Source organism: Taurulus bubalis, assembly GCF_910589615.1.
Source record: "Taurulus bubalis genome assembly, chromosome: 6".
NCBI lineage: Eukaryota > Metazoa > Chordata > Actinopteri > Perciformes > Cottidae > Taurulus > Taurulus bubalis.
Genome location: NC_136594.1, coordinates 21,949,233 through 22,021,321, shown reverse-complemented (window position 1 = coordinate 22,021,321; position 72,089 = coordinate 21,949,233). Strand labels below are relative to the sequence as shown.

At 41.6% G+C, this 72,089-nt stretch overlaps 4 protein-coding genes across 4 annotated transcripts; 3 read left to right on the top strand and 1 right to left on the bottom strand.

Moving 5' to 3' along the window:
- Positions 1–24,409: 24,409 nt before the first annotated feature.
- Positions 24,410–24,778, top strand: LOC306737504 (snaclec agkisacutacin subunit B-like; the record flags this gene model as incomplete). Its single annotated transcript, XM_079219237.1, has 1 exon — positions 24,410–24,778. The coding sequence occupies one exon, from the start codon at positions 24,410–24,412 to the stop codon at positions 24,776–24,778; it is 369 nt and encodes a 122-aa protein (XP_079075363.1).
- Positions 24,779–31,590: 6,812 nt separating this feature from the next.
- Positions 31,591–31,968, top strand: LOC306737503 (snaclec agkisacutacin subunit B-like; the record flags this gene model as incomplete). Its single annotated transcript, XM_079219236.1, has 1 exon — positions 31,591–31,968. One exon carries the CDS (start codon positions 31,591–31,593, stop codon positions 31,966–31,968), a length of 378 nt encoding a protein of 125 aa, XP_079075362.1.
- A 16,527-nt stretch (positions 31,969–48,495) lies between these two features.
- Positions 48,496–53,979, top strand: LOC306737501 (CCN family member 1-like; the record flags this gene model as incomplete). Its single annotated transcript, XM_079219234.1, has 6 exons — positions 48,496–48,546; positions 49,363–49,576; positions 50,351–50,598; positions 51,007–51,130; positions 51,724–51,902; positions 52,866–53,979. 6 exons carry the CDS (start codon positions 48,496–48,498, stop codon positions 53,169–53,171), a joined length of 1,122 nt encoding a protein of 373 aa, XP_079075360.1. The 3' UTR covers positions 53,172–53,979.
- Positions 53,980–54,208: 229 nt separating this feature from the next.
- Positions 54,209–58,900, bottom strand: LOC306738486 (ATP-dependent RNA helicase DDX39A-like). Its single transcript, XM_079220341.1, has 10 exons — positions 58,855–58,900; positions 57,719–57,926; positions 57,364–57,491; positions 56,848–57,124; positions 56,375–56,493; positions 55,764–55,895; positions 55,418–55,527; positions 55,036–55,180; positions 54,778–54,925; positions 54,209–54,470 (listed from the first exon to the last, which is right to left on the bottom strand). The coding sequence occupies exons 2-10, from the start codon at positions 57,924–57,926 to the stop codon at positions 54,454–54,456; spliced, it is 1,284 nt and encodes a 427-aa protein (XP_079076467.1). The 5' UTR covers positions 58,855–58,900; the 3' UTR covers positions 54,209–54,453.
- Between the last annotated feature and the right edge of the window lie 13,189 nt (positions 58,901–72,089).

Genomic DNA, 72,089 nt, shown 5'->3' with positions numbered 1-72,089 from the left:
GCATATTGTTTTTCCCAAATAATCAGTCATCAGCACTGATTCTCCAGATGTTTCAATGTGCTTCATTTCCAGTTCACAGAAAGGAGAGAACGAGCTTGTATTGAGCTATGATTGTAATGCTACTGAAAAAATAAAAAGAAGATAGACGCTATGGGAAGGTGAGGAGGTCTGAGTAGAAAGCGGCAAAATTCTTTCATTTCATGACTTGGATTAGTCCCACACGGTCGACTCTGCCTCAGAATTGGCCTTGAAGATTAGGGCTGATTGAGTGGGAAGGAAATGTCAATATTATCCTCAGCATTTGCGTTTCATCACAGTGCAGTTATATCATTTAGTTTAAAGCACTAACAAACATGTTTACGTGTACAGTTACTCCCTGAAGATGAAAATCTTTCAGTATTGTTAAGATCGCATCGTTTCATTGTGACATCATCTTAGTTAAATGAACATATTGACCTCATATTACAGAATATCTTGTCATGGTTGTGCTCTAAGAATAATAGGAATTGAAGGCATGGTTATTTGTTATGTGAGCTTGGGTTTAAGAAGTTGAGACTTTTCCATTTATACTCTTACAGACCTTGAACACTAACTTGAAGGTCATATTTGTGTATGTGTGTGTGTGCGTGTGTGTGATAGGGGCTAAATTACCTGGAGCTATAGTCTGATCCATAGTACATTTACAGTATGTATATAGACGCACAAACACACCTGCAGACACATCTAAGCACACATCCATCTACAAAAGCCATAATAAGCACTATTTATATGGCAGTGAAATGTATTTATTAGTAGCTTTGGCACACAGACTGGGCGCCTTGTGACAGTGATGGAGCAGTCCATCTCAGCCAGGTTGTACAGAGTTGTGGGGGAATGGAGGCAGTCTGACCCATATCCTGGTTGAGATTCATTTCATTACAGAACTCCAGAGAAAGAGAGCACAGAGGGTAGAAGAGAGCGGAGGAAGAGATTAATTTTATTACAGAACCCCAGAGCAGAAATGTGTCCCCATAGTGACAGATCGCCACAGCAACTGCCTCTGATGTTCAGTGTGAAGCAGCGAGGCTCTCTGCAGGACGCAGCCCTCTGATTAAGTCAGTAACATACCCAGATACCATGATCGCTCTCACTCCCACACACACTGTAGACTTTAAGTCTGCAGAGAGAGAGAGTGAGAGAGAATTATGTACAAGCGACACAACCTTGTACTTTGTCGTCTTTGAACAATCCCATGCAAATTTATATATAAATCTAAACACACACCCAAATATGACTTTCTCAAACATTTTGGATATCGTGTGATATGTGATCCTGCGATTCTCACATGATATCAGGACATTGTAAGAATCCAGCTGCGGCGCAAGATAAACCAGAACCAGGGTCAGGATAGAAATGACAAGCTTCACCTGCCTGCGTTGGCTCAGAGCGGCTCCAGACCAAGTTGTTTGTTTTGCTCCACAACATTGCAGCCATCACTAAGGAGACGGCCCCTCAGATGCACCAACGACCCCCTAATGTTGTCCACCATCCTACTGACGGGTCTGTAAGAGACGCCATAACAATGTCATTATTTACTTCAAGACACAGGCTTTTTAAAATGTTATTACCAAGACTTTATCTTGGTAATAAGATCGTTTGTTTTCCTCTCTTCCTGTGAAAAAGGAAATACATTTTAATTTAACTTTCTCCTAGGAAAAAAAAGTTAATCAATTTTGTTAATTGTTTCCCATGCCTGGTTTCCCATGCCTGAATTGCTACCAAATAACCTTTTTTTTTTTATTCCTCCACCTTTGAGTTTGACTTAATTTAAAAAGAAAATGTAATAGTATTATTCAATGAAAATTATTTTTCTTTCAATGTCCAATTTAAGGGTCCGTTTGTACAGGGACCCCACATTGTCTGCTCCAAACCTGAACAAAAAATATATACTATGAGTTGCTGTTCTACTCCGCCATCATCCAGTCTGTCCTCTGCTCTTCCATCACTGTGTGGTTTGGATCGGCCACCAAACAGGACAGACAGACTACAACGGGTAGTCAGGTCTGCAGAGAGAACTATTGGTTCCAGCCTGTCCTCCATCCTGGACTTGTACACCTCCAGAGTCAGGAAGCGGGCTGGAAAGATCACTGCAAACCCCTCACACCCTGGACACAAGCTGTTTCAACTCCTCCCCTCTGGGGGGCGCTACAGAGCACTGTACGCCAACACCACCAGACACAGGAACAGCTTCTTCCCACTGGCCGTCACTCTGATGAACAGTTAATCAGACTCTTCCAGGGCTCTCAAGTGTCACGCATTGAGCGTGACTGTCACGCATTTCGGTCTTAAGTCACGCCCTCCCGCCACACATCGTATTTCTCACGCTAAAAAAAACCTCTAGGCCGCAGCGCACAAACATGACCTGGTCGCGCTGCCCTCACCATGGAGGAATCAAGCACGTCTCCCCCGAATCCCCTGCCAATCAATAAAAAGAAATGGGCTACACGAATAGCCAATCAGAAAAACGTATCTGTTGTATCTGGGTGAAATCTGGGTGACCCCGCCTCAGTTTGACTGAGGGAAAGGTTAAGATGTATAACTTAAGATTTTAACTTTTACTTTGAACTACAGCGGTGTCTTATTACTTTTGACCGAATTGTTTGCAATTATATGTGTATCTATATAAATATATAAGTACATATATAAAATACATATTTATAAACACAATATAAATATTGATATTGATGTTCACATGTTAAAGATGCTATTCAGTTATCTTAGAGCCTAAGTAGAGGTAACCAATGAAAATGTGCAAAAGACTTGAAGTTCCAAAGAGGGATTCATAAAAGAGAAATATGATGAAAATTCAAATACATTTCTTTACTTTTTAGTTTTTACACAGTGTTTTAAGCCTTTATAACATATCATAATGACAAATACCTCCCAGATTTTTAAAGTTACATTTCTCCTGAAAAAAGGAGCAAAATAATTTTGAAGTATGAAGTATGCCGCTCTTCTGCCAGGAAACGTGTTTGCTATTGGTTGTATGCTGCAAACATCGGCCATTTTATGTGAACGCGCTCATAACTACATGACAGTCTGGGTTGAGGGATAGGGTTGATTATGACGATCATGGGACCGCTTAGTGCGATTGCAGCTGTCGGAGTTTATGAAACCAGATGACAAAAAGCAACCTGTTCTTACCCCAGCTCGTCAAACACCATCACTTTGTCAGTGCCCCTTGGCAACAGAGATACAACAGAGGGTATTTTGAAATTGCTTCATAGCATAGGGCCCAGGAGGGTCTCGCTCTGGCCTCGCAAGCAAAGAGTTGAATCTCACTCTGTTGTCCCTAACAGCTTCCTTACAGTCAGTGAAGATAACTAAATATTGTATGTTTTTATCTTGACCCTGACTTTAATAGATCATAGCATATCGGGTATTAATAGATGCTTCAACTTGTTTTTATTGATGTCAGTTTTTGAGCCACAACAAAGGCCAAAATGTGGCCTGCAACAGACTCCTTTAGGCTTGTTTTTAGCCAAAGTTATTTGCTGGAAATGCCTTTTGCTACTTAGTTGAATGTCTACTTGTAGGTTGAGAGAAGACAGCAGTCTTGAAAACATTCAATGACAAGTGGTCCTAGAGCATATAGACATAAATGAGCACAAAGAATATCAGGCTAATGGATCCAGTATATGCGAAATACCGCTGTGGACAGACAGAGATGCGCACACACACAACTGAACACATGATCTCCCCACAGGAGATCCAGAACGCCTAGTTTAAATAAGAGAATTGTATACAAACAAATATCTATTTGACAGAGAAAAAAAAAGTACATCTCAGGAGATTTTCTGCGCTGCTGTTCACTCCAAAGAATGTAAACTGGAAATCCCATTATCCGTCAAAGCAAGCAACAAATTGAGTGATAAACAAACACAAAAGTAATGGGTTTCACGCAAATTGTCCAACCACTCAGCATCTCTACAGAATAATCACTCCATGCTTTATTTTGTCTCCCAACAGTTTCTAAAACAAATGTCCCAACATTATTGGACTTCTTTCCCACAGGCAGGGTAATGGCATTTTATACAGTTTAGTAGAGTTTTTGTTAAGTCCATGGGGAGCGGATCAGTGTCTGGATGCATTCTCTCTTCCATTACTCTGATCTGTTCCAGTCACTCAACAGGAGGCGGGAGCATGGAGAGCTGCAGATGGGTAGAAATGACAGGAGCCGACATTTATAACATACATCATTGTCATGCATACAGACATGTTCATGTTCATGACCGGCGAGCAGGCGACCATGGCGACAGTTCGAGGTGTTCAATTACAATGTCCATGCAAATGAGAGCAACATGTTTTTCTTCTGTTCCATAATTTTATGGTCAATATTTGGACGGAACATCAGTGAAAACTATTTCTAAAAACATCAGGGAAATATTTAGTACAAGAAAGAATACAACCACGCTTACTGTGAGAAAAACAATAGACATAGCTTTTGCTTTTCAGATTAAACTGAAGCAAAAGTCAATACTTTGCAGGGTCCAGACTATGCTGTGAGTAAAATTCCGCTGTACTTTAATGTATGAGATAACCAATATATGTTAAATATCTTAGTAATGTGTTCTACACATCTGAAAAGGCAGCATGATGACAGAATTGATATATGATCAATTTAAAAGATGTGCGGGAAAGTGATGGCCTGTGTGTAAATTAGACAGTGGCGGGCCGTCAGAGCCTGCTAAGCCTTCTCTGCTGGCCTAAACAGAATCACAATGTTGTAGCTATTTTATAATTAACATTATTTTTATTGTTTTAGGAATTAAAAGTTATAGCTGATCGAGACTATAAAGAAGCCGAAGGTAGAAAATCCACGGCCCGCCACTGCAATTAGAGTATGTGGAGAAAACCCATGTAAAAACATTTACATTCTTCACAGAACAGCCTTTGCTTTTTGTGGATTGTGAAATTATTCTGTGAACAATTGTTATTTATGATGAATCTTTCCATTAAACAAAAGTCCATCTCTATCTTCTGATCAGAAACGAGGGTTTGCGCAATCCTGAATCTTCTTTAAGAACCCTCTCCACTGTACTTGTTTATACATGTTGAGGCTTAAAGATCTCCGTGAAGAGCTGCGACTGGGAGATGTTTCCCTCATAGTGCATTGAGGTGATGCGCTCAGCCTGACAGGGCCAGATGTTGGATAAAACCACCGCAATGTACAAGGCCTCTGAATGGAGGCTTTTTGACCAGTTCACTTTGAACAGATGGGGAACCATTGTTCAGTTTTTTTGTTGAATGATTTCACCTTATTTCCGATCTCCTCTTCAGTCAGGGCAATGAGGAAATGATTGACTTGAGTGTTGATGCTTTTGTTGTTGCTGGGAGGAGGAGATGGATTCCTTCACCACATAACTAAAGATGTATCTAGGAGGGGATATAAAGCATTGACCAACATTTAGTATACAATATGACAACATCTATTTATCTAGCTAGAGCAGCTCAACTGTTACCTTTAATCAGACGGAGGTCTCCCGCACAACTTAATACATTCTTGATATTAAACTAGATGTTTCTTCAGGCGTTGAAAAATCAATTACTGTATGTGATGCTGCAGTAATATATAGCCATGGCACACTCAAATGGCCTTTGTAGTTTGTATGCATTACACTATAAGAAATATAGGTGCTATCTAGAACCATGCAGGGTTATTCAAACTCATATGAACCTTTTTTTTGGTTCCTGCAGAGCCCTTTCAGAGGGTTCCAACTAAAACCCTGAAATCCACCTTCTAAGGGTGCTAACGAGAAGAGGTTAGAACGAGAACCCTTTATTATTCAAAGGGTTTCATCTCGAACCCTAGAGGGCTGGGTGATGTGGTGCAGCGCAACCAAAAACAAAATGTTCTTCAGAAGCAAATGGTTCTGGGTAGAAGCTCAGCCCTTCAGGAACCCTTGCACAGAAGACCGTTGAAGCATTAGAGCGTAAAGATGATGAAGAGGTTGTCTGAGTTTGTTCTCAGTTGTTATTGGTGCAATGAGGGACATATAAGGTTAAAGTGTCCCAGTGGTATCTGTGGTATTATTTCCCACTTCTTTCACCTTGTCCTCCACGGCACTGCACCTGCTACTCCAATGTGAATGTCTCTTTCCTCTTGTTCCTCTTTTCTCTTTGTTTTTTTTTTCTGGGGGTATATAGGAGCACCCAATGAAGCACCAAATGTTATTAGGAGGTTGTAGACTTCAAGACAGGCTGGCCAGCCATGGGACATGTTGGGCTCCGGGACGTCACTGTTGGCCTCTTCCCCTACTTGCTTTCTTACACAGCTGGTCCAATGAGAATATTTACTAGGGGCATAAAATGGAACTTTTGTCATTGGTGTGCAAAGCCCACTCATAATGAATCACAATTACTGCTGCTTAAAACGAGTGATGCAAGCAGGACTGACAAGAAGTCTCGCAAGCCTTTTCTGTAAAATTATCAAACTTTTTATATATATAACAATATCTTAAAACTTATCTCCCATCACCCTCAGCCAAAATATATATATATATATATATATATATATATATATATATATATATATATATATATATATAAACAATCCCAAGTTCATCCAGCTTTACAAAGTATTTCATGAAAAAAAATTAAGAAGGCTTCAGTGTCTTTTTGGCTTTATCTGTTGCTGCGGCCCAGACAACCCATTTGTCCATATTTATATGCAGTCACATGCTTCTGTGGATTAGGCTGTCATTGTTTGACTTCAAATTCACAGTGCAGCCAGTATGATTTTAAGTAGAACTAACAGTGTGTTTTGCAAGCTGGGTGACACATTTGTCCCCTCACTGCCAGCTTAGCCATCAGAGGTAAGAAATGTGTTGTGATATAATTCACGGACAACAGGGGTCAGATGTGCCGACGGCAACATGCCATCTGAAATTACAGAATGCTGAGCGAAGCCACAATGGGGAATGACATGAAAATATGAATTTAGCATGGATGCCTGCTCTTCCTGTTCTTGGAATATTCTTATCTTATCTTATATTCTATTATCTCAAAACTGAAAAATACCACAAACGGGGTCCTTTGTTGCATATTTCCTGCCACCTTCCATCACTGATAAACAAAGACAAAAATATTAAAACTAAAATCTGAGCAAACAAGGAAAAATATTACACTTCATTAAATACTCTGAATAGCCACCCAAGAACATTGGTACTGGAATATTTATATGGTTGAGGTTAAGAACACATTATGGTTATGGCAGCTACACTATGGCTAAGGTAACTAAAACACTTCATTTGGGTTATTTAAATAAGCACCAAGTGCTCTGCCCTTTTTTCCCGTGTTCAAGTAGTCATATGAACCCCAAATGAGTTCCAATACTTGTGTTATTTTATATGATTTTTTTCAGATTTCTTTTGCGAAATTCTTTTAGAGTTTCAAAAAAAATCCGTTTTATACCATATTTTGATCAGAACAATGAACATCCAGCAATATATAAGCCAGATTCCCCAAAAATGCCTCCTCGAGCGGTCCCCGGGTTTTTCAAACTGTATGGTTCAGGGCCTTAACAACAGCCCACATACTAATAATGCACCCTTTTGGAAAGATTAGGACCTAAAGAATCGGAATCCCAATAAAACAAAGCATTGGCATGTTAGGAAGGATATTCAGTCAAAAAACTGTGTCGTTCGGTTCAAAAATGAAAAAATTGCTTATTTTATGCCAAAACATTGTCTGATTCAGGCATGCTGGGTATTGAAATGTTCAGGAGCTTCCACATGTGGTGTATGATGCGGTTTTAGAAATGTTCATACCCTGCTCCATGGTCTATTTTACTCTAAATGAGTCATAATTTACTAGATGAACATCATGCTATATTGAAGAAGACTTCAAACTAGTAATTGAGCAGTGGCGGGCGTTCAGGACCTGCTAAGCCTTCTCTGCTGGCCTAAACAGAATCACAATGTTTAAATTTAAATTTAAAAAAATATATTTTTTTATAATTAAAAGTTATAGTTATTTTATAATGTAATTGCTTTTCACAAGTATACTACATTATTATCAGTATTATTAGCATTATTTTTCCCTATTAGCCCTATGCGCTTCTTCTGTCCTGTTTTGGTGTACAGTGCATAGTATGTGGTTGGGTATACAGTGTATGTCTGCACACACAAACACATTTTACATGCCATTCGACCTTTACAGCTCATCCAGAATGCAGCACTTCGACTGGTCTTTAACCTCCCGAAAATGCACCCACACTCCTCCGCGGCCTTCACTGGTTACCGGTGGCCGCCCGCATCCGCTTCAAAACATTGGTACTTGCGTACCGTGCTGTGAACAGGTCGGGTCCTATCTACATCCGGGACATGGTAACACCGTACACCCCAACTCGTTCACTCCGCTCGGCTTCTGCCAATCGGCTTGTAGCTCCGTCACTGCGAGCTAAACACTCAACAAAGTCACGACTGTTTGCTGTCCTGGCTCCTCAATGGTGGAATGATCTCCCCATTGACATCAGGACAGCAAAAAGTCTCTACGTCTTCCGTTGCAAACTAAAAACACATCTTTTTCGACCATACCTTGAATAAGGAAAGTAGCACCGTAGTAGCACTTTAGTAGCACTTGAATGGCACTTACTGATTGCACTGTGTTGTTTGACTTATTGAAGAAACTGTACTTTCTTGATTGTTGTTGTTGTTCTGAGTTTGTACTCATGGTTGAATGCACTGAAAAGCATCAGTTAAATCAAATATAATGCAATGTAATGTAGAGGCATGTCAAAATAAATAAATAAAAACACCTTCTCACCCCTTTAGAGGATAAAGTCATTACAGTTTATTCCTCTATGAAACATGTCCCAGTCTTTCCAGCGAGGGCTCTCTGTGACCTGCCCCGGCCACAATAAATACTCTAGCTCCTTCTCTACTGCAATTCCCTTTAATAACCTTTTCCCAATCCAGACTGCAGCTCAAGCGTACAGTACCACCACAGCTGTATACATAGACACACTCCCTATAGAAACTAAAATGCACTGGACACTTCCTCCTCTTTGAATGTGTCCAAATGTAAACAACAAAGTGGGAAAAAGAAGAGAAACTTTAAAGTGATGGACATATATTGGCTCAGAGAGAGACAGAAGCTATCAGGGGAAATTTATTTAGGCTTAGGGCTGAAACAGGCTTTATTGGTGTTTGGTGGAAGGTGGATGTTAAGCCCTCTGAATAGTGAGGAACAAAGTTTTTCTTTCGGTAGAAGATTGAGAAACACGAAAGAAACTTCTATGTCCTGAAGATAAAACTAGGCAGTTACATTATATATTACAACTACGTCTTTTTTTATCATTATTATTATTTTCAGAGCGAAAATTCTGCAAGCGTAGAAAATCATTTGAAAGGAAGTCAGTGATTCATTTTGGCACGGGCTAATTGTACAAACACTGAAACGAGATATAAGTAGCAGTTTACGAGCCTGGAGCTGACACTGCACACACATTATTTCACAATTTGTTAGTTATATTGCAGAATTTATGTTTTTGATGGTTTTTTTATAGGTAGGAGCTGCAGGCAAAATAAGTTTATTTCTCCACATTAGGGCTAAAAAAGTCATAAACATGAGTAGAGACATTGTCAAAGGCTGAGTCTTGTCCCCCATTAAAACATGTCAAGCAAACAACACAATAAATAGAACCCATAAAACTCATAGTGAAGCAGGAGGATGTGTGTGTGCATGCACTGCATGTACAATGCAGCTTCTGTATAATTTGTGCTTTCCTGTGTTGTAAATGAAAGAGGAATATAATACAGGCACAAAACACCTGCAAAACCTAAAGTGTAAAAAGTATAAAATATATATGCGCAGTGTCTCATCTCCTGTAACTCCTTCGGCCTCGTTGTTAACTGAGCAGAAGAGAGATTGGTTTGTTTGTGAAAAGTTAGAGCAGCATGGAGTCATTTAAATGCCTAATGGATGCTCTCACCCTCTATTGCCTGCCCACTTTCTCACACACACACACACACACACACACACACACACACACACACACACACACAGCTTCATATCTCTTCTCTTGGTCTTGTCGTTTTTGTTTTTCATCATCCAACGCTGTTTCAATTTCTCTAACTTCCTCTCCATTTATCCCCTTGTTCGCCCTCTCTGAGCTTTTTCATTACACTTTTTTTATTTGTGTCTCATCCCATAATTTCCCTTCTTTTATCTCTGCACACACAAATAGACACGCTGACTGGGGTGAGAACACTTTATATCTTCTTTACACACTCACACACATCATCTGTCACTTTGTGCTTATGTTTGTGTCCGCGCTAAGTGTGTACCCCGCCTGCTGTTCGGTCTGAGTCGTCCTCCAGAAGACTGACCTCTAGCCAAGGTCGCCTTGGCGACATGATGAAGAGCTAAGCTGAAAACATTTAGCCAGCTTCATTACTCCCCTTCCTGGGCCTGTGTGTGTGTGTGTGTGTGTGTGTGTGTGTGTGTGTGTGTGTGTGTATATAACAGAAGCAGGGTTATCAGAGCAGGACAGAATAGAGGAACTGGACAGTCGATAACTGTGTGTGTGTGTGTGTGTGTGTGTGTGCGTGTGTGTGCGTGTGTTGGTGTTGGTGTGTTGGTGTTTGAATAGCATATACAAAAATGGAGCCAAGAAATCACCTCTGAAGCTGTAGCAGTGCTACAGTGTGTTGGGCTCTGCCAGTGCAGCTGGCGGCATTTGAGATGTCTTAAAAACAAGTTAGCCGTTAGCTGATTTGGCCCGTTTCATCAGCTCAATCGGCAGCTGGAGCAGCTCATGGAAGCAATTTAATTTAAAACTTTCCCGTCACTTTTCCTGTGCACAAATGAGAGCAGCACAATGTCCGCCCTTGAGGATATAAACTGTGTGCTGTTATCGCCATTTGAGCGATAACCACGGCCGGCCACTCTCGGCAGGCTCTTGGTAGTTTGTTTCAAGCCTCCGCCCCAGAAGAAGGCGTTCGATCAGAGGGAACCTGAGAGGTCAATCGTCTAACAATAAAAAATAAACTAGTTATACTCAAGAAGTAAGAATTAAAGAAGTTCCAGGAACAATTAAAGTGGTGAAAGGGTTAAATAAGGACACAGGGAAGATGCTGATCTCATCTTTTAGAACCTCCGGTGGCCTGACATGCAAATATTTTGCTTGCTGTATTTTTACATTTGTCTATGCTCTGATGATTGTCAGATCATATCAAAATTAACATGCATCAGGGTTAAATGCATTAATGGTTGTGATGTTTTTTCACTTTAAACTTCTTCACATTGCTGCTCTGACGCTCCAGAAGAATCAAGACTGCATTATGTTTGTGTCACAAATCAACAGTGACAATATGGCTTATTGTGAAAATAAGTTAAAACTTTGAGGGAATACATGTCCACATGATGTCCATAATAGTAGTAGCTGCGTAAAGTAGGGTGATTTCTAGCAGTATATATGACAAAAATATTTAGTTTTTAGAAAGCTATTCATTATAGGGCATTATTAATGATATGTTGTCTTTTTATTACACTAGTGTGCAGATTCGACATGAAAAAGTGTCAGTAAACATTTTCAGTTTCTGACAATGCTCCTTGTAGGCTACATTCGCATAGTTTTAAACTGTTCAATTTAATAACGTCAACACAAAGGAAGACATACATGTGAGTGGAGGTTTTCTACTTGAAAAAAAAGGAACAAGACGGCCTGAAGACGAAGCTGGCCTGCCGGTATCAAAGCATACAAGAATACAACAAGAAAAAAAGTAATTGTTTTTATGTGATTTGTTTTCTCCTGCATGGCCAAATTGTTTCTCCATGTTTCATTCAGCTTACCGTTTGTGATTTCCGGTGTATAATGAGCCTCGCAGCCTCACTGCTGGGTCAGAAAGGATTTCTATAGATTGGCTTTTTTTTCTTGTCACAAATGTAAGAAAATAAGACAAAAGTCATCGATTGGAAAGAATACAAATGATAAAATGTCAGAAATCCCATGTAAATGCATTGACATGATATATTGAACTTTAAAGCGAGCTTTAATTTGGCCATAAAGTGGACATACAGGACACAAGCTACAGTCTCAAGCCTCAGGCAACATGCACATTATGAATTACAAACAATATGTTGCCTGCAGGTATTGTAACACCGATCATGACACTTCTGGACGGGCGATCTGTCTCTGCCAAGGCTCCGCAGGACTGTGGGGAGCAGTCATCCTTCAAACCCAGCAGGGCTTATGCAACAACAGGGGATTTTGTGTGTGTGTGTGTGTGTGTGTGTGTGTGTGTGTGTGTGTGTGTGTGTGTGTGTGTGTGTGTGTGTGTGTGTGTGTGTGTGTACATCTGCTGTATTTCGTCTGTCTTCAGTGTCCCCACCGAACAGATAATGTCACTACCTCCAAGAGGATGTTTTTTATTAATTTTTTATTATTTCGTGTTTTTAGCTTCACGATATCATGAGCCAATGTTTTACTTTAATTTAGTTTTCTTAAAAGCACGTTCGCACATACTTAAGCTCTTCATGTCACTTTAGTTTAAGGAGAAAGAAAAGAAAAGTCTGATTTCTTTTCCAGTTTTCCAATCAAGATGTTTCTGAGTGAAGTTCTTCAGCTACATCTCCCCTCGGATTTCTTCACGCCATATAACTTTGATGTAGCTTATTATACATATGATGGCTATTCCCATTCGGTGAGGGGCGGTAAATATTACTCTTAATGCTTTTAATACATGGCAATCACCCTGTGACCTTGCAAATGAATATTTTCAAAGGTAATTACCCACAATCCCTCAAAGTGTGATTAATCATGTCGAAAGAGTCAGGGTAAGTAGTACTGAGAGGAGTCCTGCATTAGTTGCATATATATAATGTATGCATGTAGGGCTTACATGTACATTAATCATGCCACCATTAATCATTTCTGTGAGACTGAACCGAAGAGAGACAGACGGGCTTCGAGCCTGCTGCCTTTAACATGCGCTCTGTCATTGAGAAGTCACGCCTTGTTCCAGTCAGTCACCTGTTCCATATGAAAGAGGGCCGGGCCCGAGGCCTGAGTTTTGCAAAGGGTGTGGCAAGGTTGTCACTCCTCTGTAAGTAGCTAGGTGTTAAAACAGCACATGTGTTAAGCGTGCAGAGATCTACTGAATGGACATTTGAAGGGGACAAAAAGAAAAACCGACGCTGCTTTCGAGAAGAGCAAGACAACGTGCTCAGCTGATGTGAATCAAACGAGAATATGACGAGTCATTGCTGTACAGAAGGGTTCGACGTTGACGCTAAAAAAAATATTGTTATCAGTCTAAATTCCCGAAAATGTTTTCATCTCGCGAAATATTCCGCTTCAAGTTTTTTTTCACTGCTTTCAAAAAGGTTTCTCTTTAGTTCACTCTCCCGCACTCAACTGCACATTTATATAACCCCAACAACACCAAAGGAAATGTCAGGGTGATAACTTCATAAAATATGACGACCGCAATTCAAAGCTTAATTCAAAAAGCTAAATCAAAGCTTTAAAAATGACATTAGGCACAGCCCTGCGATGAACCCATCTTGCTCTTGGGTTTACAGTGAATATGGGGGATGATGAGAAGAGACCATGTGTTATGTCTTTAAGTTAGAAAAAAGTAATTTATTTACGGTTATGTTGTTACAGAGTTATATTTTCTCACCACAAAGCATGTTCTTCATAGCCTTATCAAAGTTGTTTCACAGAAACACATGGCATTGTGGGTTTCTGCAACTTTTGGGCGTGTCGTCTTTTTTTTCACTCAATTTAAATTAAAAGGAAGAAAGATTCGATATGCTGGATTTGATTTCTGCTCCCACATTTGGGGACAGCTGGGTTGCCTGTTCCCTTCAGACCCAGAGAGCCTGAGGTTTCTATTGTTGCTGTACATGCGTCCGTGTTTGTCTGCCCACATTATCCTCTTGTAAAGTCGTCAAGTGTTTGTAGCTGCCTGGATTGTCTGCTACGTAAAGCCTCTCCATTCAGTGAATGACTACTGCTGTACTCCAAAATCCTGCAGAAACTGCAATCTGGCTTCATCTCAGCATCCATTAAAAAAAAAATCACACACCGTCGTTTGATTGACGGATGCAACTGACTTACTGACTCTCTCACTCTCTCCAGTGTAAATAAAGTAAAATACAATACAAAATATGTTGTTTTTGTTGGAATCATAGGTCCCGGTCCTATTGTGCATATTTAACAAGACAAAGATTCTTTTGGAAATGTATATTTTCTTTTCATATCAAAAGCCAATCATCTTTTCTTCCCTTTAAAACAACATATGAAGTGTCCTAATGTTAGTGTAAGGGCCTGAGGGGAGGTGTGGTGGATGGAATCTACATTCCAGCCAGAAGCCTCCACCCACTCGTCAGGAGAGCATTGGGATCAGGTGTGGGGCGAGACACACCTGATCCGGATCCCCCTCGTCAGGGAAGTTTACAAAAGCCAAGGAGGGGAACGGAGCAGAGAGACATGCGACGAGAGGAGAAGAGAGGCGGCGCCGCTTGACAAATACAGCCGGTCGCTACCGTATGAGGCCAAGAAAGTGACCAGTCAGCAGAACCCAGCCAACCTAGATGACCTGGTTAGTCTGGTGGAGAGCCAGAGGGTTAGGAAGATGCATGAACTGGAGGGTCCAAGACGAAGGCGGCCACCCTCAACAAAGGATTAAAGGAGCTGCTTTAAAAGGAGGCCCTCAGTTCACAGCCGGTATTGTTGCCCTCTCGGGAACGCTGTCTTGTGCCAAATCATCAGCCCGCCCTTGTTTAAGTGGTCCAATCAAATGAAAGATTTGAGTTTAAATCCCTCCTGTCACTGTTTCACTGGGGACCACCTAACTGTACAGACGCTGAAGACACTGTAACCTCTGTCTCACTGGGACTTTAATCTTCATTTTCACAAACACAGCACACTACAATTGAGGATTTGAAAGCATCTAAATGACAAATTACTTCTTTTTTTTTACACACACGTTTGGTTAAATGTCAAAAATACAGTGTTTGCCTGAAAATATGGTTTACACTGGCTTTTGGTGTCATAACATCTGAGAAGGTGTTGAGTCAGTAATTGGAGAATAAATAAATACATAAATAAGTCAACATTCATAGCATGATTTGTCGAGCAAGTTTACAGCTAACACTGTTATTACAAAACAACTTGACCTTAATCTGCTGAGTAGTTATCAGTGTCTTTGAAGAAGATAAATGGTGTTACAGGCAAACAAGGAGAACGTCACAACAAAAGCAAATACAATATAAGAGTTTAAATTTGATTGTACATGCATGTAGTGTAATATATTATTTATTTACGCTGCATTTACGTTAAGGTATGTTTACGTTAACAGATGCCACCTTAATTAACCAGATATATTAATAGCAGATGAAGTTGAGTTTCTCCTGGCAGTCCCGGTTCTCCCACAGCCCCTCTTTGTTTAAAGCTCCACAGCGGTTCCACATTGGACACTGGTGGTCCTGATCTGGCCTCTTGTGCCAGGCCTCATACTCCAGAGGGTCCCCGTTCACCCACAGCCAGCGGTCCCCCAGGTAACGCAGGCCGATCCACACCCGGTCAGTGATGAGACGGGGCTCGATCTCGCTCTTGGCCAGAAGGCGCTCGGTCTCAGAGAGCATGCTGCTGAGGTCCTCGTGGTTCTCTCTGCAGTGCTCCAGAGCCTCCTCCCAGGTCTTCGTAATTTGGCAGTAAAAATACAAGGAACTTGCACCACTCCCATCATTCCGTCCCCCATTCTGTCTGATCTCTACCTTGTCCTCTAGGTTGTTAGTGTTATCTGGCTGTCCAGCGATCCAGTTTTGGAATGTAATGCCTCCGCCTCCTGACCAGATCCAGGCAGTTTTGTTGTTGGGATCTTGTTGGAGACCGATCCATCCTCCGCTGTTATTTGACACAAATAGGAGCATATTTTGATCACTCTGGCTACGGACAGAGGAAAGATCAGTGTAATGGAGTCTACAGTAAGCTTGAGCATCAATCCAGTTTTTTTTCTGATCGATAAAAATATGTTTTCCGACAAACCCTTCAAAAGCTGTACAAGCTAAAAGTAAAACGATGGTTCTCTCCACGGTCGTTGGTCTGCAGCTCAAGATTAGATTGTGTTCTTTGGTTGTGTCCTTTTTGCAAGTGTCAGGGTTGTTCTGTCTACCAATTTGCATGACTTTGTCTCACAAGCAAAGTATCTTAATGGTACACTGTGGCAGCGGGGCGGGGTTGCGTTCAGCTGCAGAGGGAATTGAGCGAGGGTGACGGACCGCAACCCGCAGTGTGTTGCCTTTGTGCCGCCCGAAACTCACGGGGTTAACGCAGAACTGTTACATAAACCTAACCTCAAAGAGACAAACAAATGACTTTCACAAACCAACAGGAGTTTCATTGGTGCTCCACATTTGTTGACACTGGACTGAGTGGCATCATGTTTCTTGTTCACCATCATCGTCATTGAATGCTTGTAAAAGAAAGACTTTTTGACAATACATTGTTTTTGCAGTGACAGTCTTCAGAACAGATGTCAGAAACTATAGTTGCAGTATTCAGTGCAGCCGTTTGTTTGCCGTCACTTTTTCTCACCACCACTTCACATTTGCTTTTATGTGAAACATATTGCAGTATTTGAAATTGCTGCTTCAGGTTAAGTAAACTCAAATGAAATTAAACTGTATTCTTAAAGCATTGAAAAATTAACCATTAAAAAAAACTCAACTTCAGCAGGAAGCACATCTGACATTATAAAATCCGTAAAACATTCATCCACCTTGATATGGAGCCTGATGCATGTTAAGTCCAACATTCACTGTCTTAGCTTTGTTTTAGTCCACCATGATTTGAAACACGTATTTGTCTTGTATTCTTTCTACTGGCCCTCAGGGAGCGACTCCTCTGGTTGCAAAAAGAAGTCAATGTATCGTCTTTGAGGAAATGACCCTACTTCTCATTTGTAATCTTGAGTTAAAGATCTCAATCGTTTCAAGTCTTCTTCAATACAGGATGATGTTCATTTAGTAAATTATGGTCGCATTTAGAGTAAAATAGATCATAACATTTTTTAAATGTAGAGTAAATAGACCATAAAGCAGGATATGCTTGAGGGCGGGCTACCTTGTGATTGACAGATTGCTACCATGTGTTCATCTCAGAACTTTTATCCGGTCACAGAGGTTTTTCAGTTCATTAATGCTGACCAAGTTGTATAATAATTATTATTATTATTATTATTATTATTCAGAATATAGATAAGAGACTCCAGACTCTGGACCTCTTCTGATACTGCTTAATGTCAGCGTAGTTAAACATTACACACACACACACACACAGTTGTTAAGGGTCAGTTAAACATACAAAAATATATTAATATTAAATAAAATCCTTTCTGATGATGTGGTTAACCCAGAACATTGTGAATAATCCACCAAATGCAATCTACTGGTCCAACAAACACGGGACTTTCAACCAACACTCGTGTTCCTGTGCACAAAAGCAATAGATCTCACAAACTGTCCCGAGACAACAGTTCTCATTGGAACTACTTTCTGCCAAAGAGATGTAAACTAATATAAACGATGAGCAGTTACATCCGTGGATTACGCATTGTTTCTTAAATGGATGTTAATGACATATTTGTAATGTTATGTTTTTTAATGTCATAAGCATTGTGCAATTATAATCACCTTTACTGTTTCATGGTGGAAGCAGAAATCTCACAGTGAGAAAATATTTTATTTTCGATGGAGCAAAAAAAAAGGCAGAACACTTTAGTGTGACCTCCACCAAGTGTTCAATTGAATTAATTTGTTTTGTGTTTTTTTTTTACACCGATTTAAAAAATAAGTCCACAGACACAACACATAATTACTTTACCTGTTGCTGCAATGCATGAATTACATAAATAAATACTTATCTTACGTTACTTTTGTCTCAATTAATGTTTGAAAGCAAAGAAGTTTTACAATCAGTGCAAAACATTTTTTCAGGTTTATATTTGTATTTTGGGTTTCTACTGGTTTCAACTGTTTACATTGTTTCTCATACTGTCTGCTTCAATATACCTGTGTTCACCTGCTCTCTGAAACGCTCTGTCTAGGCGCCCGCCTCCTTAAGCCCCCTCCAGAAAAAACCCACAATGCTCTGATTGGTTAATTTTTCAGGGCCATGGGATCCTTGCTATGTTCATCAGGTTTATGCGGCACATGATGAAGTGATAATGCCTCTAGCCCCTCTTTATGGTCAAAGTTTGTATGACGTGATTCCACATTCATGGTCACTAATAATGACGATCCAATGTTCTTTATGTCATATTCAATACATGTGTGCTATCTTTCATAAGAGAGGGCAAGTCTGACACAAATGGCTTTATGCAAAGATCCTCTAATTCGGAAGCTGGTTCTGTAACTGACTCCTTTCATTCCTGGTGGGATTTGTTTGTCATGTTTTCTTGTGTTGCAAATGCAAGCTATGTCTGAAGTTAAAAGTTTAGTTCTGCTTCCTGGCAAGTTTATAATATATCCAAACTAAAGCTTTGGATTCATTTCACATCCTCATTATTATTATTATTTTCTAGCTTTCCTTTCTAGCTGCAGTTACATATATTCACAGTTAAAAGCAGCTCAGTAGAACCACAGTGTGATTGTTTGCCCACTGAGCAGCTTCACTGAAGCAGGTGGGGGTTGATGCTGCAGATAAAGACCTACATGATATTGTTTAGAGAACAAGCACGAGACGGTTTTGTTTAATTCATTCATTTGCAATACGTCTGCGTTATAATCCATATAATCTCTGTTTTGCATTCTGCTATACAAATACACTTGACCTTGATCTGAGGGAGAGGCAAACAATGTGGTTTCATGTTATCCGGTCTGTGGAGTATCAATCCTGGTGAACAGTCCACATGGAGAGCAAAAGAGATGGAATGCCATGTTGTTTGGTGTTTCTGTGATTTGATATGCTGTGTTCACACCGAACACGACACAAATTTGTCGTGCTACCAGATTACGTGCAAAGCTCCGCCCGTCACCGTCGCCGTCTTGCCGTTGCTGAATCAAACTGTTGCTGCTCCGCCAGAAGTAGCGCCTGGAGTGGCGTCATTCAGACACTGTTGTGGGACTACGGATAATATTATGAACCCAGACACCATGGAGTTTGATGTTCCCGACGTATGTGGAATTTACACAACAAGTATAAAGCAGAACTAGTGGTTATTTCCATGGTGGATGGCAGAAACGGTATGCCGATAAAGTTCAAGTGGAAGTTGTGTTTTTTTTATTTGCAAAACTGGGATGGCCCCTTTAAAGAGACACTGTTTGGTTTCTCCATTCTGTGCTACTGTAGAAACATGTAGATATAAATTATGTTATTAATATTCTACTCTATCCCCGCCAATAGATCCCACTAAATGCTACACACTGTTCATTCAATGTCTCTCTCTCTCTCTTAAAGTCTTACTCTGTGGCCTTTTGGAGGCTAATCATTTGCTTTGATTGGGACTAATGGTTCTCATCAAGGCTAGTTACACAAGTTTGGTTCTTTTGTGCGTGTGTGTGTGTGTGTGTGTGTGTGTGTGTGTTTGTGTGTAGTTGCCTGTTAATTGGCCGTTACTTATCTGACCTTAAGGCAGCCTTTCCTTGGTACTAAAAAGTCACTTGACCTTCCACCAGACCTGCAATTACACACATTAGGACCAGGCGAGAGTAACGGTGTGGCCTCGGGTCGATGCCTAATAACGTTAACCTCCCAGAGAGAAGAGCACCAAAGAGGTTGTTTATTGTTCTTGGCAACATGGGCAGTGACTTTTTTTTCCGACACCGTAATATACAAAATCACAAGTAAATCTCACGAAATGTTGTGTCTCCTCCAGTCTATCTTTTCTAATCCTCTATGTTCAAAAAAGAAGAGATCTGCCTTTATGATGAATGTTAAATCCACTCTCCATCCTGAACATAACGTAATATTGAGCTGAACCACAAAGACGATGTACCACGAATGTGTCCAAAATGAAGTGGAATGGGGAAAAAATCAACACAATGGTCACATCCACGTTTTTGTATTACAAATGCTGTGTATAACTCCCATTACAGCAATATAGCTTACTGTAACTAATTACTGGCCTCTAATTCTCCCAGTCGCTTTAAAACCGCAGGTAATGTAATAAACTGTGTCACAATATCACAATTACTGTACACGAGTATTATTTATAGTACAAGTTGACAAGATGACGTAGTAACGTTGATTAAACGTATGTTTACAAAACCTCTGAAAAGCTATTGCATTATCAGTCAATATTATTACATACAAATACAAAGTAATTGACTTCTAACGGGCTGCTTTCTAAAATGAAAATGTTCCTGGAAAGTATTTTGTACGGCTGATAACCTCTGGCTGCAGAATTAGCAATACGCTCTTCTGAAAGAGGAAAGCCCCCAGACTCTGAATCCCTGCTGGTTCGTCTGTCTCATGCAATGTTTTGCCTTTGAAGGTTATACAGTGGGCTATCAGATGGCCTCTGCAGAGTGTGTGTGTGTGTGTGTGTGTGTGTGTGTGTGTGTGTGTGTGTGTGTGTGTGTGTGTGTACTGTTTAACCACGCTGACGTTAAGCAGTATCAAAAGAGGTCCAGAGTGTGGAGTCTCTTATCTATATTCTGAATAATGCAAGTGGCTCAGGGGCCAGAGAGCAGCCAGGCCGCCTAACTCTTTATACACACACACACACACACACACACACACACACACACATAATGAACGTGCACGCTCACCTACCCTCATGGTTATTATCTTGTCTGAGTCACACCTTGGGAGAAAACGGGTTTATTTAGCTCACAGCCAGTTCATTTTACTCACTGACCTTTTCACTCGGTGCGAAACGCAACTCCTGTCCAAACAGGAGACCGAAATATGTTCCATGCAATTACTATTTCATCTATAAAGCCCAATTAGCATAATTAAACCATTGTCAAGGCGCTCAGTAATGGGAGCGGAGCAGAGGAAGACTCGTGAGCCCACCTTCAGATCCATGAACTCGGAGCGCCTCATTTATACGACGCGCTCTCGTCCCATTTGACCTATGGGGCTTTATCTTTATGAATCAACGGCACATGGGAGCAAAGCGTAGTCAAAGGCAACAATGTGTTTATGACTGCCTGTAATTGGTTTGGTCCGACAAAAAAAGAAAAAAACTGTCATCCTAGCACCTTCCACTCTTCTCATATGTGAAGCTACGGAGCATGTAATGAATGCATGTATTACACTGACGGTAATGATTTCACAGCAAACCGACTGTAACACTGTCTGAACGCATCGATGATGTCAGTCTTCCGTTTAACATCCTCAAAGCGTTTTTTTGTTCCTTCGCTTCTTCCATCCGTCAGATCTATTCAACTATTCATCTGACATTGATCATTTCTATTCAGAGTGCAGAATGTCTCGTCTTTTTTTTTGCCTCCCGCTGATTTCTAAACACGAGGCATTATTCATAATTATTTTTCCGTTGAGCAGCAGGACATCCATTTCTCGTCCAAGGCAGGGCTCGCTTGTAAATCTGGAGGAGACCACGAGCCTCTGAGGTGCTTACAGTACCCATGTGATTTACTTGTCATATTAATAGGCTGAGACTGTGAGGCCTTAAGCAGTGGTTTCTTCACACTGCGCCGTATATTTATGACACTGGTGTTGATAGACACTTAAAACAAATGTCTTAAACGTAGAGACAGTGTAAAGAAGTTTTTTTCAGCGCAGTGTATATGTTGTGATGTATGATGACATTTATGACCATTTAAACCGCTTCCATCTGAATGGTGACGAATGATTGACATCTATCAACTCAAGAGGCCAAAACCAAAGTGAGGATTTTTATTTATTTAACAAGCCACACAAAATCGAGCGAAACAATTGCCAATGCCGTCGGTCAGTTTTATTGGTCCATTTCACTCATATTAATTATGCCGCCAAAAATCTTGCTACTGAACTCGCCCAGTCCGGTTTTCTACAGCTAATAAATATCGTAAAAATATAAAGCATGCAGATCTTAAACAATTAAAGCCCACTTTAATTTGATCCCATCTAGAACATTGTAATTCCATCTACTCGTGTCTCACGTCAAGGTGCTCTACATGTTGGGCCCTCCCTTGGCTTCCTGTACAATTCAGAATGAATCATGAGATCCCGCATGTGAGGATCTGCATGGCCTTCTGATCCACTTGTTCCTGGTCTGTCTCTTACTTTGCAACCGTGTGAAAAAAAGAGAGAATATAAATAAAGCTTTACTTTATTAACAACAACACTTTAATGCACTCATTCGTGTCGCGCAAACAGTGAGAGATCTGATCGCTTGCGTTCCATTTCCAAACGGATGATGAGACGACAGCGGTGTTGAATCAAATAACATCTGGGCACAGCTGCTCACATCACAGCCGTTGAGTGCAGAGAGGCAAGCGCTGTAGAGCCACTGTTTGTTTTGTGGAGATGGCACTAAATCATGTCAGTATGAGTTCTTTTGTTTTTACGTGAGTTTGAGAGTGTGGGAGTTGATACACCAATCCAATGACACACGCCCACACACCAATGTGGTATCCGTGTGCTGCTGACGCTAAGGGAGTCCCTGACCCCTAGTCTGGCAGGAATAATGGGGGTATTTTTTGATCATTTGTTCCCTTAAACTTGTAATTCATATCCTGCCCTCACTACATCATTTTGCACTCCATTACATACAGACATACGTCAACAAGCACCCCAAGCTGGCCCGCAAAGCATGAACAAGGAGTGCTGAAACAGTGTAGGATTATAGCTGTATGGAGACTGTACAAAGCTGCACGAATCAATATTTTGACGACATATCACATGACTACTCGTATGGGAAAGGGGTCGCTAGTATAACAAACCCAGAGGATTGTCACCCGACTGCAGCTCCCCTCAGCTCCACAGACTATTGTAACGTCTCTTTTGGGTCATTGCTTTTGTTTTTAAGGCCTGCGGTTTCTGGTTTCAATGCTCCCATCAGAATTGTTTCCCAGCCATTTTCAGCAACATAAACAAAAAAAGCTGTGCACTTCCTGCTCTCCACCAACCAGCAGACAGACCAACACTGTCTCACCTCTGTGTCAAATACAACCTGGTCAGTATTAATGAAATCCCACTATGACAAGATTAAAGCTCTTAGATGAACACACGGTAGCGACCTGTCAATCACAAGGTAGCCCGCCCTCAAGCATACCCTGCTTTATGGTCTATTTGACTCTAAAATGGGACCATCAATTATTAAATGTTATGTATAATAATGTAGAATGCTAGAATTAACATGTATCACGCTCCATATCAATGCTAATGAATGTTTTACGGATTTTATGTCAGATGTGCTTCCTGCTGAAGTTGAGTTTTTTTATAATGGTACATTCTTCAATGCTTTAAAAACAAAGAGTGATATTTTATTGACCTCCATTGTATTGGGATGGCTGCAGAAGTCTCAGGAGTGGAGCACTAAGTTCATGAAACCAACCACAGCATATCACTTCTCTGCACAACTGTACAGCAACAACTGCTGGTTTTCATTTCATATATAATAATGTTAGATGTTTGTTTTAACCTGTTTCATTTGAGTTTACTTAACCTGAAGCAGCAATTTCAAATACTGCAATATGTTTCACATAAAAGCAAATGTGAAGTGGTGGTGAGAAAAGGTGACGACAAACAAACGGCTGCACTGAATACTGCAACTATAGTTTCTGACATCTGTTCTGAAGACTGTCACTGCAAAAACAATGTATTGTCAAAAAGTCTTTCTTTTACAAGCATTCAATGACGATGATTGTTAACAAGAAACATGATGCCACTCAGTCCAGTGTCAACAAATGTGGAGCACTAATGAAACTCCTGTTGGTTTGTCAAGTCATTTGTTTAGTGTTAAGTGTACCATTAAAATACTTTGCTTGTGAGACAAAGTCATGCAAATTGGTAGACAAGAACAACCATGCCACTTGATAAAAGGACTCAACCAAAGAACACAATCTAATCTTGAGCTGCAGACCAACGACCATGGAGAGAACCATCGTTTTACTTTTAGCTTGTGCAGCTGTTGAAGGGTATGTCGGAAAACATATTTTTATCAATCAGGAAAAAAACTGGGCTCAAGCTCAAGCTTACTGTAGACTCCATTACACTGATCTTTCCTCTGTCCATGGCCAGAGTGATCTAGAAAGGCTCCTATCTGTGTCAAATGCAAAAGACCGTGAAGGATGGATCGGTCTCCAACAAGATCCCAACAACAAAACTGCCTGGATCTGGTCAGGAGGCGGAGGCATTACATTCCAAAACTGGGCCAAAGGACAGATAGCTTACTATAACACCTATGAGGACAGGGGACACATCAGAAATGATGGAAAATGGATGGATGAGAGAGGTTCAAGAGCCATGAATTTTTACTGCCAAATTACTACCAAAATTTCCGTGGTGGACGAGGAGAAGACCTGGGAGGAGGCTCTGGAGCACTGCAGAGAGAACCACGAGGACCTCAGCAGCATGCTCTCTGAGACCGAGCGCCTTCTGGCCAAGAGCGAGATCGAGCCCCGTCTCATCACTGACCGGGTGTGGATCGGCCTGCGTTACCTGGGGGACCGCTGGCTGTGGGTGAACGGGGACCCTCTGGAGTATGAGGCCTGGCACAAGAGGCCAGATCAGGACCACCAGTGTCCAATGTGGAACCGCTGTGGAGCTTTAAACAAAGAGGGGCTGTGGGAGAACCGGGACTGCCAGGAGAAACTCAACTTCATCTGCTATTAATATATCTGGTCAATTAAAAGGTGGCAACTGTTGCTCATACTGACATGAATTACAATACCTTAACGTAAATGCAGAGTAAATAAATAATACATTACACTACATGCATGTACAATCAAATCTAAACTTTTATATTGTATTTGCTTTTGTTTTTGCTGTGATGTTTTCCTTGTTTGCCTGTAACACCATTTATCTTCTTCAAAGACACTGAAAACTACTCAGAAAATTAAGGTCAAGTTGTTTTGTAATAACAGTGATAGCTGACATGTTAACTTGCTCGACAAAAATCATGCTATGAATGTTGACTTATTTATGTATTTATTTATTCTCTAATTACTGACTCAACACCTTCTCAGATGTTATGACACCAAAAGCCAGTGTAAACCTTATGTTTAAATTTTTAAACCTAACAAAAGATGTAATTTGTCATTTAGATGCTTTCAAATCCTCAACTGTAGTGTGCTGTGTTTGTGAAAATGAAGATTAAAGTCCCAGTGAGACGGAGGTTACAGTGTCTTCAGCGTCTGTACAGTTAGGTGGTCCCCAGTGAAACAGTGACAGGAGGGATTTACAATCAAAGCTTTCATTTGATTGGACCACTTAAAAAAGAGTGGGCTGATGATTTAGCCCTAAAGTTAAACTTCTACCATGTGCACTGCAAAAAAAAAAAAATCCCTTGTTTCTAAAAGTTGCAGATTGAATGATGGGTGTCATGATATTATTGTTTGCTGGAAATATCTAACATAAGGACACTTCATATTTTGTTTTAAAGGGAAGAAAAGATGATTGGCTTTTGATATAAAAAGAAAATATACATTTCCAAAAGAATCTTTGTCTTGTTAAATATGCAGAATATGACCGGGACTTATGATCTAAAATGGTTAAAACTATTTTTTTTATTTCATCTCGACATATATTGTATCGTATTTTATTTTATTTACACTGGAGAGAGTGAGAGTTAGTAAGTCAGCTGCATGCGTCAATCAAACGACGGCGTGTGATTTTTAATGGATGCTGAGATGAAGCCAGATTGCACACTGGAGTTTCTGCAGGATTTTGGAGAACAGTAGTCATTCACTTGAATGGAGAGGCTTTAGGTAGCAGACAATCCAGGCAGCTACAAACACTTGACGGCTTTACAATCAGAATCAGAATTTAGAATCAGAAACCGTTTATTTGCCAGGAATTTTTACACAAACAAGGAATGTTTCTAGGCGGAAGGTGCATACATTAGACATGAGACGTTAGACGAGACAAACAACAATCAAGAATCAACGACAACAACAGTGCAATGATATTAAATCAAGTATAAGATAAGAGACAAGAGGATAAGGTTAGCAGACAAACACACGGAGGCATGCACAGCAACAATAGAAACCTCAGGCTCTCTGGGTCTGAAGGGAACAACCCAGCTGTCCCCAAATATGGGAGCAGAAATCAAGTCCAGCATATCTAATCTTTCTTCTAATTAAAATTGAGTGAAAAAAAAGACGACACACCCAAAAGTTGCAGAAACCCACAATACCATGTGGTTATTGCCAGTGGTGTATAAAGTACCCAAAAGCCGTACTTGAGTAAAAGTAAAGATACCTTACTGGAAAATTACTCCAGTAAAAGTAAAAATCACCTATTAAAATACTACTTCAGTAAAAGCCTTAAAGTATCTGATATTTTCTGTACCTAAGTATCAAAAGTATTTGTCTGATATAACATGTATTGAAAAGTACAAGTACATGCTGATAAAAAAAAGCAAAGGGTCAGAATTTTGAGAATTATGAAGTGTATTCTTTTAAGTGCTGGCCACGGACCAAGGACAAGGAGTTGTGTTGAAAATAACTGGGTTGGCTGTGATCCAGCCATATGTTCAACATAATATATTGCACCTAAGTATACTTATCATCATAATTCTCCAAAAAGCAATATGACACTATGAAGGAGTTTTAACAGTGCAGTTGTAAGTATGCTCATTCCACCCGGTACCAAGGGCCGTGGGGACCCTTGGTACCGGGCCGTGGGGATCCTTGGTACCGGGCCGTAGGGACCCTTGGTACCGGGCCGTGGGGATCCTTGGTACCGGGCCACACAGAAAGAATGAATGAAAAATTTAAATAAAATCAAAAAAATCAAGGCCGGAAAGATGTTTTATTGTGAAAAATGACCGGATATATCCGTCAATGGTAACCTCAGACGTAACCTCTTGACACATGTCAAGAGGTTACGTTACTCTAAAAATGAAACTTAAGTCTGTTTCAACTCTGCCGATGTTGTGGATTAAAACCAAGGCAGAGTATCCTGAGATCGCCAAAAAAGCACGAAAACCTGCTTCCATTTCAACATCCTGTCTTTGTGCAGCGGGTTATAAGTTAAGCAGTAGACTGGACTAACGGTTTAGTTAGGAGTAGAGTCAGTAGACTGGACATAACGAACACACGTCCGGTGTCGTTGTCTCCCGTTTCCCCGAGGTCGGACCCGATCCGTGAATATATTGTCTTTGCGTAACCGGTCCGTGGCGCATAAAGGTTTGGGAGCGCTGGACTAGAGGATGTAGAGGCCAATGCATAATATTGTGTTTCGCAAAACCTGCTTCGTGGAGTCTGTGTTCCACCACAGTCCCGATGTGTTTTTTTTTTTCTTCTAAAGATAGATTTGATTTTGTAGCGAGTAACGAAGGTTTCAGGGGAAATGTATTGGAGTAAAAGTAACAGTTTTCTTTGCAAAATGTAGTGAAGTAAAAGTCAACAAAAATATAAATAGTAGAGTACAGATATCCAAAAAAAACTACTTAAGTACAGTAACAAAGTATTTCTACTCCGTTACTATACACCACTGGTTATTGCTGTAAAACAACTTTAATAAGGCTATGAAGAACATGGTTTGTGGTGAGAAAATATACACCGTAACAACATAGTCGTAAATAAATAACTTTTTTTTAACTTAACCTTTGTCACGGCCCGGCTCAGGCGCCGCAACAAAGTACACTGAAGACGCAGCGGTCCGAGCAAAAACAATGACAATTGTCAAAAAGGCTTTATTTGGGTGCTCACGAGAGCTGGCGACAACGGAGAGCCTGCGGTCGCTATCAAGAGCACCTTGGCCGGCCCAGAGGCGGAGCTTTATTCCCCCAGGAGCACCGGGCCCAGGTGGGTCTCATCACGCCGTCCTGCAGGAAGCAGAGGGACAGACAAACAGACAGACAGGCAAGCAGACAGACAGGCAAGCAGACAGACAGGCAGGGGAGCCGTCACACCTTACATAACAAGCGTAACAATCCAAAATTAAACAGAAAAGGAGATCGTGGCCAAATCTCATTAGTTTAACTGAAAGCTGAAAGCGCTCATAGTCAACTGATTGAGGCAAAAGAGAGAAAATATGAATGAAGGAATGAGATGATTAAGAGTCTTCCAGGCTGAACTTCAGCTATACATGTTGAGTTTCCCATGACGCCAATATTACAGTATTACAATATTACTGGTGGGTTTCTACTGGTTTCAACTGTTTACATTGTTTCTCATACTGTCTGCTTCAATATACCTGTGTTCACCTGCTCTCTGAAACGCTCTGTCTAGGCGCCCGCCTCCTTAAGCCCCCTCCAGAAAAAACCCACAATGCTCTGATTGGTTAATTTTTCAGGGCCATGGGATCCTTGCTATGTTCATCAGGTTTATGCGGCACATGATGAAGTGATAATGCCTCTAGCCCCTCTTTATGGTCAAAGTTTGTATGACGTGATTCCACATTCATGGTCACTAATAATGACGATCCAATGTTCTTTATGTCATATTCAATACATGTGTGCTATCTTTCATAAGACAGGGCAAGTCTGACACAAATGGCTTTATGCAAAGATCCTCTAATTCGGAAGCTGGTTCTGTAACTGACTCCTTTCATTCCTGGTGGGATTTGTTTGTCATGTTTTCTTGTGTTGCAAATGCAAGCTATGTCTGAAGTTAAAAGTTTAGTTCTGCTTCCTGGCAAGTTTATAATATATCCAAACTAAAGCTATGGATTCATTTCACATCCTCATTATTATTATTTTCTAGCTTTCCTTTCTAGCTGCAGTTACATATATTCACAGTTAAAAGCAGCTCAGTAGAACCACAGTGTGATTGTTTGCCCACTGAGCAGCTTCACTGAAGCAGGTGGGGGTTAATGCTGCAGATAAAGACCTACATGATCTTGTTTAGAGAACAAGCACGAGACGGTTTTGTTTAATTCATTCATTTGCAATACGTCTGCATTATAATCCCTATAATCTCTGTTTTGCATTCATGCGTTTGCATGAGATTGTGCTTTACACATGTGGTATGGAATGCCATGTTGTTTTGTCTTTCTGTGATTTGGTTGAACCTTGTATCTTTGTGTTTTGGGATTGTGGAGCTACTTTACAAAAAAACTAAACTCTGCGCGGAAGTAATTAAAACCTAAAACACTAATCCAAAGCAAGGAAAAACAAACACACCAGTCATGTATCTTTCCTCAATAATAAATTATCAGCACTGCTCCGGGGGCCGTTTTGAACGATTAATAGACTCTGTGTAGTAATTGAGCTATGGACACAAAAAAAACTGAGCTGGCAGAGCAAATGTGCTGCTGACAGAAGGCTTCCTGAAGATGCTGTCAGTGGGTTTCATCTATGAGATGTTGACATTTGACCTGAACACAGTTACACAGAAACTCAGAAACTCAGAGATGGGTGGTTACCATGGATGCGTACTCCCATGCAACTGAAACACTTCTTAGAGGTTATGTATGTGCCCTCATGCAGCCACCGGTGGCTTTTTCTTCATATGAAAACTCTATTGCATTGGCATGTTGTTTTCTGTTTTCATCCTCTAATATTCACCTGCTGATGAATTCTGAATTCTCATTTAATGATGGGTCACATGTGAGAAAGGATTCTAGCATCAAAACACAGGGGGCTAAAGGGTCATTATTCCATCAACAAACTGGAGCAAACTTTTTTGTTTTATTTGTTTCAATAAGAGGGGCATTACTTGATAATGCAATTGCAGAGGATCCTGATGGTTTCTGACAGAGATATCTACAAAAGAGATGAAATTTAGATTACATTTACACAAATAATTGAGAGTGATCCATAGTGTTGCTTTAATCTTTACAAGTTGAAGGAAGTAAAACAATTCATGAATATGGATCTATTCATGAGAAATAGCACAAACAACGTTGACCAATATGAGTCATCTTTGCTGTACAGAGAGTCCAGCCTGGAAGACTCTTAATCATCTCATCTCATTCCTTCATTCATATTTCTCTCTCTTGCCTCAATCAGTTTGCGATGAGCGTTTTCAGCTTTCAGTTAAGCAGTATCAGAAGAGGTCCTGAGTCTGGAATCTCTTATCCTGAAAAATAATAAATTATACTTGGTCAGTATAAATGAACTGAAAAACCTCTATGAACGGAAAACCTCTTAAATGAACACACGGTAGCGACCTGTCAATCACAAGGTAGCCCGCCCTCAAGCATACCCTGCTTATGGTATATTTGACTCTAAATGGGACCATCATTTACTAAATGAACATCATCCTGTATTGAAGAAGACTTGAAACGATTGAGATCTTTAACTCAAGATTACAAATGAGAAATAGGGTCATTTCCTCAAAGACGATACATTCTGACTTCTTTTTGCAACCAGAGGAGTCGCTCCCTGAGGGCCAGTAGAAAGAATACAAGACAAATACGTGTTTCAAATCATGGTGGACTAAAACAAAGCTAAGAGAGTGAATGTTGGACTTAACATGCATCAGGCTCCATATCAATGTGGATAAAAAAAACATACAAGTTTAGTTTTTTAAGGTTAATTTTTCAATAATTTAAGAATACAGAGGGATATTTTATTGACCTCCATTGTATTGGGATGGCTGCAGAAGTCTCAGGATTGGAGCACTAAGTTCATGAAACCAACCGCAGCATATCACTTCTCTGCACAACTGTACAGCAACAACTGCTGGTTTTCAATTCATATATAATAATGTTAGATGTTTGTTTTAACCTGTTTCATTTGAGTTTACTTAACCTGAAGCAGCAATTTCAAATACTGTAATATGTTTCACATAAAAGCAAATGTGAAGTGGTGGTGAGAAAAGGTGACGGCAAACAAACGGCTGCACTGAATACTGCAATTATAGTTTCTGACATCTGTTCTTAAGACTGTCACTGCAAAAACAATGTATTGTCAAAAAGTCTTTCTTTTACAAGCATTCAATGACGATGATTGTTAACAAGAAACATGATGCCACTCAGTCCAGTGTCAACAAATGTGGAGCACTAATGAAACTCCTGTTGCTTTGTCAAGTCATTTGTTTCTCTCTTTGAGGTTAGATGCAACAATAACATACTTTGCTCGTGAAACAAAGTCATGCAAATTGGTAGACAAGAACAACCATGCCACTTGATAAAAGGACTCAACCAAAGAACACAATCTAATCTTGAGCTGCAGACCAACGACCATGGAGAGAACCATCGTTTTACTTTTAGCTTGTGCAGCTGTTGAAGGGTATGTCGGAAAACATATTTTTATCGATCAGGAAAAAAACTGGGCTCAAGCTCAAGCTTACTGTAGACTCCATTACACTGATCTTTCCTCTGTCCGTAGCCAGAGTGATGTAAAAAGGCTCCTCTCTGTGTCAAATGCAACAAACCGCAAAGGATGGATCGGTCTCCAACAAGATCCCGACAGAACTACCTGGTTCTGGTCAGGAGGCGGACGCATTACATTCGAAAACTGGGCCAAAGGACAGCCATCTAACCCTTTGAGGGAGGACAGGGGAGCCATCTTCCATAATGGAAAATGGAATGATATGAGAGGTTCAAGTTCCACTCATTTTTACTGCATCCAAGTTACTGTGGTGGACGAGGAGAAGACCTGGGAGGAGGCTCTGGAGCACTGCAGAGAGAACCACGAGGACCTCAGCAGCATGGTCTCTGAGACCGAGCGCCTTCTGGCCCTGAGCGAGATCGAGCCCCGTCTCATCACTGACCGGGTGTGGATCGGCCTGCGTTACCTGGGGGACCGCTGGCTGTGGGTGAACGGGGACCCTCTGGAGTATGAGGCCTGGCACAAGAGGCCAGATCAGGACCACCAGTGTCCAATGTGGAACCGCTGTGGAGCTTTAAACAAAGAGGGGCTGTGGGAGAACCGGGACTGCCAGGAGAAACTCAACTTCATCTGCTATTAATATATCTGGTCAATTAAAAGGTGGCAACTGTTGCTCATACTGACATGAATTACAATACCTTAACGTAAATGCAGAGTAAATAAATAATACATTACACTACATGCATGTACAATCAAATCTAAACTTTTATATTGTATTTGCTTTTGTTTTTGCTGTGATGTTTTCCTTGTTTGCCTGTAACACCATTTATCTTCTTCAAAGACACTGATAACTACTCAGAAGATTAAGGTCAAGTTGTTTTGTAATAACAGTGATAGCTGACATGTTAATTTGCTCGACAAAAATCATGCTATGAATGTTGACTTATTAATGTATTTATTTATTCTCTAATTACTGACTCAACATCTTCTCAGATGTTATGACACAAAAAGTCAGTGTAAACCTTATTTTCAGGCAAGCACTGTTTTACATTTAACCAAACGTGTGGGTAAATTCATTTTTAAACCTAAAAAAAGTCATTGTCATTTAGATGCTTTCAAATCCTCAATTGTAGTGTGCTGTGTTTGTGAAAATGAATATTAAAGTCCCAGTGAGACGGAGGTTACAGTGTCTTCAGCGTCTGTACAGTTAGGTGGTCCCCAGTGAAACAGTGACAGGAGGGATTTACAATCAAAGCTTTCATTTGATTGGACCACTTAAAAAAGGGCGGGCTGATGATTTAGCCCTAAAGTCAAACTTCTACCATGTGCACTGCAAAAAAAAAACACGTCCCTAGATAGAATGATGGGTGTCATGATATTATTGTTTATTGTAAATATCTAACATAAGGACATTTAATATGCTGTGGAAAGAAAAGATGATTGGCTTTTGGTATAAAAAGAAAATATACATTTGCAATAGAATCTTCGTCTTATTAAATATGTATAATATGACCAGGACTTATGATCTCAAATGGTTAAAACTACATTTTTTATTTCATCTCGACATATTTTGTATTGTATTTTACTTTATTTACACTGGAGAGAGTGAGGGTTAGTAAGTCAGTTGCATGTGTCAATCAAACAACGGCATGTGATTTTTAATGGATGCTGAGATGAAGCCAGATTGCACACTGGAGTTTCTGCAGGATTTTGGAGTACAACAGTAGTCATTCACTTGAATGGAGAGGCTTTACGTAGCAGACAATCCAGGCAGCTACAAACACTTGACGACTTTGGCAGACAAACACACGGACGCATGCACAGCAACAATAGAAACCTCAGGCTCTCTGGGTCTGAAGGGAACAGGCTACCCAGTTGTCCCCAAATATGGGAGCAGAAATCAAGTCCAGCATATCTAATCTTTCTTCCTTTTAATCAAAATTGAGTGAAGAAAAAGATGACACACCCAAAAGTAGCAGAAACCCACAATGCCATGCGGTTATTGCTGTGAAACAACTTTGTTAAGGCTATGAAGAACATGGTTTGTGGTGAGAAAATATAACACCGTAACAACATAGCCGTAAATAAATTAAATGTTTTTAACTTAACGTTACATAACAAGCGTAACAATGTCACTATACAAAGGGAGGCGAGGGGAGGGGGGCTGTAATGTGTACCCTCACCATTTGGCTGTCTGATATGTTATCCTTTCACTCCTTATCTGTGAGGTCTATTGTACATTAAGTCTTGTTTTGTCATTTCTACAAATAAATCATATATAAAAAACAATGTCACGATATATAACGATCGCCCTTAGTGGACTTTCTTAACAAGCGTAAAGTCAGCGTTTTCTTTTGGTTTCACACGGGACACAAACCTTTAAAGGATCCCTCTGCTGGGTCCATATATTCTGGTCGGTTCATACTGTCTGTTTACCCGTGGGGGCGATGAGGTAGCAAGGGATGGAACAAACACAGAGAGACACAGAGACACAGAGGGATGATGCACAGTGAATTCTAATAAGCAAAACTAACAGAAGATAAAGCCATAAAATAATGCCAAAAAAGACACACAGGGTTATTTGGGAGGTGATTAGACAGTCAGGGCGGTGCAGACAATCACACAGGCGGGAAAATGATTCTTCACCACTCTCTGTACAGCAAAGTAAATAAGTACATATTCATGAATTGTTTTACTTCCTTCAACTTGTAAAGATTAAAGCAACACTAAGGATCACTCTCAATTATTTGTGTAATGTAATCTAAATTTCTCTTTTGTAGATATCTCTGTCAGAAAACATCAAGGTCTTCTGAAATGTCATGATCAAATAGTGCCCCTCTTATTGAAACAAATAAAAAATAAAAATAAATTGTTGGAAGAATGACCCTTTAGCCCCCTGTGTTTTGATGCTAGAATCCTTTCTCACATGTGACCCATCATTAAATGAGTATTCAGAATTAATCAGCAGGTGAATATTAGAGGATGAAAACAGAAAACAACATGCCAATGCAATAGAGTGTTCATATGAAGAAAAAGCCACTGGTGGCTGCATGAGGGCACATACATAACCTCTAAGAAGTGTTTCAGTTGCATGGGAGTACGCATCCATGGTAACCACCCATCTCTGAGTTTCTAGCTCCATAAATGTTGAACTGTGTTCAGGTCAAATGTCAACATCTCATAGATGAAACCCACTGACAGCATCTTCAGGAAGCCTTCTGTCAGCAGCACATTTGCTCTGCCAGCTCAGTTTTTTGTGTGTCCATAGCTCAATCACTACACAGAGTCTATTAATCGTTCAAAACGCCCCCCGGAGCAGTGCTGATAATTTATTATTGAGGAAAGATACATGACTGGTGTGTTTGTTTTTCCTTGCTTTGGATTAGTGTTTTAGGTTTTAATGACTTCAGCGCAGAGTTTAATTATTTTTTTTGTAAAGTAGCTCCACAATCCCAAAACACAAAGATACAAGGTTCAACCAAATCACAGAAAGACAAAACAACATGGCATTCCATACCACATGTGTAAAGCACAATCTCATGCAAACGCATGAATGCAAAACAGAGATTATAGGGATTATAATGCAGACGTATTGCAAATGAATGAATTAAACAAAACCGTCTCGTGCTTGTTCTCTAAACAAGATCATGTAGGTCTTTATCTGCAGCATTAACCCCCACCTGCTTCAGTGAAGCTGCTCAGTGGGCAAACAATCACACTGTGGTTCTACTGAGCTGCTTTTAACTGTGAATATATGTAACTGCAGCTAGAAAGGAAAGCTAGAAAATAACAATAATGAGGATGTGAAATGAATCCATAGCTTTAGTTTGGATATATTATAAACTTGCCAGGAAACAGAACTAAACCTTTAGCTTCGGACATAGCTTGCATTTGCAACACAAGAAAACATGACAAACAAATCCCACCAGGAATGAAAGGAGTCAGTTACAGAACCAGCTTCCAAATAAGTGTATTTGTGCAAATGACATAAATAAGTACAGATAAGAAAAGAAGAAAAAAGTGAAACTATTGTATTTATTTGGACTTTTATTAGTCTCTCCGTGTCATCTGGTGACACCGAGATAAGTTAAGTTGCAGCTCAGTGACCCAAAAGAGGAAAAAATAATGTGTTGTGTTGTGGACTTATTTTTAAAATCGGTGGTAAAAGAAACGCAAAACAAATTAATTCAATTGAACACTTGGTCACTAAAGTGTCCTGCCTTTTTCTTTTTTTGCTCCATCTAAAATAAAATATTTTCTCACTTTGTGAGATTTCTGCTTCCACCATGAAACAGTATAGGTGATTAGAATTGCACAATGCTTATGACATTAAAAAATATAACATTAAAAAAAATGTCATTAACATCCCATTTAAGAAACAATGCGTAATCCACGGATGTAACTGCTCATCGTTTATATTAGTTTACATCTCTTAGGCAGAAAGTAGTTCAAATGAGAACTGTTGTCTCGGGACAGTTTGTGAGATCTATTGCTTTTGTGCACAGGAACACGAGTGTTGGTTGAAAGTCCCGTGTTTGTTGGACCAGTAGATTGCATTTGGTGGATTATTCACAATGTTCTGGGTTATCCACATTATCAGAAACAGAATTATATATATTATTTTTTTAAAGACTTTTTGGTAGCACTTTATAATAACTACACGCTATTTAGCATTAGTTAAGTGTATGAGTAAACACTTAATTCATCATTTATAAAGCATTATTCCAACATGGTTGGTGACGCATCATCACCGTGGCCCAGGCAGAAAGAATGCCGGCCAGGTGATGTGAGGCGATGCCCGTCACGAGTGTTGAGTATGTGTTATAGTTTGCTGGCACATACATATTATTGAGCTATCACCTGGATTGGTCTACTTACAACTGAGGTGGCGCGTGCCTGTCTCAGGAGCTCTTGTGATAAGCTTGCTAGCTGACTAGCTTGCGAGCTAGTCATAGCTAGCATACTCAATAATATGTATGTGCCAACAAACTATGAAACATACTCAATTCTTCTGCCACTGACGGACATCGCCCCCCATCACCATCATATTATTGCTCTTTATCACTTCGTGTTGTGTTTATTTCCCTTTTCTGTTGAGAAGATAACTGAGACTTTTGTTAGCTTTGAGGCATTTCTTTTAAATGTGTTTTAAGGCAGAGATAGTCCTCACTTTAGATGAGGTCACAAAACATACTTAACTAATACTTAACTAATGACTAGTAACTACCTGAATTAAGCATGATTTGAAGTATTCAATTATAGGCATTAATGTTTATAAAGCACATGTCAACATCGCCCCTAATCATTAGTGCATATCTAAATCATTATATGTATAAATAAATGCATGAATAAATGACATTTAAATATTTTTTTAAAGAATTTACTAACACTTTATAAATTATCATATTAATCATCTATAAGTCTTTAATCCTTCATTTACAAATGGGGAATCCATCCTTTATAAAGTATGAAAACCCAATCATGAAACGCATTATAATCAAGAATAAAACATGTATAACTGTGTTTATGAATTGCATACTAATGAGTTAATGATGAGCGTTCATGTTGGAATTAAGTATTTACTCGTGCTTTACTAATGCTAAATAGTTGTTGTTTTTTTGGGCCAGTAAATTACATGAAGGGTGACATCAAGACAAAGCTTGCATTTGTCAGACAACCATGTGCCGCAGTATCTATTGATCTCAGATATGTGAAATCAGATGAAACATCTGCCTTCACAGAAAAATGGACTGCTGGGGTGAAATCCCTTCTCACACAGCTCCTCCCCTCTATGTCAACACCCAGCCATTACTTAAGCTTGTGTGTGCGCTCACCTCTGGTCCACCCCCTACAGATCTACGCTTCATGGAGCAGGAAGAAAGAAAAGAGCTGCCAGGAGTGTTACATCCCTCTTTCAGGCTGGCCAAAGAGGCCTCGGCACAGGTATCAAACAGTGCAGCGCTGGTACCTTTTCTTTGCTGCTTTTTGCAAGTTCAAAAATGCTGTATCAAACTCACCTCTCAGACATTTCATGGTGTAAAATCACATAACACAACATGTTCTTTTCAGCCCATTGTCATCCCATTGAAAACACACACACTTTCCCTCGAAGCAAATATTCATCAAACACTTTGCTCCAAACACATCATCACTTTATGAACTACTTTTAGGCATCAGCACTTCACATCAAAGGAATCTATTCACAAATGTCCTGATTCGTACCATGCTTCAATTTCAGTAAAAGGATAATAATACCGTACTTCTCAATATGCCCATTGAGCGGACCATTTGCTTTCATTCCCATCGCTCGCCCCTCGGTTCCTCTCTCACCTGCAGGTTTTCACTTTGACACTAACAGCTGGTGCCAGACCTGAAGCTGCCACTGAACCTGTATGTGTATTTCAAGAAAGATGTCTAATTCCCAAGGTCTCACAACACTGTTGAATACTTATGAGTGCTTCCATTTCGAGCCCAACTTGGCTCTTCAGCGAGCACAGAGTCATTGTAGTAATAATACATAGACTTAAAGGGCTGTCCCACCACAAAGGGACATTTGTGCGTCCGTGTGAAGCAGGTGAGGACGGCTGCTTGGTGGGATAGTGATTACTCGCAGGGCGAACCGTTAACTTCCACAAGTTATTGAAGAGGTTCATGCAACAGAAATAAAGTATAGGATGAGATCAGACATCAGCAGAGTTTATAAATAAAAGTGAATGATGCAACACAGCTAACAGGATATGATAGCTTCCTCTATTTTAGACTCATGGCTCTCTTTCCCCTTATATTATAGGTCAGCACTGTAAAGACAGCAAGTCAACACTGAATATTTACACAAATGTAATTCACCTCCTGAGAATGAATTGACATTGACCTGGCCTAAAAGCGGAAGAACAGTGCACGTCTGCCGCGGTCCTGGGATTTAGCTTGTCGTCTGTTGCCTTTTTTGTTTCGTTCCTCTGCTCTCCTTTCCTTTCAAATCCCTTCGCTTTCTGCCTTGTGTGCGCTTTCCCTGATTAATTTCACCTGTCCCTCGTTAGTCAACAGACCTCCTGCTCACCTGTTCCCACTTCTCCATTAGTCGGTCAATTTTTGTCCCAGCTCAGTTCTTTTGGTCTTTGCTATATGTGGTTGCTGAATGGAGTTGTGTTTTCCTGTTGTGTTCCTGCATTGCTGTTATTTAGTGGAACGGCTAGTGTTCCTCGCGTTTCGGTTTGTTTCCAGTGATCGGTACGCCTAGTTTGTGTTGGATTAACTTCTGTTACCCGCCTGTCGTCTGTTTTCATTAGATCGTTGAAACTCTCCCTGCTGCCTCCTCATCTAGTCATCTGTGTTGTGGGTCTATTATAGAGACACACAATAAGTTAGGTAATGAAGAAGTCATTTGAACTCAAACAAAGTAAAAAGTATCATCGCTGAGCACTTGGCCAACAAAGCTGTGTGTGTTTTTGCTCACTGATTATTATAAGAAAGACAAAGAAAGGGCGCTCGGTTAGTTGAACCTCCTGTTAAACCCTCTTTATCTTTGCATTCATCTCTCACTGCACTGAAAGCCCGTTAAAACCGAATGTTCAGTGATCACGCTGCCGTGACTGCTGGATCATCGCAGTCTGACACATGCTGGCTGTAGCAGAAACTATCCATGAGATATTGCCTCATTCTAAAAAATTCTCTGAATGTATTATCACTTTTAAATGAGCGAAAAGAAGCCTGCTCGGCGTCCTCAATACATTTTTGGGCTGCAGGGTTGCTGCCTCTGCAAGTAGCTCAAGGTGCCCGAGTGAGTGGAGTCGACTGTTTTCCTCTGAGGCTGTTTTTCTGTCTTCAATTTAAATTAAACATTCCCTATGCGTCTCATATATTCGCCTACGTATTCTCCCATGCACACAAGTGCTCAGACTGCAGACTTGTGAGGAGTTTGCTCACTCTTTGATTTATTCATGCCCCACTGCACAATATGTGGAAAGGGGAATTGAAGTAACAACATTGGTATTTTTTTTTTTTTTTTGTCTTATTCCTTTACTCAAGTATCAGATTCATCAGGAAACTGAACTCTCATACACTGCATGGCCGTGGATAGTTAGATAGATTCCTTAGAGACAGACACAACCAGGACTAAAAGGTTAGGGTTTTTTTGATTGCCGCATACATAATACAGTTATTTTTCACAGTCTACAATTTTACTTGTCGCAGTCGGAGAAGCACAGATGTAAATAAACTTTGACGGATTTCATTTAACTGCTTCAGTGGCATGGTCCTGGCGTTGTTCATGCTGTCTCACAGTCACCCTGACATGACTTACTCAGCCACTTGAAGAGAACTGAGCCTTAATGTTGTTAGTAATAATAATAATAATAATAATAATAGCGAAAAGGGCACTTGGAGAGCATAGACCTCCACTAAGTCTGTTCCCATATGTGAAATGTAATGTGTGAGTCTTCCCAGTGATTCAGATCTGCACAAAAACACTATGGGTTTTCTTAGACCGACGGTTCACCCTTCCACCAAGTTTCAAGAACATTGGGTGCGTAGTTTGACCGTAATCCTGCTGACAAACAAACCGACGAACTGAACTGAAAACTTAACAGATCTGTGTCTCCTTCTGCCCTCCCGAACAAAGAAGAGTTTAATCTCCCTCAGTTGTTCCTCGTGAATGTATTAGTCTATCATAACATATTGGGCATAAAGGTTAAAAATGGGACCAAACTTTTCCATGGATCTCAGTTTTTGAGCCACAACAAAGGCCAAAATGTGGCCTGCAACAGATTAGGTAAGGCTTGTTATTTAGCCTTTAAGCAGCTGTTGATCACCCGTACCAGCAGGTTAAGAGGAGTCAGCAGTCGATGATGGTATGAAATAAAATATTTTTTTCAATCATTTTGAATCACCCCAACCACAAACAATCTTTGAGCCTATAACAATAAATGAGGACTTTGGTATGCAAGGTTAGATATGGACAGACACGCACACTCATGACCAAACGCATGATCAATATCGCTCGCGTTGTGTCGTTAATTATTAGGCCATTGCCAGTTAGCTTAGCATAAAGACTGGAAACAGGGGGAACAGCTAGCCTGGCGCTGCCTGTAGGAGACAAAGTATTTCTTTAAGCATCTTAAAAGCTCACAAATGAACATGTTATATCTTATTTGATATCTTACTGTTTCCTGTCTTGTAGTAGTTGACCACTGGGAAGTTACTGGTCCTGGTTTTCGTAAAGATTAGATGTTTTGTGAACTTAAAGGTTCTCAATACGAAATGTAGAACATACTGTAAGCCTATCTGGTGGCTACACACAGCTCTCAACATGGCGATAGCTGAGACGGCTGCTCACAGCTAACATCAGCCTGTTTGCAGTGTCGTGCTAAGCTACGCTAGCCTGCTGCTTGCTGTATAGCCTAATATTTGCCGTACAGATGTGATAGTGGTATCAGTCTTCTCATACAACTCTCCCTCATATTAGAGAGACCAAAATGCTAAACTATTCCTTTAAGTGCCCCATCTAATATCAAAGAGTAACATGTGTGTTTGAACCGAAGTCATATCAGAGGTTAAGTGGCAGAAAAAAATTCAATAACCTTGATTATTAGATACCCTTCCAATTTTCACTTCCTCCGTAATTAAAATGTGATGAGCCTCAAGCTTCCTAATCGCTATCATGGATGCCTAATGTCTTCTGCTACTGCAGCCTACCAGGTCTTTTTTTCCACTGTTCCTTGTGGACAAAAAAAAATGTTGTGAACCTGTAAGGCAAGACAATCAGAGGAATGAGAGAATTCAGGGGAATTCCCCCCGCAGCTGCTAAAGTAGCAGATTGGAGTAGGGTAAGGAAGCGGAGAGGCGTCATTTATCTTCATAAGACCCTCATTCCGTCGGGGTTGGAGCAAGCAGGGCAAGAGGAAATATATAGGACAGGGAAATGAAGGATGGGGAGGCAGGCAGAGAGAGATGTGGGTGATCTGTAAATGTTGCAGACTGAGACATCTGTGGCAATCTGCCGCTGCTGATGGAAGGTTGCAATCGTTGTCAGCTTGTCCTGCACGCGCATCTCCATGGGTATGGGGAGAAAATGATGCTTTTCTCCCCATACCCATGGAGATGCACGCGAGGAACAGGTGGAGAGGAAGTGATGGATGAGGAAGGGGAAAAGGAAGGACGTATGGCGAGGGTGCGTGTGATGCATAGCTGGGGACCGATGGAGAGGGAGGAGGGCGCTCGGGAGAAAGGAAAATAAAATGGCAAAGTGCACAATGTAATTGAATTCATCTTTATCGTCATTACATTTGAAATCGAGGAAAAATACAGATATTCCAAGATGGTGTCACTTACAAAATATAATAAAAAGTGTACAATAAATGACTAAAGTAAAAATTCAGAGGCAGAATAATCAAAGTGTACATTGTGAACATACTGCATATACAGAGTAGTGCAACAAGAGTGTACGGTAGCTACTCTGTGAGGCTATCTGAGCTGAAAGATCGCTAAGAGGCACCCGGTCTAAATTCACAGGAGGACGTACACCACCAAAGGATCTGCTGTTCTTGTTACAGCATCCTCCAAACACCCAGCCTGTATGCATTACATACTGAACATTTTAGGCAGGCACATGATTGGCTAATCATAGCTTCAAGGTAGCTGAGGGGCTCCACAACAATCCCATAACAGCTTGAGCAGCACGGCTGCCAGCAGGCCGACGTATGTCTCCAGTCATCATGAAATCCTTTTGTTTTTCAATATGGATTTTCACGTAACTTTGTATTAAGTACCCAGGGCTGAAATGCTGACATTTACTATACATCTGCCCTTACAGCAGCTTATGTGGAACGAGCTTTCATATTTGTGCTTTTCAAACCGGGTGCTCCCATGTGGGAGACGAAGGATCTAGCAGCTGGCCAAAGGGTAATCCCCACCTCCCAGACCTGCGGAATATTTGGCTTACAAGTCTTCAGGCAGTGCAGCTACTCTGGCTAGGGAAAGCTTTTTCCGTCCCCGTCAGTCGGCTGCTGTGAGCCGTGGTGACTGCTAAAGGGTGGGAGGATGGGGGGCTCCAATCAGGAGACCATGGCGATGGGAGACAAGAGCGTGCTCCGAATAAAACCGGGTCCAAGGCGGCTGCGCTCTGCTCTCACAGTCTGGAGGAGGGAGGGAGAAAGAGAGAGATGGGGGAGAAAGAAGAGATAGAGAAAAAATGTTTAGTGAACAGAAATAAATTAAGGGTGTACAAGTGAAGGAGGGAAAGCAGGAAAACATTAAACGGTGGGTTTTCTCATAATATCCTCTGCTATGACAAGGGTCATGTAGACCTGCAACCCAACGATGGCTTTGGGATGTTATTCTACAGTTTCTGTAATGTGTGTTAGGCCTAAAGGGGACGAGTCATGCTCATTTTCAGGTTTGTACTTGTGTTTGTGGTTTATCTTGAGAACATATTTACATCCTTTTAATGTTCAAACATACACATTACTCTTCTCATACAGTCTTTCTGAATATACCTATATTCACCTTTGGTCTAACACAAGCAGTTTTTGCTCCCTCCTGAACAAACCCAGTCTCCTCTGATGGGCGTGGGAGAAAAGCATTGGCACACCTTTTGCAAAGGTAGCGCTCTCTAGTTGCAGCCCACAGAAAACTGACTGTGTGGTCTTATTTCACAGTTCGTGAGTTGGCAGGTACTCTATATACCCACATGTATGTGCACAAGTTCTTAGCGAGTGACTTGTAGCTGGTGTGGCTGAAAAGCGAACATTCGCTGACTGTCAGTGGCGCATGGTTGCCCTCGGCTGGCCTAAACACCCGTCTCTGACACTAAAGCCGTGGAACAAGGTGAGCAGAGCAGTGGTGACTTATCAACATCCAGGTTTCATGGTGCTGCTTTGGCCCTTTGTGTGTTTGCACTGCCAGTGTTGACTTCACAGCTCAGTACCTTTTGTGCTAAATGTGTTGGATCAAATCCGGCCCTGGAGGCACAGACTGGTTTCTATGTTGTAGTATTTGTCTCTATCTTGTGGAGGTTTGAGGAAGTTCATACTAAACCAGAGCAAAGTTTGTTTTTGGAAGTTGATAACCACTGATGTTATGACGAGGCCAAAGGAGGCAGTAACGCTTTCTCTCTTAAAAAGCAACATGGTTCAGCCTTAGAATTAAAGAGCAGATCTAAAACTGGCTTGTATATAACCTAACACATTTATGTTGTTTCCAATCCTCGGAGACTTCCACCAGGGGGAGAAATGGCTCCATAGCAGTTGTGATCAATTCAAGTTGTCTCTTCTCTCCAGAAAGCCGAGTCCGGCTCTCTTATGTAACTTTACGATGCTCTGCGGGTTCGAGCTGCACAGTTCATTAACACAGGCCCCATGTGCCAGGGCCAGAATTAGCGCATATATCCCATTACACATTATGATATTATACGAGGAAGCGTGGCTTTTCGCTCTCTTCTGTCTCTGTCACGTGCAGTCATGCAACTCTTTGTTCTGCTACTTTTAAGAGAATAACACACACCATTCCCCTTTCTGTCACCTTAAACACACTCATAAACGAGCTTCCCACACGCTTAGCTTTTTCCACTGTGGCAGCAGAGGGACCAGTTTAATCACCCTGTCACCACGGCTTGCTCTCTTTCTTCCTCCCTTTTCTCTCAGGACATGACTTTTCGCCGCACGTCTCAATTTCATGCTCCCATTTGGATAATTGCATTAGAATTACGTTACGCAACGTGTATTTCTCGACGTCTCCCCGCGTGTATTTGTGTATTTTAAAGTATACGACCTTAGTATCGTGTAATTTGGTTCATGTGACCTTAAAGGAGGTATATGAGCTGAAATACCAGCGGTCTGTTTTTATGTGAAATGCCATACTGCTAGACTGCCCCATCGGGGAGGACCAGACCAGGCAGCGGGGCACTTGCTCACTCCTCCCCTTAAAAAAACAAACTCTCTTACCATAAAACACCTGTTGCCTCTCTCTCTCTCTCTCTCTCTCCACCCCCTTCCCTTTCTTTTATTCACTGTTACTTCCTCTGGACGTTTCCTACATCAGCCCTTTCTCGTAAAGCCTCCCTTGATGTGGTCGGGTATCGTGTTGCGCCTCTCAGGTGACGGGCCCACGTGAGAGAAACGGCACAATAATATCACGCAGCTCGCACTCCTGACGTCACGTTGTGTCCCAGACTCTGTGTGTGTGTGTGTGTGTGTGTGTGTGTGTGTGTGTGTGTGTGTGTGTGTGTGTGTGTGTGTGTGTGTGTGTGTGTGTGTGTGTGTGTGTGTGTGTTAGATGGCTGTCTTCGTGTCGCCTACTTCTGTCGCTGGACCGTCGGGAGTCAATTCACTTTCTGTTCACTTAATTCAATCAGCCCTGGAAAGTAACTCGTTTAGTCAATTACTGAGCTTCAATGTTGGGGTACTTGTACTTTACTTGAGTATTTCCATTCATTCCTTCCATCCAATATTTCCTGTTTTAAAAATGTGTTTTAACAAAAACGAGTAAATAAATTATTTGCAATGACCTCTCTCTCTCTCTCTCTCTCTTGTGAGGAAAGAGCCCAGAAGACGTTTAAACCAGGGAGTAAAAAGTTTAAATACCCACAATTGTTCATAATATTTTGTTGGCATTGTCATTGATGTGTTGCAACAAAGTGCTGTCCCGTTCATATTTGCACTATTCCAAGCCCTGCTTCTTGATCACTCAACCCTTTACAGGTGAGGTCTTTAAGTCCCTGAGGGTTCAGGGTTAAGGCCTTGGGGGGACATTGGGATTGGGTGTTCAGTCTGACGCAATACATATACTCAGAAATATTAAGGATTAAATATGGTACATAAAACACATGCAAGCAGAGACTGTATTACACAGCTGTATGAGTAGATTGTTTGACAATTACCTCTATGATGCGCATCTTGCATCAATTTGCATCAATTTAGACGCGTCAGTGAAGACGTGTCTATGTATGCTTGTTAAACAAATCTAAAGTATCCCCAAGCCAACAAACTACCAAATTGAATTGCTTATACATTGATGCATCGCTCATGCTATTCTAATAAATACAGTAATATCACTTGTTTTTTTATTTAGCAACTTTTTGTACATTTTGCTTTTAGCACGTGTGTACTTTAACTCAAGTAGCTTTTACATGAAGAAATAGTTTGACTGGGACACAAGTTTGAATGGGAAATAAGTTGATTTCAGATTGCTACAGCCAGCAGGTAGTTAGGTTGATTTAACGAACAAAGACTCGAAACATGGGAAACTGCAATGTTTTGCATTTCAGTTTTTGTAACCAAATGAGATTAAAATGTGTCCATGAGTGATCTTTAGACGTGCTTGTAGCTAAATTTAGTTGAACAGAGCCATGCTAGCTGTCTCTTAGCGAAGCTAACCGAGTGCTGCGGCTGTAGCTTCCTGTTGAACAGACATCTATACCGTATGAGGGCGGTATCCCTCTCGCCATCTATTATTGCTTTAAGTAAAAGTACGTCAACACTGAAAACTATGAGTACTTGTAAGAACTTCATTGTGGCGAAACTATGATACACTTCCTGATTGAATTAAGAGTACATTTGCCACGACTGTGACTCAGACTCTGGTTTGAATCTCAGGATAGACTGGCCCGGGTAAAATCATTCATCATTTCATACACTGCTAAAACAATACAGATGGAACAAACATAACCAAAAAACCTCTCGCAGACCAGTGCTTACATGCTGTGAATTATTTCCCTGTCTGAAAAACAACGGATCTGCTTCACACAAGAATGGTTTCACAGCTCTGATTTCCTCTCGTTCGGCATCAGAGAAGAAGTTGAAAACAGAAGAGGTCACAGGACTTTCAGAACTCCCCCTGTACCATGACCACCGGAGGATTAAATAGATGGGCCATGACTTTGTCTCCTGGTCACACCATTAGAGAGATGACTGACAGCTTCCTGGGGTGCTTTCCTGTTTTAAATTGAGTCAGGACTCCAGTCCACAGCCTCTAATGTGGTGTTTAGCGAAACACTAGTCGGACAGGTCGCGGCAGAAAGAAGATGAATGTTGGTTGTAAAAGAGGACTACGCGGCCAGTTTGATTTGTTTAAAGCTAAAGTAGATTCAACAAAGGGGAATAGTGGCTGAACACAGGTCCACGAGAGAGACAATAATGTAAGTCTTTGTTGTGTAATTCACAAGTTGAGTCTGGTTACATATGATTAGGAGATACGTTTTTTTGTATTACATTTATTTGTTTTCTTGATGAGAGTGAGACGAGAAGTTCAAAACAACTCTTGATCTTCTCTGAACAAGAAATCCAAAAATCAGCATTCCCAAAATGTTGAACTATTATTGCTTTAAGAAGAAGCGCTACCTCCACCACCTCGGCAACGGTTTTGTATAATTTTTTGCCCTTATGTTGACAGGTTGAAGAAGGAATGACATTCATCTTGGAATATTCATTACTGAGTAAAAGGCTCTTTGTTTGGGTGAGGACTAAAATCAGCTCAGTGAATCATACATTTTGCAAACCTGTCTGGAGAGAGATTTGGTCTTTGGGAAAAACAGGAAAGATGACCAGCTGGGGATGTTTACTGTGTCTGTACCTGATATTCATCTCTCGCTCTTGAGGGTTCATGTTGTAGCGACTGCATTAGGACTTTGGTGAGAAGGCAGACATGTCCCTCATGGGAGAAGAAGTGTTTCCATCTGTTGCACAAGTCATGAAATCCTCTGAGCAAAAATGATTTTATAATTTGCATTCAAAGATTTATTTGTCAGATACACAATTGTCCAGTGTGCAGTGAATGGCTAAGCTCCAATTTTCATAATAAAACAAAGGAAAAATACAAAGACATTATTTAAATAAGGAAAGTTATGAAAAACACATAGGCAAAAGAAAATGCAAATGTACATTCAAAAAAATATTGTTATGATCTTCAAGAGGGACGACAACATACATTAATTGCAACATAGCCAGCTCAAAGGTCTTTTTCATCTGTTTCATCTGGTTTGGGTCTACCAGTGATGCGCAGGTTGACCCAAACCTAAAACCATTCACCTATTTTAAGCCTGAAACTGCTTATAGATCCTGTCTGTGGATGAGGTTCACCAGCACAGAGATTTCCCAGCACCTAGAACACCACAGCCCATACCAGAGACCATGAGATGTTTGGCTTTTTCTAGTTCAAGCCAGAACTATGCACGGACATTCATAGCAGGAACCTAACTTTCAAGTCTCTGCCTATCACATTTCTCTCATCAAAGGAGGTCTCTGTGTCAGGGCAGGTGTGGCTGCAAACCTGTGGTTGAAAAGGAAGACAGCGGAGGAGAAAGAGGAAGAGGAGGAGACCAACCCTCATATGAGCTGCCCTTAAAACAATAATCCACCATTCTTTCCAAGTGATAATATCCTCATCACTCCTGTGTCAGCGCCATGTGGTCAGAAATAATAGTCAGAGACAGACGGGTGCACCTGAATTCAATATGAACAGCAAAACAATCAAAATGTACCTTTTTTAAATCTATGGAAACTCATTTTCTCACACCATGATGGGTGTGTTCACGCTCTCTGACAGCTGCTATTATCTAACTATTTGCTTAATACGCTCCACTTTAATTTTCTGTTCTGGCACCTACATTAGTCTGGAAAAACAGAGGGAATTCCTCCCCCCTTCTTCATCTTTTTTTCTTCTTTTTTTTCCTAGAGGTGGAGGTCCTATTAATGTTACCAATGCTGTCTGGCCCAGCTGAATATATTTACTTAGTGTTAGGAGAGTGGTGGCCACAAAAGCAGGAATGTGCCTGAGTGTGACTTGAAAGCGGCTGTTACATTTTCATTTTTAACCCATAAAATAAATACAGAGCGGCCCTGCGATTTTTATGAATGGCTGCATTCATTCCAAAACACGCCCACCAATCAGCGAGCTGTCCTCGCGGTGAAGCCACGCCCGTTTGGAATGTCGGGGCTGCTTGCCTGCGCGCTGAATGGCTAGAAGCACGGAGGAGGGCGGGGCCTCTTTGAGGCTCACCAGCGGGTATATATCAGATTTTAGACACTCGTCCCGGTAGAAAAACAAGGACCACGGTCCATAAACGACTGAAACTCAGTGTGAAGCTACTTAAGACTCGCAGCCCTCCTTTGGATTGTAGCTTGAAGATATTGTTTTTATCTTTATTTGTATTTTTCCCTCAACGCGTCATAGGCTAATCATGGCATTTCTGATCTACCTGACAGTACTGACAACAGCAGTCATCACACAGGTAAGACGCGCGAGCAGAGTGATCTTCCAGGAAGTGTTTTTAAAGATTATAATCATTTTTAATCTGCTATGGATGTTCGGTCCTATAAATGTCATTAAACTTTGATCTCCAGAGTTTGAACAGCACATACATCCTCTGGTGCAAGTTAATGTGTTTCATCTTCAGCATCAGATTGGCTGTGCTTACTTTATGTCTGTCTGCCTAAACAGTGGATGCAATACAAAGTGGTGTAAAAGGAGTTTAGGTGGGGTTATCGCTCTTATTATTGCTTATATAACAATACTGCTCCTCTGAGGTTCGTTGTCCTGGTGATCAGCATGCCTACTCATGTCTCCTTTTTTATTTTTTTTAAAGCCCAGTGACATGTTGATTCCCACAAACTGTAACAAGTTGGCTCTAGTGCTGAGCGATGACTCAAACCTGGAGTCAGCGGGGGACCTGGGTATAAACCCTGAGCTGTCTAGACACCGGGGCTGACTGGCCGGCAGTGACTTAGTAGTGCAGTGCTTTGTCTGTGGAAGAAGGAAATAAATCACAAATCCTGGGGAGCCCATGATGCAGAAATAAAAAATAAAGAAGTTAATGTAGCAGCTCCTTGTCACAGCTGGTGACCAGCCCACCAACGATGACTGCAGCACCCTGATTGCCATACATTCTCCAATCAAGTATAGTAGTGTGTTGCATTGTGGCCTCTCTACATCTGACTAGAAAAGCTTTGTCTTGAAGCTGCATTACAGATCTCCATGATGTTATTCGAATAACATAAATGGAGTTATGTATTCTTGATCTCCCTGCCTCTCTCTCCTCTTTCTCCAGGTGACTGCTAGCTGCCCGGCAGCGTGCGACTGCCCCGACGAGCCCCTGGTCTGCCCCCCAGGAGTCAGCGCCGTGCCTGACGGATGTGGGTGCTGCAAGGTGTGTGCGGCACAGCTCAACCAGGACTGCAGCCCCATGAGGCCTTGCGACCACCACAAAGGGCTGGAGTGTAATTACGGCAACGATGTGACCATCGCCTGGGGCATCTGTCGAGGTGAGGGAGGAGGGAAGGAGGGAATATCACTCAGAGGAAGAAGGAAAAAAAGCTATTTGTACCGCTCACCCCATGGAGGACATAGTAATAACACGCGTAGGAAGAGAATCCTGTATCTAGAGTGAATATGGGGAATGTGATCTGCTATAAAGATCAGTGATGCCTGGGCAACAATGGAGAAAAAAGGATGTCAAGGAACTGGATGAATTGAGCCCCACCTTTCCATTAAGCCAAAGCCCACACAGCCCAGCGGTTGGGCAACATGAAACCTTGCACTTCCGAGAACAAGACAGGAGGGTATTTTAATGAGTTGTAGAGGTTTTATGGCAGCGACAGGGGGTTTCAAAGATAAAAATACACCCTCCATCTGCACCATGCCAGTGTTGCCCCACAAACTATGAATAGCTGATTCTTCCACACTTGTGAAAAAAAGGAGTCTGACACTTCTTGCGTCCCAATTTCTACTGACCTTTCAATCTCAGTGGTCCTCTGTTGCCATGTGAAGTCATTGTGTGTGTTTATCGGTCACGTCAGGAGACACAGCAGCTGTTGAAATGTGAGCACATGCTGAATTCTTCTTATACTCGCTGTATCCGGAAGCTCAAGCATTGGTGCCTTTTAGACTTCAGAGGATGTCCTGTAGAAACTGAGATGCATCTCTGTGATACCCTAACCCGTGGAGGCCCTTTTGCTTTATGCATATAAACAGTGTGCCTCTGTGTGTGTGTGTCGTTAAAGGTTTTGTTCCAGCTGATTTTAAATGTGTCTTTCCAGCTAAATCGGAGGGACGCACATGCGAGTACAACGGCCGGATCTACCAGAACGGCGAGAGCTTCCGCGCCGGCTGTAAACACCAGTGCACCTGCATCGATGGCGCCGTTGGCTGCGCTCCTCTCTGCACCAATAAACTGCCACCGGCCTCGGCCTCCTGCCCCTACCCACGGCTGGTCAGGATCCCCGGGCAGTGCTGCTTCAGCGTGGACTGCCACAAGGGCACCTGGCGGCTCCCACCCAAGCATCAGGTTAGTTTTTTCACGTACTGCGGCATAGGACTCTCTTTTGTGTGTGTGTGTGTGTGTGTGTGTGTGTGTGTGTGTGTGTGTGTGTGTGTGTGTGTGTGTGTGTGTGTGTCACGAATTGGGAACCTGTTATATGGGGTTTCTTTTCATAATAACACATGCTGTGACTTCTACATATATATACAGTAAATATATACTTTTTCTAAAGCACCAATCATCACAAGTGAGCTTGAACTACAATAAACAAAAGATTCATGCAGGTAGAGCGGGCTGAAGTGTCCCTCCTCTGATTGATTGCCCTGTAATAATCCCTTGATAATCAGGGCGCCATGGCGATAACGCTGTGAAAAACACACAAACGATGGTTGGACTCCCCAGCACTGTCTCAGCTTATCTTATCTCCCACCACAGGCGCCTCCACCACAGCAGCACCTGCCCAGACGTCAGCAGCAGCCTGAAAATGAGCTGGCCAACGAGCTCACAGAGGTCAAGTCCAGCGGCTGGGAGAGTGAGCGTGGCTACAAACACCTGCCTGGTGAGAGAAAGGGAGCCTGAGGGGGGACTATCAAGTGTGTCTCACCACTGCTTCGTTCACATTCGTGTCCCGCTAGTTTCAGGCTTCATGGGCTGCATGTGTAACTGAAGAGTAATTACATGATTTAACCTTTCACAGGGAGGAAAAGAAGCGGCCCTGCAAGGCTGTACTCGGGCACTGCGGCGCTTTGATGCTTAAAGCTAATAATCCATTGGATTATTGCAGACAATAAACTTGGTGGCAAACACAAGTTTATGATATTTACAAATTTTTTGGTTCAGCAAGATAATCGTCACAAGTATAAACTATCTTTATGACTTTTGAACTGCACATGTAATCGTGAGAAGTAAAAAGATACCGTGAGGCTGTAAACAAACTACAGGGTTGCGTAAGCGTAGAGTTTACACAACGAGGCCGTAAAGGTGATCTAGTCAGCCTGATTAAGTTCTGTGTTGGAAGCTGCCTTTTTTTAATTCACGTAAAAGCTTCACGATTGGGATATTTACATATTTTATACCGATGGGGTCCACACCCCCGGGTTGAGAACCACCGGCCTAATTGTTGATTTTTCTTGTCCGCCCTCGTCTCCTCAGTGTGGAACCATCTGAAGGGGAAGTGTCCAGTCCAGACCACGGACTGGTCCCAGTGCTCCAGCAGCTGTGGGATGGGCGTTTCCTCTCGCATCACCAACAAGAACTCTCAGTGCAAGCTGGAGAGGGAGACGAGGCTCTGCACCGTGCGGCCGTGCCGCGGCCTCGCGGCCCCCGCCAAGGTGAGGCAGGCTGAACTTGACTGGAACTGACGCGGAGACGGGCGGAGAGCATATGGGTCGAGCGTTCAGCGAGATAACATCTTATCACGACAACTTATCTCTTGCACGGTGAAACCTAAACGCCTTGTGATAACACGCATCCATGAGGAATTATTTCTCGTTTTATCCCTCCATGTCAGACTGCACATGGGGGGGAAACACACCTGCTCATTATCGCTCTGCTTCCTGGTTTCCATCTTTTAAACTAAGACTAAAATGTCCAATCTGTGCCGCAAAGATTGACCCGTTTGACCTTCTGGAGCTGAGTAAAATCTACTCTTAGTGCTAAAGCCATGTTTATCCAGAGTTCAAGAAGGGAGATTATTTTAGCGGTACTTTTGGGGAAGCTCTGCATCCAGTGGGAACTGGGCAGTGCTGATTTACTCAGCGGTGTTTTGGTGGCAAGCAGGCGCCTTTTTAAATATAGTCCCCCACCCCCGGCATTCCTGCCAAGCAACTGTCCATAGCTAGGCCCCGTCTGTGTACTTGGAGTCCAGGGAAGTGGTGTGTCTATATTAATCCTCCATGTTGGACACGCACTAAGAGCTCTTTTTCTCGGCTCCATTGAGCTCCGGTGCCAAGAGCGATCATAGGTGTCGGTGTTAAACGGAAAAGGCCACTCAAATGTTGAATAATGGGGTTTAATCTTAAAATGAATCACCATAATCTAAAAATAATCCCCCTTTCAATCCCTGTTTTGGCATAACAAATTGAAGTCTGGCCCTCTTTAATGTGAAACTAATGAGTTTGAGTGCAAAGCTGCTTAAATCTGCTGTTATGTAAAGGGCCAGGCCAGATGAAAGTCATTATTACATTTTTATGAAAATACTTCATGACTTGTTTTGATGAGTTTTGCTAATAAAGCCATATATTTCACATATATATTTCTGACACGCATCCTTTTGCTTTTATCCAACCACACAGAAGGGGAAGAAGTGCTCCCCGACCCAGAAAGCCGCAGAGCCCGTCCGCCTGTCCTACGGAGAATGTGCAAGCATCCGCCTCTACCGGCCCAACTACTGCGGCGTGTGCACGGACGGCCGGTGCTGCTCGCCGCGCCGCACGCGCACTGTGCCCGTGACCTTTGCCTGCCCGGACGGCGAGCGCTTCCAGAGGTCAGCCATGTTCATCCAGTCGTGCAAATGCAGCGACGACTGCGGCCACCTCAACGAAGTGGCCCTGCCTCCACAGCACTGGATGTACGGAGACACGCACCAGTTCACAGACTAGTACAGGGGAGGACTTTTTGTTGTATTATATTATTGTGATGAGGTCAACTTTCTTGATGAATAAAAACTCTTTAAGACTAGGGGCCATTTTCCCCTCATCTGGCTCCCAATGAGTGAAGAGCACAGGCCGCCTTTTATTCTCAATCATAAAGGCAACCTCTTAATTGTGATATTGTGTGACCGGAGTGGATCGTACACTTGCCTGCTCCTATTCAAACGGACATGGGCCCTAAATCAGAGCCCTGAGGCGTCCCTGGACTTCCTCCACAATTGGACTGAATGCTAGTTCAGATGCGTTGGATTCTTTTTACTTTGTTTGAGACCCTGAGAGGAGGAACGCTACAAGAGCAACAAAGCACTTTGTTCAGCACTGAAACTTAAGAACCATAACTATGACGACAGTGCAGAATCACTTCACCTGCAACAATAGCCTTAAACACACGGAGATGCTTGGATGACTCCATGTCCCACAACGCACTGTGACTGTTTAGCGACAAGCAAAATCATCTTTTGCGGCTTTGTGGAAAGAAAATGTGGACCTTTTGTCAAAAAGCTGACATTTTTATTAACAGCAATGGATGACACTGTTCCTCTGTAACTGTTAAAATGATAAGGAACATTATGTGGAGCGTTCAGCAAGGACTGGACCAACGCCAATTGATTTCTTGTTTGTGCATTAAATGCAGCTCAAGAGGAATGTCTTACACTAACCTGCATTTGAGAATTTCTTTTGGATCACTTTTCTGTAAATATTTTCTTTATTTGGATCCAAGTTTGTGTTGTCACAATATATACTTATGTGGATTAAGGCACTGGAGCGTAGCTGTCCCATCCATGTTTCATGCAAGATTTATTTTTTTACTTTTGCTTAACTTTTCCAATAAGAGTAAACGGTTTGGTAAAACAGTGGCTATGACTCTGGCGCCCTCTGCTTGTGAGAATAGTCAACTACAACGCAGTTTGTATTGTACAGAATACTGTATGTTTATTGTAGAATCTGAAAAATCCTCAAAGGTCAAAAAAATAACACCATCAAATAAGGTATAAAAAGTTTAATTCTGCAACCAAAACAATATATCAATGTTTTAACAAGGACAACACTATAAGCACCCTGCAAAGACATCAAAATTAAAAAAAAAAGTTGTTTTATCTCTATGAACTTGCCAACATATATGGTAGGAGGGGGGGGCTTTAAAATAAGTGTTGAGGGTTTCTTTTTCCTCCACCAAAATACAGCAACTCCAAGGGTCACACTCGATCCTCACAGGAAAGACACTTCAGACTCATCTGGACTGTTCAACTGCAAAGAGAAAGGGGACGGTTTTTTTAATGTGAGGGGCAAAATAAATATGTAATGCACCGTTATACAGTTTTAGCCTACAGCAGTGGTTAGTTTGACTAATATCCTAATGTGTGATTAATTCACTTTTAAACGGTGTAATCCAAACACACTTTGATTTGTGACGTTTTATCTCCATTAACAGAAGACCAGAGCACAAATAGCCTTTAATGCATCCATCATGTCAACAGTGGAGAGATGATGTGTGAAAAGTAGGCTACTAGTGCACGTGGTCACAGACTGGCCCGTGAGCAACAACAGCACTTACTGTAGGAGGAGATATCAATCTCCTCTGGTAGCTCTGCTACGTTGACCTCAAAGCGGTCTTGGACATCGTTCAGGGTCTTGGCGTCGGTCTCGTCAGACACAAATGTGACGGCCAGGCCTTTGGTTCCAAACCTGCCAGCACGGGCCACCTGAGGAACAAGAGAAGACGTTCAAGCTCGAACCGGGCTCTGCTTTCTGCGATTCGTAAAATACACAATCTCCAATACAGAAAACAAATTGATATTATGGCTGGACTGACCCTGTGAAGGTATGTGTCAGAATCCTCTGGCATGTCGTAGTTGAAGACAATGTTGACTCGCTCAATGTCCATGCCTCGGCCAAACAGGTTGGTCGCAACCAGGATTCGCCGCTGGAAGTCTTTGAACTGCTGGTACCGGGATAACCTATTGGGGGGGGACAAGCAACAACAGGAATAAATAAGATAACATTCCAAAGTGAGACGAAGCACATAAACCTGGTTGTACATTTCTCTCTGGTTAGTTGAACGTTACCTTAAAACAAATTACAGTACAGTGATCTTTTCATATGATTTTCTCAAATTCAAGACATTGAAATTAAGAGAGCTACTGTTGAATTCAAAGTGTGAAGAAGGAAAAAGGCTACAATCAGAAGGCACGTACCGCTCTTCCTGCGCCATGCCCCTGTGGATGGCGATGGCGGGGAAATTCTGCTCCACCAGCAGCTGGGACAGAGCAACACACCGATGCACTGACTTAACAAAGATCACCACCTAAGGAGGAACAGAAAGAAAAGATCTTGCATATTTTTGCTGGGAATGGCGCAGACATCAATGAGATGACAGACAGGCATAAAGAAATATCGCCCTCTAAAAAGGACAAGAATCACTTAACTTATAAAATGTAAGTAGAGGGTCATGAGTGCAAATGCATATTTTTTCAAATTCAGCCCCACGGCAAAGATTTAAAATACCAAAACACAACTGATTCAGAGAGCTGCCGGCTATACCTGGTTGAACTCGAGGACATCGAGCAGGTCGAAAAGCTTTCGGTTCTTCTCGCTGTCCTTCAACTTGCAGTAATACTGCTGTAAGCCGTGGAGTGTCAGCTTGGTCTCGTCATCCACGAACACTTCCATAGGCTACACACCAAGAGAGCAGAGACAAGCATTAGTCACACACAGGTCTACAACTCCATACAGTTTCCTAAAATGGCAAGAAGAACTGCGCATGGCGGCTCACTAAACATGTTCTCCTGGACAGCAGCAGAGCCAGGAGGACAGACTGTCCTGACCACGCCAAATCTGCCCAGGAGGATCACTCTGCCCCTCAGATATGGCCACTCATGGCACCGACAGCCACAAGTGGGCAAAGCAAAGAGGGACTTTGTAACAAACACTGAACTCACCAAACCATCTAATTTGTTGATTAAACATAACTGTAATAACAGCTAATCTAAATAACTGGTTGTTACACTTTCTCTAACTCCACAGTAATTGATACATCCGTTTATGAACAAAGATCGCTTCATATAGGATTAAAATGCTATTGACATATAGCGAGCGGAATGACAGACAGTGGGTTGAATTTGAAACATTAGTAAATCTCAAGAATAACTCACATCCTGCATGAACTTGCGACAGACGGGGCGGATGTCTTTGCTTAGCGTTGCACTGAACATCATAACCTGTTTCTCATGAGGTGTCACCCTGAAGATCTCCTGGACGTCGCGCCTCATGTCTGTCCGAAAGAGAAAGAAATACTGTCAAAACTGCATTTGGATTATTCTTTGTAAAACGAAAAAGTTGTAACCATGTTATAAAAAAATGCATCTACTTTATTTTTAAATAAACTCTTCATAAACTACTCCATTCACTATTAGATCACAGTAAAATGATATTCCACCAACAACCCGTTTTCAACTGCACACTAACGGCTAGTGACAATGTGATGACATTGCACAACTCTACATGAGATATGCACTCACAGAATAATACCTGCGTCAACTGTCTTACATACCGACCACAGTCCACCAAAGCTACACGTTTCTGTAACATCCACCACTAAACACTTTATAAAACACCTGGTACTCACCCAGCTGCTCCAGCATCCTATCGCACTCGTCAAGCACGAAGTGTTTGATGTTCTTCACATTGAGGGTCTTGTTGCGGATGAGGGCCAGGGTACGTCCTGGAGTTCCTACGACAATGTGAGGGCAGTTCTTCTTCAGCACTTCCTCGTCCTTCTTGATGGCCAGGCCGCCGAAGAACACTGACACCTTGACAGTGGGCATGTACTTGGAGAAGCGCTCGTACTCTTTGCTGATCTGGAAGGCCAACTCTCGCGTGTGGCACATTACAAGGACAGACACCTGGCATACGGGGAAATTAGGAAATGAGTGTTATTAACTGTTAAATATTTATGTAGTGCATGTTGTGCTTTTGTATTGCTAGCTAGACATCAACAAACATCTGATCGCAACAAAATGTAAATCGAGAGGACGCAAGGTTTACGAAACAGTATTTTTAACACCGCCTAGTACAAAACTATGAGAGAGATTATGATTCTTGAGCATGAAAGGCAAGCAAAAACCAATGGTGACAAACTCACCTGACCATCCACAGGTTCTATCTGTTGCAAGGTGGCAAGTACAAACACTGCAGTCTTTCCCATACCAGACTTGGCCTGACACAGGATGTCCATGCCCAGGATAGCTTGTGGAATACACTCATGTTGGACTGAAAATTAAAAGGAAAAAAAAGGCAATTAAAAGATGATGCAGCTACAACATATACATCTTCAAAAACATCTGGCGATCAAATGATAATTTAAAATGATTTTTAAAAAAATGGGAGCTTATGAAGCTTCATATGTCTTATTGTGTTATACAGCTATTGCTTTAAAATAAGGAATATTTCCATATAGTTTTTTTGTTTACATTAAACGACTCAAAACTCTTGTTCACCTTCTGAGGGATGCTCAAACCCACAGTCGACAATGGACCGGAGCAGCTCTGGTTTGAGGAGAAAGTCTCTGAAGCCCGAGCTGTGAATGGAAACGTAGGACCCCTTCACTTCCTTCTTGTTTGCTGGGGTCCCAGTCTCAGGGGCTCCCTGGGGCTCCTCGTCCTCCTCATAGTCCAAAAGTTCATTATCAACATCGGTTTCTGCCATCTGTATGAACAACGTGAAAAGCAGTCAGTCAACCTTTGTTTCACAACTTTTCCCAAAGCAAAAAAACTGTGGAAAAGTCCTCCTTAATGTGCAAGCGTATAATTGGTGAGGAAGCCAGGTGCTCTCCAACAATGCAATAATAATTTTACATTTTATGAATTTGATCATAAATCTTAAAAGAATATAAACTATGTAATGCTTAGTTGCCGTTATTACTCGAGTCCGTAATCGTGTAGTAGTCCAATATAAATAAGTCACTCTCGGAATTTCCTGCGTTGAGAATTATCCGTAAAAATTGATTTTACACCGAAACCCGTATAACTAGCTAGCTTGATGCTACAATGAACCGGTAGCTCATAATTTTGCAAAGTTAGCAGGAGGGTCGTTTGGCTAATGTTAGCAGGCCGCAAATCACGCCAAACTGAAGTAATGATTTATATAATAATTATATATATCGAATAAGAAGTCAAAATTAACCGATGCGTCCCGCTAGCTGTTGCAACTACGCTGACTGAAAACAATGGCCGACCGATGCGATCCTTCTCTTTCATTCAAACCGGTTAGTTAGCAAGCTAGCAGCTAACAATTGAACGTGAGTCACGAATTACTATAATCCAACATTAAAAGCCACGTTACGCTCTGCCTTACATAGCATCGGACATAGCATCATTACTAATGATGCGTTAACGTCATTTTATAGTAGACGAATGGTCAGAAAAATAAACATAGATAGCTAAAGCTAATAGGCACACTCAAAACAAAGCTAACGTTAGTGTGGCTAGCGTGTTAGCTGCCAAAGCAAATCTCTAAGTCCTAACTTTAGCCACTGCTACAAATTATTCAAAAACATTTATCGTGCAATAACAACTAAATACACACAAGTAAAGTCAAGTGTGATGTGAAAAGTACGAAGAGGCTGCGACATTACCTTGCTGCGATGTCTGTATGTCCTGCCGATGTAAAAGTGCGTGGTACTACCGAGCTAGCGAGTCACAGTGAGCACACATGTATGGTGTGTTCAGGTACACCTAAAAAACTCCGTGCGCTCTCGATGGGTCTCGACCAATGGCTATAAAAAAGAATATTATATGTTGTGCCTGATAACAACTATGGACAAACAACGAAATTAATCTTGCAATACAATGATCAGGATTCTGTTGTTTTTATTTTATACATCATGTAATGCAGGACAAAGCCTTGAGATGTAACTGTGCCACTTAAACACATACATACAGTATTATACACATTGCATAGACACATTTAATATACATTGATGGCAGGGCTTTCGGGGTCTGTGTAATCTTCGGGTACCAGTTATTATACTGTCCAAAAGGTACAGGTCCATGGACTTTATAATGCGATTACGTTATTTGCCATAACACCTGAATGCATCTGCCACTAGACAGCATTGCCTGCTCAGAAATAACGTTGTGCTCGTTTTCAAGGCTGTGATTAGTCACAATCACCGAGGTCAGGGCAAAGAGCTGTAATATAAACTGTTGTTGCGTTAGTATTTCTGGAGATTGTGTATGTTGTAATACGTGTAATGTGACTGAAACATTCTTCCTGCCGTTTTTGTAATACAGTAAAGCCAATTTTCTCCTGCGAGTTTGGATCCTTTTGTCTTTTGATGATATATTTCGGATGAAAGCTCTTAAATTATAAGTATTTTCATAAAGCATTTGCAGCATTTGTTGGTCACTATGGTACAAGAGCCTGGGGAGCTGCAGTATCCATTTAATCCACTTGATGGCAATACAGCAAATTGTATTTGGCCAGTCGACTGATGGCTTTAAATGTACTTAACATAATATGTTCACGTTCGTTATAAGGGGCCTCAATACAAAAGCAGAGAATATCCCTCAAGGCTTGCCTGAGGTAATTATCAGTAATCATAACTGGATTAAAAGATGCTTTCTGGGAACCCAGCCTTGAATTCAACCACACTACTCAAATGAAAGACTCAAATCTACCACAATGTAAGCCCAGAATGTTTAAGATGCCACCATAACACAGCTATAAATACTCACTATATAAATAATGTGTGTGATATTCATTGAATGTGCTGTAACTCTGTTACGTTGTTCATTCTGTACACATGACATCTATTGCTTTTGTTCATCCCAGGAGAGGGATCCTCTTCTGTTGCTCTCCTGAAGGTTTCTTCCTTTTTTTCCCCTGTGAAAGTTTTTTTCCAGTTTTTTGTTATTCTGGGTTATACAAAATAAACTGAATTGAATTGAAAGCTAACGTAGGCCATATGTTTTGGTTATGTCAATCCTGGAACAACTTTTTGAATCATTGTCATAGATAATGTACAGGCAAACAATAGTGCCCACCTCACTCATTACCATCTTTGGGATTTCAACACCAGAGATAACTGTTCATGTACTTCAGACAAATAGACAAATAGCTTGTGCTTCATTGATGGCCCAAAGACTCAAATTAGATAAACCTCCCTCTCTTAAGCAATGGATAAGAGAAATGTTATCTATGGTGCCATTAGAAAAATGAAGACATAGATAGTGGGGCAAATTGTTCTTGAACAATATCTTGCTGAAGCTGTCTTGGGGTTGTGGGTATTGGAAATGGTCAAAAATGTTCCAGGAGTAAAACTACAGCATTTACTGTAAATTGTAAAACTGTTAATGCCGCACAGTAAAAGTCCTATATTAAAAATTGTACTTCAAGTGAAGAGTTGAAGAGATGCATTATCACTAATGTACTAAACTTCCCAAGAAACCATTTTAGGTTTGGGACATCCCCAGAAAATGTTCCCTTCGGGTTATATGGGAAAGTTTTGTCAATGTTCCGGGAATGTTTGTTTTTGTTTATATTTTCTAACCTTGCAGAATGTTCCGCAAACTGCTTAATCGCAACAATTTTCAGTTTTGGGAACATTTCGCATGGTCATCTGAATTGTAGGGTTAATGTCTGTTCAAAATTTAATTCAATTATGATGCTTGATAGTTTAATTAATAGTGCATCATATTTTTATTGTCATATGTTGTGGGTCCAATCTGAATCGCAAATGTAACCATAATTTCTCTGGTAAACTTCAGTAGTAGAAGTAGAAGTACACAGTAAGTAGTAGCTAAACAGTTCAGTTGCATATTTTGAAGTGCTTTTAGAGAATTTGTAAGCTTTTGTCCAGTATAATGAGTTAGAATAGTAACATAATAAAAAATAAATTCATATCTAAACATCATATTAATCTAAAAGTGGAGCCCTCAACTAAAAGCCCCAGGCCCAGGTTGCCAAAGTTGGCAAACAGTAAAGTCTGCCATTTTGTATTATATAGACCATTGGTAGCAGCAACTTTTATGTATGATGCAACCGTATTGCTCAGGACCCATAGAAGCGCATTGTTGAGTTTAAAATGTGTTGTATGAACGGTTCTCGAGAAAGCTGCAAGCAGCAACACCACAGGACCGGCAGGCAGTTCTGAACAGGCATCTTTTCAACGAGCACTGCACCAGTTAAATAAAAAGCGAGATATGAAACTTGTGTCCAGGCTGAGCATTCAACCTGAAGGTCTCACTGATGCAATACCACAATGATGCACTGCCCCTCTGCCACAAACTACAAACAATATTAAGTCTGACAGATCATTATTTTGTGAAACACATTTTCCTTTCACACAGTTTTTGGGTTACTATTGCACAGGGGTTTTACAAGCAACCCCATCAGACTGAAGACAGTTGAGGACATGTCCTACTGTATAGGGCCAAGCAGATGAACCTAAAAGGGATCTTCTTTTGTACATTGGCCGTACAAATATTTTACAATCAGACACATATATTTATTGTAAAGCTGATTGCTATGTCTTGTTAATTACAAATTCCTTCCTTCCTAAAAACAAATTGTAATTCATTTTTACTATATCATTTATGTTGTCTTAAGTGATATCTCTATCAATCCACAATTTTTGCCAACTTTCTTTCGGCCATGCTTTCTGCCATGCCAAGAGGGAAACATTGTTCTATTTACTCCGTTAAATTGTTTGACAGCTATAGTTACTTTCCAAACAAATGTAATCCCCATTTGAAACTCAAAGAACATTTAATTGATTATACTTATAACACTGATAATATAGTTGTACTTTAGCAACATTTGCAATGCAGGTATTTGTAGAGTGTATAGCTAAATCTTCTCGAGTAAAGGATTAGAGGCAGTAGGCCGCTGTGCTGTGATAGGCTAATCTACTTGCTGCCACTCTTAGGTCAAGGTCAATTTACACAGAACAGATAGACAACTTGTAATGGTGGCTGTTGGTGAAATCAATGGCTCTAGCAAAATATTTAACCCTTAAAATAGAAATACTAAATACAGGCGCTTGTAGTTATGACAAGACTACAGCTGGCTGCCATGGCCGGAGATTGACTAAAACTGTTATGTATGACCGTTACCGTTAATGTCACATAATTAATCGTTTACTTGTAACATACACAGATTATCCGACACCGCTGTATGACACCTGCGGGTCCCGCCTTCCTGCCAAATCTGTCTGCACTGATTGGCTGTCTCTGTTGCTCTTCCAAAGGGATCTCGCCGTCCGAACGGGCCATTGGCGCGTCACACGTCACTCACATCTCGTCCTGCCACCTGATTGGTGCGCCCCGCCTCGCGCTCAGCTAAAGGGCGCAGGACGCCAGCCACTCGGCGCGATTAACTCGTCATGACTGATGCTGCCGTTTACATCAAATCCCCGTCGAACCGCAGGCTACATCGCACGGCTGTCATGGTTGTTTTAGCGAATCTTTCCAGAAATATTGTCCTCCTCTAATTTCGCTCTCACACACATACACACGCGCGCGCGAGCCTCTCCGACCGCGCAGAGGCTCGCGACCAGCAGTGCGACGCGGCGCTGCCTCCCGGTGGAGCGGCGGCAGGACGATGGCAGTGCGCGTGGACGGGCTTTCTCCGTGTTTGTCCTCGGTGGTCCATGAAGGTTTTAATTAGCCGATAACGTACGCTTGACGTCTGCGACGGACTGATGCAGGAGCGACGATGAACGCCGCGCGCTGATTATGGAAAAGCAGCCCAGGTAGGCATTTATTGTTGTATTCGTGCATTTGAGGCGTTTATTATGATTTGTATGTGTATTTATAACATGCATGTTATCGCGTCGAGCCTATTTACGGGCCAACTAGCTTATTAATGTCTATCAATTCAACGTAAATAAAATAAATAAATAAAAAACGCAGGCCCCCACAGCAAAGCCCCATCGGTCCCGGTTGTTGAAGCCCCCCATCAACAGCAGCTCCATCCGTCTGCTCCATTTCTCTCAGGGAAAAATTCCACTGTACGGCGTGCCATCGGAGACACGGCCCATTCATGTTAGCCTCCACAGGCATAGCATGCGCTCTGTGTGCTCGGGCTTCATGCATGTTACACAATCATATTGTTGTTGGATGCCGGGTAATTTGGTCCTGCAAAAAGGTGGTGGGTGGTGGTGTGGGGATGATGTGTCATTTCGGCCACAGATGTGGATCCGGCCGAGCCATGAGTTGACTGCAGAGCATGTAGGCCCCGTCGCTCCAGCATCCTCCAAGCTGAGCAGCAGGCCGGGAGAATGAGCTGTCATGTCCAAATGAAGCCCCAGTCAATAGGATGCAAGGCTCTTCAAGAATGAAACCCCCGGGACAACGTGTTGCAGGAGTCACTCTCATCCTTTTTATTACATGGCTTTTATTCCCTCCTTTCTTTTTTTTTCTTTTGTAATGAACAGTGGATGGATGGCAGAACGGTGGCCACCATGTTGTATCCACCTGTTTGTTTCAGTCAAGATGTGACTGTCCTCAGGGATTAAAAACCACGGGGCAGAGACACTGAGCCATCTGGCTAAAAGTGACATTTGAATTGAAACAATCCTCTGTGTGTGTGTGTGAGGCTCAATCCAGCTGTTGTTACTTTATCCATCTAATCAGAGAGTGGTTTAAAAGTAAATCCCCTTTTTAAATGTCTGGCTAGTAAGACCGAAAACCTGCACGCCTCAAGTACTGAGAAAACCACCACGGCGTTATGACTGTTTACATCTGGGCCAGACGCGGCTCATTGTTACCTGCCAAGTGGAATAAAAAGTAGGGATCTGTGTGATGCCCCGTGACTAAACCAGTGACGGGTACATCACATCTTCGTGTGACATACACTGAGATTATTCTCCGGTTTATCAGTGAAATCAACTCACCGTGCAAGGAAACATATCTGATGCCTCACATCCTGGTGACCTTGTTTTTAGGTGCCGCAGCCTCGAAACTTTTGTAACTGATCCCCACGATCACACACACACACCGCCACACAAACGATCGCATACTGTGTCTACAACACGCGATCACACCCTGGCTTATCCCGGCGAACCGTTTCCTGTGCACTCACTGCTGCTGCAACATTATTCATCAGTGTGAGGGGAGCGGTAAGCTAATAGGCTCTGGAAAGTGTGATCAACAGTGTGTGTGTGTGTGTGTGTGTGTGTGTGTGTGTGTGTGGCCTCCAGCACCAACAGGAGGAGAGATATCATCTGCTGCTGTACAGTTTGTCCGCTTGCTGCCGTCCAGGTTTATTATCATCTGCCACCGTGTTTGGTTGTCGAACAGGAACATACAGGAGCAACATGTGCAGGTCGCAGGTAGCAAGGATGGACACACTCATTTACTGAAACCAGATTTGCCTTTTGACAAGTTGTGCAAATAAGGGTGAGGCTATGTCTTTTTCCCCGAGCTTACAATGAGATCCAACATTCACTCCCCTATGGCTTAACCCAGGGAGGAAACCTTGGATGAATAATCAAAAAGGAGCATTGTGTCTTTTTATTGAACCAGCATTTGTGGCAGCAGCTGTGTCATTATCACGTGGGGGGCTGTTATTAGACAGGCTCAGCGTCTGTTTGGGTGCAACTTTTTGATTTCCCAGCTTCATGGCTGAAAATAGAAGATTCAGTCTTGTGTCGTAACTCTGCAGGCTTCACTTTGCCCCCGATAAGACCTCAGATGTTCCCTCTGTTCCAGTGCCTCACATGAGGGATACGTTTGAAAACGTACAGTTTTTGAGGTTAATTATGTTTTCTCCAGTGGCTGTTGGATTGGAGTAAAGTCTATGAATATATATATATATATATATATATATATATATATATATATATATATATATATATATATATATATATAATATACACACACACTGCCACAACCAAAAATTGTTTTATGTATTTGTATTGGGTCATAAAATGTCCCAGAGCCCAAAGATATTCAATTTACTATCACAGGACACAAATAAAACCAGCAAATATTCACATCTAAGAAGCTGGAAACAAATAATGTTGCCCTTTACGTAAAACAATTAATCAGTTCGCAAAATCGCTTCAGCTCTAAAATGCCTTGCACCTGAGTTTGACTGTTGGGCCATTTGTTTCTTATACTCACAGAATGTATTGCCTTTGCTAATTGACCCTTTTTTGGCTAAGTCCCGCCCTGGAAACGCAGACTGGCCAATCATAGCGCAGCTCCAACCAGATTCCCTTAATGTTCAGGCTGGTATTTGTGATTTTAGCAAGTCATGGTTAAACGTTGTGTAATAGCGATACTCGTTATCCGGAGACGAGCGTTTCTAAATCGTTATGTTTCTGTTAAACCTGTGGAGCTAACATTAGCAGAGTACGTTAGCACATCATTAACTAGCGACAGCACTTCTATGCTACTAAAGGTTTACTGAACACATGTTGCTTTTGAATAAAGAGGAACACTGTTGTTCCTTTATTTCATTGTCTTCTGCCTCAGTCATCAGGTGATGTGGCGCTTCACTTTTACACTGATCTTTATCTTTTTGCTGAATCAGTTCCACTTCCTGCTATTTTGTTCAAGAGCACATTGTCGATCCTTCTGTCTGCTCCTGTCTGAAGTCGCCTTTTCGTCCTTTGCTGACACATGGAAACATGGAGCACGGGATGACCTGGCTGCTGTGGTTCAAGCTCACGCCGACTGTTGGTCCAACACGGCTCTGCTTTCTCCCCTTTTGTTCTCGCAGACTGCAGCTTTGTAACTGGATCTGTGCAGCTCTGCAGATTTTTACAATGACTGAATCGTGATAATGAAGGATAATTCTTTACAAAAATGTAAATGATTATGATGAGCTCATCTTTTGGACTTTTGTCTAATATTTTCTTTATTGTGGTTGGTTAAAGGAGACGGCATTTGTGAAAAGAATGTCTCTTTGGTGGCAATGCTAACAGACATCTGAAACGTGACGTTTTCCCAATGCAAGTCACCGAGTAATAAAAGCTGCATACAAATATTTTGCTTTGGAAAGGGAACAAGAGGTAGCACCCCCCTCCGGTAAACACTGTCGGCACTGTTGCTGTTGTCTGCGCTGTTAAAGCGACACCGTTAGCTGCAACGGTGTCAACCGTTGCCATTGTGGAGGCATCCCTGTGCTCTGAATACCAAATTTAGCAGTTTGGTACAGCTCACCGCTAACACCAAACCATATTAATCATTTGAATGAATACTGATGTAAAAATGATAGTCATAATTTTCGCACTTCGATATTCTTTTCAAAATTGTTCAGCTCTAATTACACCACTGTCGTTAGGTAAGCTGAGTGGCTATGACTAAACAGCATATGGCATTGCTAACACACGCATGGCTATAGTTACCAAAAATATGTGATTCACGAGGTAGTCGGGTACAAACATGCTGCTTCACTGTACAAAAGGTCGGAGCACTTCATCAGCCAAGTCGAGGTGTTGTTTAAAATGAACTCGAGGGAATGATTTACCGCAGGGTGAATCTGTGGGAGGATGATTAACGACACGGACGTGTTACTGAGTGAGAGGATGAGGCATTTTGAAACCTCTGTTGTCAAACAGGGCTGTAGACGATGCTCCGTTTGCACAACCAACCTGTAACGTGATGTGTCCTGTCAGCTAATGGGCCGTCAACAAGCCTCTGATCCGGAGTAAACCATTTTGAAAATGAACAGTTTGTCTTTTCTTCTTTTCTTTTTAAGGTTCTGAAATTGGATTCTTCTTTTTTTTTTTTTTTCCTCATTTCCCCAGGAGGCTTGAGGTTGTTGTGAAGTACAAGCAAACCATTCAAACTAATCACATTTTTTTTAAGTTGGAGTTTTGTGAATTTCGCCGTGCCCGCTTCCTCCCCTCACAGACATTTCTAACGCAAACGGCAGATGTTTGTAATCAGAGCGGCGATTACGCAGCAGCTACGCTACTGATCGGTGTTCGTGACGGCGCTGCTGGAAAAGTATGAAATTAAAAGATAATATAATGAATGCAGCAGGATGACTGATGTCAGTCATTTAGCATCACATTAAGCAGTGTGCCTGTAGTAGCACCCAGTTTGCCGCTGTTTATCCTCCATGGCAACCTCCATGTAATCCAGTTTTGAGATTAGTGGATGTTGTAGTCTGTTTCATCACGTATTATTTTTAGTTATAAAATATTAATCTGAGCAGTATTAGTGCTAATGCACTGACCGTTCAGTGGTGGAATAGAGCAAAATAGTCGCCCGCACTTGAAAATAATTGATGGGTTGTGGGGGATGTCTATTTCGAGACACTTTTCTCTCACAGTGGCTCTCAGGGGAGCCGAATGATCAGGAGAGGGATACGAACTAAATTTGCAGCAGGAACGCATGAGTCATGTAAAGCGAACGTGGTCAGTCGATTTAGGGGGCCGAGTCTGGGAAGCATTTCTTCGTCGGTGTCGCTTCGAGTGCCCTGAATGTGTCTCCTCTTCATTCAAGTTTAATGTCACTTCATTCTCGTTGAACAAATCCAGGAAAACATGTGTTGCACAAACAAACGTTAGAGAGATTACAGCGGTGGCTACATGAGGGCTGGTCGGAGAGCAGGCGGTCATTACTGTAATGACTATGCTGGAAAGCTGATGGGTTAAAGGATCGACATATCCAGGACACAGACATGAAAATCACCACATGAGTCAGATTAGGCAGCAGTCGTGGTGGACCAAGAATTCGGATGGTTTTCTTTATAGGAGACTCATTTCCAGGTTCATTCATGTACTTTAGGGTTTCTGCGAGAACATGTTTACATGCTTTCATGAAAAAAAACACTGTCTGTCTGAATATATCTGTATTCACCCTCTGTCTGAAACTCCTCTGGATGTATCTAATTTCAACAGAATTGCATTGCTCGGTAACAGTTTGGGTCCGTGTTTACTTCCTGTCAGTTGATGCCATTCACACACTGCAATGAAATGGGACACATTTTGAATGTTGAGTTTAAAACTTTAAAATGGTCTTTAATATTGTATTACAACCGTACGGGAATCCTGACCTCTTTTACGGGCTGTGTATTTCTCCATGGATTGAGTTTTTTCCTACTTTAATAGTATTTATGTAGCACCTAGACCTTTAAACTAAAATAGACATGAGAAGACATAAAATAGGTAAGAGGTAAAAGTACCAATACCACAGAATATAAATATTCAAATGCAGTCAAATTCATGCATTTTAAACTTTACTTAAAGTGGAACTTTTACATAGTCGAAACCTTCAAGGTCTTGTATATGTGAACAAGTTGTATAAAGTATTTGTGCCTCTTTAGGGAGCTGCACAGAGTCTGATAACCTGACTCAAGCAGTCAGGGCCTGCTAAGCCTTCTCTGCTGGCAGAGTCACAAAGTTATAGCTATTTTATAATTTAATAGTTTTTCACAAATACACTACATGTGTTAAACAGCTGATCCACTGAAGGCGCAGGTAGAAAATCCACGGCCCTCCACTGGACTCAAGTGTCACGTGAATCATCGTTGGTTGGGTCTGAAGACTAAACTTTGAAAATGTAAGAAAGAAATGTGGGGGTGTAGGGAGTTGGAAAGATGTGAGCTTAGCGCTGTAGATACTACACATCTCTGTTTGAGCCTCGTCGCATAACGCCGACTGTGCAGGTTTTGACGATGAAGAAGACGGCGTGGAATAATAAAGACGATATGTGTGGTATGGCTGCATTGATTATAACCCTTTTTTCCCCTAAACTATTCATTGTGGGCTCAATGATGTTCCAGGAGTGGAATGCTAAATACACTTTAAAAGTTAAAAAACATAAGTGCCACTTACATATTGTATGTAAGTGGCACTTTAACATTGTATTTGGTCACGGTGGGGCTAATTGTATATGTACTGTTCTCATACAGTGTCGTGTCTCTTTGATTTATAACAAAGCATCTTATTTTAAAAACTGATCACATGTAAAATCTTAAAATGCAACCAATAACAATAGCTGTGAAATAAATGTCATGTAAATGACAATAATACCCTTTAAAACGCAGTTAGATAGAAGTATCATGAAATAGAAATACTCAAGTAAAGTACCAGTACCTCAACATTGTAGGCTACTGTAGATCTATTGTAGATCCTGTACGGTCGTTTAAAAGCCTGCTTTCACCATACACCAATTGATTGGTTCTACTTAACACACCATTGCCCCTGTGCCCTGTGTGGAGTGTGTTTAACTTGTCAATATGTCTGCATCAGTGCAGCAAGGACCTAATTCCACGCATTGGTTTTAGATCATTTAAGTTCTTCTGATTCCAGTTATGGATTTCACAAACACCGCTGTGGAGCTCTTTGGAAAAAGAAGGAAAAAACCCACATCACTCCTTTACAATGAGACACTTTGAGCAGCGCCGAGCCAAGTAGGGCCAAGTAGATGAATAGCATGGAAATGAACAGTCCACGTGTCAGCAGTGGCGGTTCTACATGTAATTACGCCCCGGGCGTAATTTTTTATTATAAACTTACATTTCTCAATTGCACAAATCCTTCAATAGAATATTTGAATAACACAATAATAACAATAATAATATTAATATATAAAAACAATAATATTTGAATAGCATACAATTCTGCATAAAAGTGCCAAATATATATATACAATCAGATATAGAAAAATGAGCAGAGATACAATAATATAAAATTTCAAGAATAATATACAAATACAATATAGAATAAATAAACACGCGTGTAAAAACACACTAAAGAAAATCTAATGATTACACTATGAACAGAAAACACAAACTAAAACTAAAACTTAACCTTTATGGCCTACCTTGATGCAAAATCATCAATGTCATCATATGAAATCGACTGACTTAAGCCCACTAATTGCATTAGAGCAGCGGTCCCCCGGTCCGTGGGTCCCTTGGTACCGGGCCGCAGAAAAATAATTTATAAAAATAAAATAAAAAGTCGGAAAAATGTTTTATTTTGAAAAAAGACCGGATACATCAGTCTGTGCGTAGCCTCAAATGTAACATCTTGACATATGTCAAGAGGTTATGTGATACGTTACCCCAAAAAGGAAACTTAAAAGTCCGTTACAACTCTGTGTTCTGGATTAAAATCAAGGCAGAGTTACTGAGTTGGCCAAAAAAAGCTCTGAAACCCTGCCTCCATTTCAACATCCTGTCTTTGTGAAGCGGGTTTTAATGAAGTGACAGAGTGACATAAAGGTTTAAGTTACGCAGTAGAGTCAGTAGACTGGACATAAACAACAGACGTCGGGGCTCGGTCTTTTTCTCCCGTCACCCCGAGACGGACCGGCTCGTAGCAGAGAAACAAGCTCAGGGCTCCACTGATGCAGCGTCATGGTGAGTTGTATCTTTATGCACTTTAAAATTGTCTTTATGCCGGTCGTATTGCGTCATATTTATTACGTCATATTTTTCGCCCACACCGTGAAGACCGGTCCACGAAAATGCGCCCCCTCCCTCACACATGATCTGTAGACGGCACCTTCTTAGCAAGCAGGGTCGCCTGCAGCTGCAGGGGGCTCCAATTTGCCAATTCCCCACACAGTGATATGATATATAATGGAAAACCGCTTCGCGCCCCAGATGATATTTTTAGTGGTCGTGCCGCCCCCCACGTGACATGAAAAAGTGCTGCCCTGGGCGGCTGCCCGGTTCGCCCGTGCCCAAAACCGCCACTGCGTGTCAGTAACCAAAACATGAGATCATGAGCTGGAACAACAGCGAGGTTAGCAGCCACAGTTAACAAAGAGGTCACGCTTAATGTCAGGGCTGGAAGGCCCCGAGGGTAAAACACACACACACACACACACACACACACACACACACACACACACACACACACACCGGGGAGAGGGGGGGGGACACATCAGCGAGGTTGAAACAAGCTGATTTTCTGTTTTTCTTTCATGAAATGCTGGTCAGGTTATTCCAGGAGATTATTTTGGGGCCTCTGGGAAAAATAATTGACGGCTCAGAATGTCTGCCATGATTGGTAGTAATATTACTGTTTGCTTATTTTTGCAAAAGGGTAAATATGGATGGAGATGTTGTTGGAGAGGGTGTTGTGAAGAGATCAAAGGCGGCACTAGTTGTTTTTTTACCCGTCTTATTTGAATCGCCCAAGGCCGGCTCAGCGTCACCACTCCAGATGGGCATCGTGAAAAGCGCCTTCACGCCGATGAAAAGTACTTCAGACGGATCGTGCTTGAGGGTTTTTGAATGGGAAGCACGGATACAACGTTCAAAACATGGCGGGGCAAACATGGGTTCATGTTGGAAGGGGGGTAACAAAAGAAAACAATGGCCCTGTCTGTTCCTGTAGACACTGCCAGCTCAGAGACGATGCGCTCAGGCATAGAATTTACACAATAAAATAATTGTGGATGGTGATATCAGTCAAGGAGGGTAAACACGAACACTTTAACTTGTAGGACAGCAGGATTCGTACACACCCATACATGGCAACACACACATACTGAGGTGGAACTTGAGCAATACGGACCTGGCCACACCAAGCATGGAGACGTGTCAGTGCCCATGCTAAACCAGAACCTTTCATGTAGCACACACAACACGCACACACACACACACACACACACACACACACACACACACACACACACACACACACACACACACACACACACACACACACACACACGCAACATGCTTTAGAAACGCCAATTTAACTGGGTTACAGTGGAAGCCTTTCATGTCACAGTCCTCTGCAGTTTCTTCCAAGTGCACAATGACATTGGATTGCTGTCGTACGGAGAGCAACAGGCAAGCTCAGGAAATCTGGCTTGTTTTGCTTTGTCACAGACCTTCACAATGTCCTTCCATTAACGTGTGTGTGTGTGTGTGTGTGTGTGTGTGTGT

Excerpts from the sequence above, each read along its gene's own strand:
- LOC306738486 (XM_079220341.1), bottom strand. The coding sequence starts at position 57,926 with ATGGCAGAAACCGATGTTGATAATGAACTTTTGGACTATGAGGAGGAC. Across the intron at positions 55,896-56,374 it reads GTCGCAAGTTCATGCAGGAT|CCTATGGAAGTGTTCGTGGA; the intron begins GTGAGTTATTCT and ends CTTGGTGTGTAG. Across the intron at positions 55,181-55,417 it reads GGCATGGCGCAGGAAGAGCG|GTTATCCCGGTACCAGCAGT; the intron begins GTACGTGCCTTC and ends CCCCCCCAATAG.